Here is a 57054-nt window from a genome sequence, read left to right on the forward strand (position 1 = left end):
ATATTCGAATAAAATCAATATTCTAAAATAAAATAAAGCTTTATCAAACATATATATAGTCTCATGTAAAATTTCTAATATATGAATTTCATAAGAATAATTATTCAACTATAATAAATCAATTATTATAATCAAATCAAAGTTCTTCAATAATAGTTTTATAAATATAATTAAAAACTCATATTAACATAAACCAAAAGCTTAACGGTTATAAATGTAAAGCCTACTCACAACGTGGTCCCAAGGGACCGAAGATACCCAACTCGGAGTGTCAAATTCAAAGTAAGGAGGATTGAAGTGAAATGGAACGAATGACCACAGAATTTGGACCGGAGTAGCGACAAGATGGAGCTGGCGATAGTTCTTGATGACGTCTTGGGATGCAATTCCACCAACCAAAGCAGCCACAGCAAGCTCTGCCGCACCAAATTGATACATTTCGTTGGTAAGATCCTCAGCCAATGCAACACCTTTGCGTCTCAAGTCACTTAGGAGGCCAATAGCTCTACTCTTCAATCATGGTATATCCTCATTAAATCACAGAGCCACCGAGAGACAGAGGAGGAGAGAGGAGTGAAAGGCAGAACAGAAGCAAGACGAGACACAGCGCCGCCGGGACTCCGATTTTGTGATGACTGGCGAGATGAGACAGGGACAGACGATGTGGGAGACCGACGACGAGAGGCAGCTCACAGAGAAGAGAACTGGAGCGCGCCGCCCAGCCGTTGCAAACCGCGATTTGTGACGCCACGAAACTGAGGCAAGGCCGCAGGCACATGCAGCATAGGGAACACCGAAATAGCGAAGATCGAGGAGTGAAGAAGGAGCTGAGCTGCTGAAGCTCATGGAGTCAGAGTCCGGGAAGGGACGAAGGGTTAGGACTTAGGTGGCTGTGGGGTGTGGGGTGTATGCGTAAGAGAGTGAGTGTTAGTGGGTTTAATTTGGGAAAATGGGGTTAGGGTTTGGTTTGGGAAAAAGAGGAGAAAGGGTATTTGAGGGATTTTACAATTTGTATAGGCCAATTAAAGATACAATAAAAGCAAACTTTTTACTCACAACTGTGAAAGAAATTAAAGATTTAATTTTGAACATTTTCTAAAACTATTTTGATTTAGCATCACTGGAGACATTATCTGACAGAGTGGGTCAAAGAAAAATACTAACAGGTAATTTTATTTTATACTATTTTAATTATTCTTATTAAAAATAATTTATTCAAAAAATAATCTACACATTTTTGTTCTTTTTATTGTAGATGTCATTGGAAAACTACATCAGGAGATTAAGAAAAAAGAAAATCATACAAATTCAAGATACATCTTTGGAAGAAAAACATACATGCAAAGATGGAACAAACAACATAATAAAAAGTGCATACAACTCAACAATTCATAAATAATATGCCTTCACAAGAACCTACGATAGAAAGAAGAAAGCAATAATTCTAACAATAACCAATAAAGAAAAAGGAGGACGAGTGCCACATAAGAAAACTAAATCCATCAACTAAAATAAATGCAAAAATCAAATCACTAAATAAAAATTTCACTTTGTACAATTCTAACATCTAAATCTTTTGTACTACAAATTATTTTAAACAAAACACCTTTCAAATTTAACTTTAATTTACACATATTTAATTTAATTCTATAAAGCATAACTATTTTTAATATTTATTATATAATATTATTAATTTACCGTCCGCATAATACGCAGGTCTTATTCTAGTCAGAGTAATGTGACATTTTTCAGGGGGCTAAGTTGATATATTATAAACTTGTAAGGAACCAAACCGATGTCAAATATTTTTGAGGAATCAACTAGATAATTTGGTTTATAATATGCTTCTTGAAAAATTTTAAAAAAGCTCAATTTTTCATAATAAGATTTTCTATATATTGTTTTTAGTATATATATATATATATATGTTTGTTGTAATGAGTGTTGAGGTTCAGTATTTTTTGTTGAAACAAATGTCTTGGTAAGAGTGTATTGTTTAAAACATTCTTTAAGATTAAAATCATTTACATTGACTTCAAATATAAGTGAGGTTGCACAAATTTTTACAATTGAGGTGGTGTTTCAATGTCATTACTTTTCTAGAGTGCCATTAGATTTGAAACAGTTATACCCAACAATTTTTTTGCTTCGCTATTAAATAGTACAAAAGTTGTTGTACCACTTTGATTTGAAACCTTTAATTGAATTTCGAACCTAAAATAAGTATTGAGTTAGTAACTAATAATTTGATAGATGGAATTATGAAAAATATATATAGTTACTTTATTGTTGGATAGTATCGTGGTGTTTGATTACATGTGCCACAAATGTAGTTATTTTCTTTTTCATATGCTTTCTTCTTACACTTTTCACATTCAACATAATTATCTCCATTGAGTAAGTTTGAGATGGTGTGTAGTTCGAAAATAAATTTTTTGTGCTAAATTTGATGTCATTTGAAGGAATAGTAATAAAAAACTTATATAAGTAGTTCAAATAGTATGAAATTTAAATATTTGTAACGTAAAATTTATTATGATTAATAATATTATTATGACATTTGTAATATGGATGTTTATTACATTGAATGAGTTATTTATAGAAACTAATTATTAGAATTATAAATTTATTGTATTGTTTACAACGGTAAAATATAATAAATATAGAAATATGGATTTAATGTCTTCGTAAGTTACAAATTTTGTTAGACGCTATTAATTTCTAATTATTGTGGTTGGTAATTATTGTATTATTTTTTGTATATTTTATTTTATTTTATTTTATTTTTGCTGATTTGAAAATAATATATGATTTGACAAAAATTGAGTGGTTGATTCTAAAATTTTGTCAAGTAAGCGACAAGGCATTAGTATGAGAAGAAAGATGTCTTAAAAGTAATATGGATAAATTTATGTATCTACTTTTATATATTAAGAATAGAGAGTGATGATTAACCATTACTACATTGTCCATACTGATCGTAACACCAATAAAATGTTTTCATACCCTTTGAATCTTCTATCAACATGTTAGTGATATGTGTCTCCATAGCAATGGTTGCTAGTGTAGTTCTTCTTTGGAGCAAGAAACAAAATGCAAAAGAAGCAACGGTACGAAATATGGAGGGGTCAAATCCTTTCCCATGCTACAGATGTGCACTATGTTGCAAGACCTGACCTAAGAATTGGGCAATTTAATATGTATTTTGTAAACTATAACACTAATTACCTTTATAAATATAACATTAACCTCAAGTGAAGGGCATTTTATTTTAAACTATAGCCTAGAGACATCAAGGGAATGAAATTGCTCTCTTTACTTTTTTTTTGTGTTTTTTTTTTCTTTTATTTTTTCTTTTTTGAAGGATTACTATTGGAACTGAAAGGCTCAAATGTGGGAATTCTTGTTTCTGGACACAAGGAAATGAGGCAGGAGGTAGCAGCTGTTTCCTCGTCTAATTTGACTGAAAATCTGCATTTTGAGTCCTTTAGCTTTAACTGGTGATTTTACATATATTGTTAAAAGTATGTAAAATGCTTAACTATTAGCAAGAGTTGATCTTAGCTAGCTTATTTTGAGTTAGAATTTTTGTTATTTTTTGATAGTGTAAATTGGTTATGTAACAAAAGTTAGAGCCTAGTTCCTAGCTTCTAAATACTTATAGTCTCTTTTGCTTCTTAGAAAATAAAATTTGTCATAACGAACACAAAAAAAAGGTAAAAAGGTTTTCAGTTTCGTATCTTTTTCTAGAACATTAACATACAAACAGTTTATATTTTATAAATTCAAATCGTTTCATGCATGGTTACATCAAACTCAAATTTACATAACACCAGATGCAGATTAACAACATGGACTGAAGTTGTGCATTGCTAAGGCTTCCACAGCTTTTAAGAACTGATGTTTCATGTTTCCAGACCCAGAAAAATGAGATCAATTTAGTTTTTGCCCAAACTCGTATTTGTATACTTCAGCTTCTTCAAAAACTAATCAAAATTGGAAAAAAATGTGAAAATGTTATTAGCTTTCAAAGTTGATTCTTCTGACAAAATTAAATAGTGGTCTTGGGAAATGGCCATACCTTTCTTCCCTGCCAAAGTTGTTCAGTTCACTCACATATATCCATTATCTCAATGCTTTTGTTCAAGTCAAACAGACTCTGTCCTTCATTTCTTTGCCTTTCAATCTCACTTTGGTTCAAATCTTCAATCTCGTTGATGCACGCCAAGCCAGTGCTCAATACTTTGGCTTGATAACAAGGAATATGTTCAAACTCTTCAGAATCATATTCACCATACTCAACCTCCGGCCGAAGCAATAGTTTAAACACCATATCTTGTTGAAATTCTTCCCCGAAGTAATCATTGGTCAAGCAGAGAATGTAAAGGTGATAGCCATCACACATTCTATATGTTCTCCAAGGAATGATGCACCTATTACCATTGCTAACAGACAAATTCAACTTCACTGATTTATCAAATCCCCAAAACTTTGTATAAAACAGGAAACATACTGCAATACCCTTTATATTTTTAATCCAACGGCAAACACTTGGATATGGGACTATTGCTGAATGGTAATCCTTCAGAGGAAAGTGGCCAAACAAAGATGGAATTTCGGTACTTGGGATTAGCATTTCCAAGACCACACCTTGATTTTCTTGATCCTGGCCACTAGAATATTTAAAGGCAGTGAAAATGGTTGACAAAACATTGGATTCAAATATGTTCAGTGATCTACACCCATATGCTTCTAATTCTCTAATACTAGATGGAATTTTTGGCAGAAACTGAAGACGGCGACATCCATTTAGCTTAAGGGACCTAAGCTTGGAGAGTTCATGAATGCTTATTGGGATATTAGCAAACCAGTGACCACTTAGATCCAAATGCATCAATGAAGGCAAGTAGCAAAATAGATCATGAGAGAAAGATATTTCACTCTGGTAACATCCACTCAAATTTAGATTACTCAGCAATGGGAGGCTTGACATTGAAGATGGCAATCCATGAAGGTTAAAACAAGAGCCAAGATCCAAGTTCTTGAGGGACTTTAACCTATGAATGGTATCAGGAACAGAATCAAGTTTTCCACAACCCTTTATGTTCAAATCTTCAAGGCCAACTAAATTTCCAAGTGATGAGGGTAACTTCCCTATAGGAGTTCCACTTAGAGAAAGTCTTGACAATTTTCTCATGCATTCTCCAAACTCTGGGGGATTTTCAAAACTCTGACAATGCTCAATGATCAACTCCTTCAAGGAACTCATCTCTAATTTACCTGGAAGAGTTTTAAGCATTTCGCAGTAGCTTAGATTTAAGTGAACAAGGTTCTTGTGGTGTATGAGGGATATGTGAACTTCAGTTAGGCTATCACAACCTTGGAGATCAAGTGTTTCAAGAATGGGAACCCCGGAAATATCAGGTGTCTGCTTTAGGTTGCGGGAGCTACTCAAATCCAGGTACTTCAGCTTTTCCAAAAACTGATTAAAAAGAAAAAAAACACATATTTAAAAATATTAGTCTTTCATGAGTCAATATAGTAGTAAAATCAAATTTAAAAGATCTCTTGATGAAATTATCTAACCTTTTTTCCATGCCAAACTTGTTCAAGATTGCTACGTTGCATTTTGATTTCAACAGCTTGATATTGTTGATTTAACAAGGGGAGAGTTTCCAAAGGACAAAAATCCCAATGCAGAACTCTTACTGAACTAGGGAAGTGGTTGAGGCCAAGGGGAAGTTCCATGTATGGTAAACTGAGATATCTTAACTGTGTGGTCTTTGAGAAAGCTTCAATGCTCCAATGTGCTGAGAATGGCTTACTCCGGAACCAATAAAATTTATCATGTCCAAAGTTTAGAACCATACTTTGAATAGCTTCTGTTCCCTGAATAAAATAAACATGACAAATAATAAATTTTACAATCAACTGAGATACCTAAAACATGAACTTAAGAAATAGAAGGAAACTTGGACATTGATAAAACTTGAGGAAATAAAACAAATAAATGTTTATTTTTATATCAGATCAATCAGTTGTAAAGGAAGTTTCACCTACCAGATCATTTGACAACACTTGATGAATGTCATCTTTAGACCACAGCCTGCTACGCTTGCCTGGGTTACTTGGAGATTCTTCATACACAATATGCCTCCCCATTTCTTGAAGCAAATCATGCATTTCTAACTTATTATTTTGATCTAAAGTTACCAAAGCTTTATCAATCAATGTAACAATTCCGCTTCCAATATCACTTCCAACTCCAACATAAAAATCACACATTCTTAATATATGTATTGCCTCATCTTTTTTCATTCCTTTGAAGAAACAAGCAATATCAAGAAAAATATTCTTCTCTGTTGTCATCAAATGATTGTAGCTTATTTTCAACGCATTGAGAACTTCAAAATGTGGAAAATTCATTATTTCTCTAATGGTACTATGCCAAAAGTCAGCATTTCTTCTATATAGATAGGAACCTAAAACCTCAACTGCCAAAGGAAGACCTTTAGTATATTTCACTACTTCTTTACACAGAGAAGAATATCCTTCTTTAGGTTCAAGTTGTTTAAAGGCTTTCAAACAAAACAGATTATAAGCTTCTTCTTGATCTAACCCTTTAACTTCATAAGTTCCATGGACTCCATGTATATCTAGCAAGTGCATATCTCTGGCTGTGATTATTATTCTACTTCCTTGTCCAAACCAATCTTGATTCTCCGCTAAATTCTCTAATTGGTTTAGCTCACTTGCATCGTCAAGAACAAGAAGAACTTTCTTATTGCACAAAGCACTTTTTATCGTTGTTTTTCCATCTTCTATGTCATGAAAATAGCTACTTATGTTTAGACACGCAAGAAGGTCTCTTTGCAACTGAACAAAACCATTTTTTGCAGACAACTCTCTAACATTTCGCATGAAGCAACAAACTTTGAATTCACCTCGGATGGCTTCATATACTGCTCTCGCTATAGTTGTCTTTCCTATGCCACCCATTCCCCATATCCCTACAAAGCGAACATCATTCAACCCAATACCTATGAGATTAATCACTTCCTCCAACCTTGAAGCAATCCCAACACGATTCTTAGTGCAAGATGGCAATTTCGGAATTAGCTTTCTATGTATGTGTTCAGAAATGCTTTCCACAAATCTTGCCTCAAGTCTAAAAAGATCATAAAGTCAAGAAAAGTCATACATCTTGCTTGTCACTCAAGAAACACTAGCAAAATAGTGTAACCGGTGTTTTAGTTTCCAAAATTAAGCAAAGTTATAATTTTCTAACAAAAATACGTAGTATAAATATTATAACTTGATGAACAATCATTCCGAAAAAAGAAATAGCACTTCAGCAATTAGATGGGTATCATTTACACCAAAACATTTAATTACCATAATATGTTGATTGTATTTTAATTTTGATTGTAACAAACATCTTGCTAACCAATGTTATAGTGATAAGTACTAGTGTCTATTCAGATTAACATAGTAGAAAATAAATGAAGAATTACTTACTGATGTTTGGAATCCCAACCAGAATAACTAGCAATTTGTGTGAAAGCATCTCTCCACCTTCTAAGCTTCTCACTGCCTTCTCCAAATCTGTGTTCATGTTTTCTGAAAGCTTCAGCAAATGTTCCTTTTTGGTGCCTCACATCAGAGGGCTCAACACCATAGAAGACTGGCACAATCTGTAGTCCCAGGTTGTGTTTGCACTCAACAATCTTTTGAAGCTCATCCAAGCACCAAGCAGAGGAAGCATAGTTTGGCGAGAGAACAACGACGGCAAACATAGACTCTTGAATTGCTCTGAGGAGTTCAAGAGAGATAACTTGACCTCTCTCAAGGTCCTTGTCATCACTGAATGTTGTGATTCCCTTCCTTTCAAGCGAGGCACATAAATGATCAGTGAAGCCTGTGCGAGTGTCTTCACCCCTGAAACTCAAGAACACGTGATAGGTCCATGATCTTGGTGAAGGAGGAGTGGAGAAAGAAGAGGCTTCAGCAGCTAAAGATGCCATTGCCATGTATATGGGAAGGTGTAATAACAGATTGTGTTTTGTGGTGTGTATATTTTTTTTTTAGCAGTGTTGTGTTTAGTAAGTATTGTTGACATAGATTGAATAGCAAATAAATATCATGGTTTAATGCGTGTGAATAGAGAGGAAAGTGAGCAGAAGCTGCTTGGGTAGCTTCCATTACAGGATAGGAGAAAGCCAGGAAGGAGTGCAAACCATTTTCTTTAAAGATATGGCCTACACACTCCAGGGAAAGGAGAGGGTGCAGAATAGCTGAATAAGCGTTTACTTTGGTAATTTGTGTGGAAATTAAAATAAAGGTGAATCGTTAATAAATAATTAAAAAGGTGAATTGGGTTGTTGCATCTAGATAAGACCATATTGGTCTCCCATTTGCTATGTCTTCTTTTAACTATAACGGAATAACTCATGACAAGAATCTTCTTCATATGTATCCAGAAATTCTAAATTATAATGATATATTTTATCATCATGGATAACATTTTATATAAAAAATTTCATCATTCGTATTTAATTTTACTTTTATTTAGTTAGTGTATTTAATATTTCCAAAAAAAAGCAATATCAAGAAAAATGTTCTGCTTTATTAGCAATAAATAGTCATAACTTATTTTCAATGCCTTGAAAATTTTGATTTGCAGACCACTTTTTTATTTCATTAATAGTACCATGCCAGAAATCATCATTTCTTCCACATAAGTCGGAACCCAAACCAATCCTTCTTAGCATTCCAACACAGTTCTCTGTGCAAGATGGTAACTTGGAATCAACTTTTTATGCATGTGTTCAGCAATGCTTTCCAGGAGTTTTGCTTCATGGGTGCAAATGAATTAAGAAGAGAAGTAAAGTCATAGTTACAGTCTAGTTTATACAAATAAGGAATCAATAAGGAAGTTCTCAATACCAGGTTAAAAGCTATCATTGGTGAGATGATAGCTTGCACCTGAGTCTGAATTCATTGATGGTGTAGCAAGAAAGGTTTGTGGTTGATAAAAAGATGTAGAGGGTAGAGGTGGTTGGCATGATTGAAGAGAGCCTTGATAGCTATGATCAAATCAAAAATAGCAATTTATAGCAATGTGACCTGGTCTATTACAGACTTGACAGATTTGCCTATCGTTGAGTTGCCAAGAACTCCTTCCACCTTTAAAGAACCTACCTCCATGATTGCCTCCTCTTCTTCCACCAAATCCTCTAGCATGACTTCTTTGTGTGGATGAAAAATTCTGAGCAAAATTGGCTTGAACCAAAAAGAGAGATATTGATCGAAAATTCTCAAGAGTATCCTCATGAGAGAGTAGCAGATTTTTTACTTCTCCTATGCTAAATAGTTCAGGTTTTGCTTGAACAAAGGTGATGCAGCTTGAATAATCTTCAGGAATCCCTTTGCAAATAGCTTCAATGTAATCCTCATTAGTAATCTGATATCCAATAGCAATTAAAGAGTCTACCAATTTTTTTATCTGAAAAAGGTATTCTATAATTTCAAGATTCTTTTTCTTCGCCGCTTAAGTTGATTCTTTAATTGCTTGATCTTGAATTTTGTGATTTCAGCAAATTGCAATTGAAGAGTCTACCAGATTTCTAATGCTGATGCTCAATGTGCAACTCAATTCTTGAATGATGAATCCACCGAAGCAAGAATCCAAGAGCTAAAATTGTAATCTTGTAACATCCATTTTCTGTATTTTGAAGAGACAGTGCCAGCAACTTTCAAAATTTCAGAATCAAACTGAGATGGAGTTTTACCTTTAATGATATAATCTTTAAGATTTTGTCCTCTGATTACGAACAAAGCATGTTGCTTCCAAATAACAAAGTTAGATTCATCTAACTTGTCTAGAATTGAGAAGAGAGAATTCTTTGAATTCCCGGAATTAATTGCTAAGGGCATGATCGAACCTTGCTCTTGATATCATATAAGAAGAGTTCAACGCTCTTTAGAGGAGAAGATAAACAACAGAACCATAATGTATAAGGTACAGAGAGAAAAAAAATTGTGCAGAAAAAGTAAACACTTAGTTATTCTATTATTATTGAGATATGCCTTATTGGTCCATACACATATCTATAATTCTATTTAGTATTTATACACTAAATAATACCCGAGACTTCTATGTTCTCTACAAGGTTATTGTCCCTATTTACAGGGGGTGTTGTAATTTTATTTTCTATTATCCTTCAATTCCTATGAAAAAAATTAGTTCTCTTACTATAAAAAAGAGATATTGATCATTATTGTTTCTTCTTTCTTCTATGGTGTTGTTGACTTTTCTTCTTGAAAAAAAAAGAAAGAAAAGCATAAGAAATTTCCTGTTTTTGTTAGCAACATTTTTTACAAAAAGATTTTTGTTTTCTATATTTCTATATTAACATTTTTTCCTTCTCACACATTTAGGATTTCGATATCGAATGTAATTTTAGTTTTATTGAAAAACCTGATTTTTGTTATTATTGTTGGCTCAATTGATCAACTTATAATCTTTTTATATCATAGAATACAAAGTATGACTTTTCTTATTTCAAAAAAAAAAAAACAAAAACAACAAAATAGATATATAACATATTATATTTATCTTGCCTAATTTTATTTGGGTTTACATATAGCTGACTCTTACATAAGAGAAATACAATAATTTTAAAAGCAAGAACAAAAATAAAAATAATATAAGATTACACACATGAAAAGACCAACACCAAGACTTGTGACTTAAAAGATCTTTTGCAGCAACCTAAAAACATCTATGGCGAAAGCATTTCCCAGTGCTAACCCAGCAACAAGGCCACCCCCATATCCAATTAGAATTACCATCCAATACAATTCAAAGAAAGATCCTGACTCAGAATCTTGATCACCATCAGGTTTTTGCAATGGATACTTAGGAGGATCTTCACATTTCTTCAACAATTGAATCCCGCACAAATCCTTGTTTCCTTCAAATGAATTATTATCAAATGTGGAAAGTTGTCCATTTTCTGGGATTGGACCTGAGAGATTGTTGAAAGACACATTGAAGAAATCCAAGAAGGTTAGCCCTGTGAGTTGTTGAGGAATATTTCCTGACAGGCTATTGAGAGAAAGGTCCAACACTTCAAGATTTGAAAGCTTTCCGAAGGAAGATGGGATACTGCCAGTAAACATGTTATTGGACAAATTGAGCACAACAAGGCTATTCAAACTTCCCATGATATCCGGAATCTCACCATAAATTTTGTTGCTTGAAAGATCAATGGCTACCATATGATGAAGGTATTGACCCCCACGATAATTCATGACAACTCCTTTGTTGGACATTGAAAATGAAGTCAAATCAATATCTATCAACATATTCTCACTAAAAATCCTGTCCTTGAAATCCAGTTGTCTTTTGTTGGATATGATCATCGATTTGAAGCACAAGATTATTTCTGATGTTAATTTTGTTGAGAAACCATTTTGAGAAAGATCAATGATTCGAAGCTGGGGAAATGTGTATTTCAATGGACACATTATAGCTCCATAAAATTGATTATCACGTAAAGAAACAACCTTTAACTTAGGAAGAGATCCTAACCAGAAAGGAAATGAGTCATTGAAATGGTTATGTCTCACATCAAGAAACTCTAGCATTCTGCAATTGACAAGTGCTCTTGGCAATTGACCAGACAACTTGTTAGAACTAAAATCAATCAACCGAAGGGCATTTCCTTTCACATAAGTTTGAGGAATATTCCCAGTCAGTTTGTTTTCTGCGAGCCACAAAAGTTGAAGAGATTGACTAAAGCTTCCCAAACATGATGGAATCATGCCAACTAAGTAGTTGGCAGATAAATCAAGATATATAAGGGATTGTAGATTGCATATCAAGGGGGATATTTCTCCTATTAACAGGTTGTTGGAAATTTCCAAAATCTGAAGAGTTGTTTTACTCCATATCCAACTCGGTATAGTCTTTATGCTATTCAGTGGTATGAAAAGATCAGTCAACTCTTGCAAGTGCTGTATAAAATTGGGAAAATGAACTAAGTTGCATGACCCTAAATCCAATGATTGAATTTGAGGAGGAAATGTTACGTTGGTAGTGCTCTTCCCTTCAAGAAAAGACAATTTGTTGCCTCCGCCTAAACCAAGATTAGTAAGCTTTTGGAGCTTTGAAAGCATGTCAAGTTTGATCTGTCCTTCCAACATATTATCAGTTAGATCAAGAACTGTAAGATTCTCTACCAAGAAAAGAAAAGATGGAATTTCACCTCGAAGATTATTGTGTTGAAGATTCAAGATATTTAATGTGCTTAAGTTCATTATCCAAGTTGGAATTTCTCCATTTAAATTGCACCAACTCAATTCTAACCGCTGAATTGGAGGAAGTATTGTCACATTGACAGTCCTATTTTGTGTGAACAAAGACAACTTGTTTTCGGACAAGTCAAGAAAGTTAAGCATTTTTAGCTTCAAAAACATGTCAAGTGCTAGTTGTCCTTCAAAGAGATTATACGGCAGAGACAAAAATTCAAGATTTTCGAGTCTAAAAAGAGACTGCGGGATTTCACCATGAAAGCTATTATCTCCAAGAGCCATGTAAGCTAAATTGGTCAGGTTTCCAATGGATTCAGGTAATGTGCCCTGCAAATTTTGGTTTCTTGCAAAATTCAAAGATGTTAAGTTTGCAAGAGAGAATATTCCAATAGGAAACTCACCATATAGTTCACATTGGCGAAAAGAGAGTTTCTGCAGAGATGTAAGGTTTGTGAGTGTGTGAGGTAATGATGATGAAATGGTGACAAAATTAAGACGAAGTTGTTCTAGTCTTGTTGAGTTTTGAATTAAGCTTTTTAGAGTGGATACCTTGAGTTGTAAATGGTTGATCACTAAATTATCAAGGGGTTCCACAATATAGCTGCGAAGATCAAGGGATAACAAGTTGGACAAATGGGAAATTTGAGTTGGGACTTCACCGGAAAATGTGGTTTCACCAAAGTGAGAAACATTCAAATGCCTCAGTTGTGACAAGTCACCTATCCTGGCTGGAATTTGTGAGTGATTGAAGTGATTGTCTGAAAGATCAAGGCTTTGAAGATGCACAAGTGAGAAAAGGGTGCTATTGGGATCCATGGAACCATGGAGTTGGCTGCTACTGAGATCAATGGAAATGACATGACCTGTGAGCTCATCACATTCAATGCCATCCCACAAGCAGCAATCTGTGGACGGATTCCAAGAAAGAGTTTTAGGATAACTGAAAGGATTGTAGGAAGCATACTTACTTATGAAGAAGCTTTGTTTAAAGCTGAGCAAGGCATTGCTTTCATGTTGATGGCATTCATGATGATGAGTAGTAGTTGAATCATTCAAAGTAAAACAGTTTGTGAACAGGGAGGATGAGAAGAGGAGAAGAAACTGTATGGAGAAAGCAAGAGAACACAAGAACCCCATTATTGTCAGTTGAATTGAAATAGGTTTCAATGGATGAAATGTTTGGGACACTTGAATCGGTTTTTATAGGCAAGTATAAAGTGTCCGCGTTCTCTAAAATGGGTGGAGACTCTAACAACCATCTTTTTTCCACTACTATTTCACTTTGCTAACAACTTTGCATTTGACGTCGTCGTTCATACTTAACTGTACATGCAACTTCATGACTTCTCTACTCATAGAGTCATCACTCACAAGTCACAGGTGACAAGTGACAAGGTACCTTTCAAACCTTATCTTCATCTTTCTTTACCTCAACAAACTTCCTTGCTATTGGTGTTCTAAGTAAAGCACTTGCAAAAGTGATATGTATATGTATTTTTTTTCAAAAATGCTATTTGTATACTAAAATCAGCCACTAAAATTAACCACCAATATATTTGTGTATAAATACATGTGTGGTTTAATTTATTTTTAATGTGTATGATGGTTTCAGTGGCTAAGAGAAGAGGGGTTGAATCTTAGCCCCCTTTTCGCTTGATAACACTTGCTAACTTGTCAGACTAATTCTGGAAACTTTTACTCTTTTTATCTCTTCACTGCACACGAGACTTTTTGTTTTGTCTCGTCCCTAGCCACGAGATTTTTTGTTTTGTCTCGTCCCTAGCCACGAGACTTTTCTTTTTGTCTCATCACTTGGAGCACGAGATAATTCTGGTTTTTGCTCCTGTGTAGTAGAAAACAGAAATGGAGTAGAAAGGAGAAGAAGATTGCACCCAGATATATCCTGGTTCGGCTGCTAAGTGCAGTGCAACCTACATCCAGTCTCTATCACAAACATGATGGAATTTCACTATAATCAATCTGATTACAACTTGTAAAGTGCTAACCCAACTTACAAGGGGATTCCCACAGAATCATGAAACACAACATAGATGAACAAAGGAACTCTAAGACATCTATGGCTTTTTCTTTTAATTTTGCACTCTCTGCCTTTTTCCGCTCTATGGCTTTTTCATACAAACCTCACTGTTTGCCTTTTTCCATGAGACTCAAGACATGACAAAATTAAACAGAAAAATACAAAATAGAATACATTGAAGGAGAAGAGAAAACTGTTAGCTCAGGTAGCTCTGAGAACTTTGTGCCTTGCACTCTCACACTTTCTCCTTGCTTTAACCCGTGGCTGTTCTCTCTTTTTATAGAAGAGGGAAGCCTCCACACTTGAAGCCAACACCCAAGCCTAACTTCTTTTCCTTCAAGAAACAGATCCGGTTCGGCCACACAGAGAGAGAAGAGATAACCATGCATAACCCAACATGCAATTACCTCTAGTCCTACCTTGATCATCACTCTTCATCAATCCGGGCACTCCATCCTTGGCTTCCTCTCCAAGATGGATTTCTGGCCCTTGATGCTTCATGATGATGATGACTTCATCTGCTTCAATCTCTGCCTCAACCATCACTTCGCCACTCTAGCTACTCCCTGTGGTGGTTGAGCAGAATCAAAGATAAGCCATGCTTAAAGAATCTCACCTTGCTGGCCGAATCTTCATCTTCCTTTTCTGAGCATGAAGAGCTCGAGATTACCTCACCAAATCTAACCACATTTGGTGAAAATCTCAGCCACTACATACTTTACTTTTTCCTGCCATCATTAACTTGATGGTCTTGATGCATGCAACTTCTTCTTTTTCTTTGTTGATGAGCATAGCGTCCATAGCTTCCTGGACAAAGACCGAAGAAGAAACAAGAAAGAGATGAGAGAGAATAAACAACTTAGAGAAAAGCAATTCAATGTGATAAACCACTTTGTTGGTGAAAGTTGCTTTTACTTCCCTAGCTTAGAGTGGCGTGTTTGTCATAATACCCATCAATCAATTCAGCTGCATTTTTCTCTCTCATATTTCCCATGTATTAATTGATAATGTAATAGATTTTGAAATCCATCACATGGTGAAATACTTGGATCCGTTGGAAGCATTTTGCTTTCATTTTAATCTTGGTTTCGGACCAAGTTTGGAACCATTCATCACAAATGAGATTTGGGCTTGTAGTATTGAAGTTAAAACGGGCCCAATTAGTTAACATATGCTTTCATGATGAATATTGTTTCGGATCAAGCATGGGAAAATTAACCATGGGCTTGGTTGTAATAATATTGAGCTTGGCCCATCAATAAAATTCAGCCACTCAATATAAGTCATGCATCAAGGCTGATTATTGGGCTTAAACCAGAAACTCATTTCTCAGCCCAACATAAAATCTGCACAACAAAATTATTAATTAAGAAAATATGAATCAAGATCAAATTAATAATTTTGTAATTAAATATTTTAATAATGTTTGTTCGTCATCAAAATTAAACAAGAGTTTTCCAAACTCATCAATCTCCCCCTTGATGACAAACATTATTAAAATTGAAATGGATAGAAATTTAGAGATTGAGTAAGGAATACTCTCTTTGAATTTGAATTTCTCCCCCTTTCTAAATGTCACATGGCTCCCCCTTAATGTATGCTATTTTACCAAGGGAAGCACTAACCTGTAACATTTGAATCAAGCTTCAAGTAACAATGTTATTTAGCATATTTTATGATGCTAAATGCTTGATTTATGAGCAGTTTTAATTGATAATCAAAACTCATTTGATATCATAAACTGATTTACTGCTCAACCATTTTTCATACATCAAAAGAGGGTATCCAAATATTTTTCAAATATTTTCCCGTTTAAAATATCAGAGCAAATCAACATGATGGAAAAATATTTGAAGAACAAAACAAGGCAGTTTTTATGTATCACAGATTAAAGGAACTGCCAAAAATAAATTTTCAAATTAACAAATTTATCAACAGCCAGGCATTCATATAATCAAACATCATCATAAACCAAATGCCAAATACAGTTTAAGCAGCAGTGACCATAGTAAAACAAATGCAATAACAGCATGCCTTCTTTGAACAAGGGTGATCATGAATTTTCAATTTTGAAAATTTCATCCCCTGTTCCCCTGTTTCATTCCAATTTCAATTTTGGAACCTAAATTTCCTCCCCCTTTTGTCATCATGGGGGCACCTGCACAAAACATGATTAACATAGCAAAATATTCAAGATAAAGTAGCAAAAGTATATCAAAGTATCCTAGAGATTATCCCAGAACAGTGAGTATCAAGTCATGCTCATACAAAAAATAGATTGAGCCTAATAGAGCCAATATCAAACAGAATAAAAAACCGTCACTAATCATCAGAGAAATTAATATCTTCTTCCTCAGTGTCTCCTTCACTATCATCTCCTAAGTCTTCTTTAAAATGTTCCATCATCAGAGTGACCCTTTCTTTGCAATTTTTCCAAGCTTTCTCACTCTCATAAGCTTGCTTGCGGGCCTCTTTGTGGGATCGAAACATCATGTCTGCCATGTTCGAAAATTCTCCCAAAATCTGTTTGATGGACTTGATTGTTTTAGAAGATTCTGGCCTGCCTTCATAGTCACTATCCGATGCAGCAGATTTTCACCCTTTGGTTTCCTTAGTCGCTCCTCCTCCTCTGATTGAAGACACCTTGTTTTTTACAGTCTCATTTAACAAATCAACTTTAAAGTACTCAAAAATTCTAGTTAAAAACATACCATAAGGCAGGTTAGCCTTTTGGGTGCTTCTAACAGAATCCCACATGTGCCTAATCATAATATAACCAAAGGAGATAGGGGTAGAGGTAACCAAAGCAAATAATATGAGACAGTCAGAAAATGTTACTCGGTTGTGTGAGCCGCTTTGGGGAGTCAGGATATGAGTGATGATTCGGTGAAGCAGGGAATTGACTGGTCCAAGAGCTTTGTGGGTTGGGATGGTGCCATGCAATCCAGAAAGGTTCTCGCAAATGTGCTGGAGAACAGTTTTGTGTGAAACGCCAACTTGTGTGTCCCATTTCTCCACTATATATGCTCGCGGTCCTTCATCCTTGAAGCCCAGGGCTGCTCTAATTGTCTCAGCATCAAGGGCTATTTGAACCCTTTTGACATAGGAATGAAGGGTGTCGTCAATAAGTCGCATATTAGCATAAAATTCTCGAACAAGACTTGGGTAGACTGGTTCCTTGATGAGGAGCAAAGGCTTCCAGTTGAGGAGTTCAAACAGAGAGGAGATGTTGATGCCCTTGCTGTTGAGATTTTTGAGGCTAACAAGATAGGTTGTGCACAGATGACGCTTCTCCATAACCTCTTTGTGAAACTCAAAAGAGGTGCAAGAGTTAAATCTGCTTGGATCAAAGTGGGAGTGAGTCTTGCCATACTTGTCTCTGAATTCCATGGATTCCAAGTTTGGTGGTTCAGTCGTGTCATTGAGTGCAAACCCCTGATTCTTCTGTGAGCTTTTTCCGGGGGTAGTCCTCTTCGGTGATGTGGGTGGAGGTGAAGGAATGGGAGAAGTATGAGATTATTGCTCTTCTTCCACTTGGGTTTCCTTATTCTTTCCGCTTCTTCTTTTTCCGGAGCTCTTGTGTGCTATTACTTTTCTTCTCATGGCTTCGGTCTGCTTGGTTGGAGGTAAGGGAGAAGATGAAGAAGTAGAATGTATGTGGATGTGAGTATGGGTTTGGGGTGTTGATGGTTTTTGAGAGAGAAGAATTCTTTCACTCTTTCTTGGCGCGGTTTTCTTTTTCATGGTAATGGAGGAATGAAATATGAAAGGTTGGGGGTGATAACCGAATTGAGTGGGAGAGAGGCAAGGTGGGTGACGCATTAAATGAGGCTTAGAGAGAGAGAGAGAGAGAATGGTGGAAGTAATGACCATTATAGGGTGGTTATTACCCAAAAATGATTTCCCTTTTAACTTTTGAAATCTAAAACTGAAAAGTTGTTGCCTTAAATCAAGGGATTAGATGGAGAGAGGGATTTGATTTGACAATAACCACTTCCAAGAAGATATGATGACACAAGGAAGAAGATTCTTATTTGCATGAGAGATAACTAACAAAACTGTTATGGTGGGGTCATGGAATTTTGGTGGGGCCCATAAAAATTTGAATTCTGCGTTGCCTCCCCCTTGACCACAGCTCTTTCATTATGCCATTATTTTCATCTCGTCCAAACCTATGAGCAAAATAGAACAGAGTCACACATTCACAAATTTTCAATGAAACTTAAATCAAACATCCCCAAACTTTTTCTCAAGGTACAGAATCTGTCTTCACAGAGAGGTTTTGTAAAAATATCAGCAATTTGGTCTTCAGATTTTGTTCCTCGGATTTCACAAATTGAACATCAATAGTACCTTTTTGCACATGTTCTCTAATAAAATGATATCTAATTTCAATGTGCTTAGTTCTAGAGTGCAGAACAGGATTTTTAGATATGTTTATAGCACTCATATTATCACAAAATAAGGGTATACTATTGATTTTTAATTTGTAATCTTCCAATTGTGTTTTTAACCAAATTAATTGTGAGCAACATGCAGATGCGAAAACATATTCGGCTTCAGCAGTGGATAAAGCCACTGTGGCTTGTTTCTTGCTTGACCACATGTTGAGTGAGCTTCCAAATGGCCATCATCGTCTTTTTCAAGTTTAGTATTGGGATGCATAGGAGTGCCCATTGATTTGGAGTTTTCTAGGCCAAACTTTTTGATAAGCTCTTTGGCATACTTTCCTTGGTAAATAAAAGTGCCACTAGGAGTTTGTTTAATTTGGAGGCCAAGAAAGAAAGTAAGCTCTCCCATTAAACTCATTTCAAACTCACTAGTCACGAGTTTTCCAAACTCTTCACACAAGGAAATGTTGGCCGATCCAAATACAATGTCATCAACATAAACTTGAACAAGGAGCATATCAGCATTAGATGCTTTAATAAATAAAGTAGTGTCGGTGGTACCCCTTTGAAATTACCCCTTTGAAATTGATTTTCTAATAAGAAGGCACTAAGTCTTTCATACCAAGCTCTTGGAGCTTGTCTAAGACCATAAAGGGCCTTAGTTAATTTAAAAACATGATTTGGAAATTCTTTATGTTCAAAACCGGGGGGTTGAGCCACATACACTTCTCTATCAATAAAGCCATTAAGGAAGGCACACTTAACATCCATTTAAAACATTTTGAAACCCTTATGGGCAGCATAGACAAGAAGCAACCTAATTGCTTCCATTCTAGCTACCGGAGCAAAAGACTCATCAAAATCAATACCCTCTTCTTGATCGTAACCTTGGGCCACTAATCTAGCCTTGTTACGAACAACTTGTCCATCCTCACCAAGTTTATTTTTAAACACCCACTTAGTACCAGTAACTTTCTTACCATCCGGATGAGGTACTAGTGTCCAAACCTTATTCTTGTCAAATTGAGCAAGCTCCTCTTGCATTGCTTTAACCCATGATGGATCCTCAAGAGCTTGTTTGACATTGTTGGGCTCTATTTGTGACAAGAGAACAAGATTGCTAGGTTCGGTTTGCCTTTTGGTGGATGATCTTGTTGTTACTCCTTCAGAGGGATCACCAATGATGACGTCATGAGGATAACCCTTCATAGACTTCCATTCTCTAGGCTTTCAGACAGGTGTAGAGTTTTGATGAACTTCTGGTGGTCTCACGGTTTCAGTTGCTCGTGCCTGCTCAGGAGACAAAACGGAAGTGTCTCCTCCAATCTGACGAGCCAAAACTGTACTGGCAGATTCTTCATTCTGGACAGATTTGGGATTTTCTTTACTTGCTCCAGCTCCTTCTCCATCTGAATCATTATCTATCACAGTACTGGGAATTAAGTTAGAATCACAAAAAGTAACATGTATGGATTCCTTTATTGTCCTATGCTCCTTGAGATAAACTCTATAGGCCTTGCTTGTGGTGGAATATCCAACAAACATTCCTTCATAGGATTTTGGATCAAATTTTCCAAGATTTTCTTTATTATTAAGCACAAAGCATTTGCATCCAAAAACATAAAAATACTTAAGATTTGGAGGGGTTCCTTTCCATAGCTCATAAGGGGTTTTCTTTAACCCTTTTCTAATGATTGTTCTATTCAAAATATAACATGCTGTGTTCACAGCTTCAGCCCATAAAAATTTAGGAATTTCATTCTCACATAGCATGGCCCTAGTCATTTCTTGAAGGCTTCGATTCCTTCTTTCAACCACCCCATTTTGTTGGGGTGTTCTAGGGCATGAAAAATTATGAGAAATCCCTAAGTCATCACAAAATTTTTCAAAATCTTGATTTTCAAATTCTCTTCCATGATCACTTCTCAAATGGGCAATTTTCAAATCCTTTTCATTTTGAATTTTCTTGCAAAGGGTGGAAAAAGCATAAAACGCATCATTCTTATGAGCAAGGAAAAGTACCCAACCAAATCTAGAGTAATCATCAACCACCACAAGACCAATCTCTTGGCTTCAAATAAAATATCCCCAGTTTTCTCACAAACAACCAAACAAACAAACTTCTTAAAAATAACATCAAAACCTAAATCACACAATTGACTAACACTAAGTAAGTTATGTTTCAAACCATTTACAAGAAGCACATCATTTATACAAGAAGAAAAGTTTTTACCAACTTTCCCAACAGCCACTATTTTTCCTTTTGCATCATCTCCAAAAGTGACAAGCCCTCCATCATATTCATCAAGCTTTATGAAGAAGGTTATCTTTTCGGTCATATGCCTAAAGCATCCGCTGTCCATGTACCACATATTTTCTTTCTTCTTGGAAGCTAGGCATACCTACAAAATACGCTCAAGTGACCTTAGGTATCCAAATTTTCTTGGATCCTTTCACGTTAAACCATCTCTTATGTCCTAAATCATTATAATCAAAAACACCTTTGTAAACTTTGTCACCAATCATTCTTTCACCAAAGAAGCATTGAACTGGAAAATGACCACTTCGGTTGCACATTCTACAAAATCTTGGAGTTGTAGTTTTGTTAAAGTGAGTTGGGTTTTGATATTTTACATCATTTGAAGATGAGGCAATATTTTCAAGATGTGATTTTTCAGATTTATAAAATCCCAACCCAGCTTTATCATAAAGAGGTTTTTGACTAGCCAAGATTTGATTCAAATTTTCATAACTTTGGGTGAACTTAGCTAAGTCTTCCTTAAGTCTTTTAACCTCTTTGAGCAACTCTTCATTTTGCTTAAAACAATTCACATATGCAAGGACAGAATGGTCACTTTCACAGTTTACATATGCCACTACTGAGTGATCACTTTCACAGCTTCTAAGTTGGGCTTTCAACTGCTTATTTTCTTCCACAAGATCACAAGCAGTTTCGGCCTCTCTTACTTTCTCTTTAAGAAAACTGTTTTCAGCTTTAAGAATGGTGATTTGTTGTTCAAGTTCTTGATTTTCCAACAGAAAACATCTTATTTTTTCAGAAAGGTGGTCTATCATAAGATGAAGGTCTTCAGTGTCAGGGTTTTGAAATGATACCTGATCTACCTCATTTGCCATGAGACAAGGCTGTGATTTAGTCTCAGACTCTTCATCATCATCATCTGAGTCATTTTCCAAATCTTCCCATGAAGCCATCAGTCCCTTCTTCTTTCCCCTTTTTGGTTTTTCCTCCTTCTTTGGCTTGGGACAATCAGATTTAAAATGCCCCATTTCCTTGCAATTGTAACAGATTACTTTGCTAAGGTCCTTCTTCATCCTCCTTGAATTGCTACCTTTTCTTTTGAGTTTCATCATTTTTCTGAATTTTTTTGCAAACAATACAAACTCATTTTCAGAAGAATTATCACTGGATTCATCATCCAGAGGGTTAGTCACAGAAGAAAAGGCAATTCCTTTCTTTTTTGAATCTTTTTTCAAATAGGAGTTTTCAAAAGCAAGAAGATTTCCTCTCAAATAATCAAGTGTCATGGAATCTAAGCTACTACTCTCAGAAATAATTAAAGCTTTTGTTTCCCACTCTTTTGTAAGACATCTCAATACTCACTAGCACAGATTCTGAATGAGTAATTCCAAGAGCATCTAAGCCAACAATGATGGAGTTGAATCGTTCGAACAGTTCATCAATGGACTCTCCTTCCTTCATTGCAAACATTTTATATTCCCTGTTCAACATGTCTGTCCGAGTTTTCTTTACAATGGTGGTTCCTTCATGAGTGATTTGCAACTTGTCCCAGATTTCTTTTGCCGTTGTGCATCATGATACTCGTCGGTACTCCTCAAAGCTGATAGCACAGTTGAGTAGATTTATTGCCTTGGCATTTAACTCCACCTTCTTTCTATCTTCCTCGGTCCAGCTTGCTTCTGGTTTAAGAGTGACTACTCCTTCAGTACTTGTGGTAGATGGGAATTGAGGACCTTCTAGGATGATCTTCCATAGTCTGTAATCCACTGCTTGTACAAATATCTTCATCCTCTCCTTCCAATAGGTATAATTTTTCCCATTGAAAAGGAGAGGTCTGTTGCTTGATTGACCTTCAGCTAGATTGTAAGACACCACATTTGCGCCACTGTTTTCTGCCATGAGGATCTTTACTCCAAGCTGCAAAGCTTGATCTCTTTGAGACTATATCCTGGTTCAGCTGCTAAGTGCAATGCAGCCTACATCCAGTCTCCATCACAACAATGATAGAATTTCACTATAATCATCCAGATTACACATTTGTAAAGTGCTAACCCAACTTACAAGGGGATTCCCACAGAATCATGAAACACAACATAGATGAACAAAGGAACTCTAAGACATCTATGGCTTTTTCTTTTAATTTTGCACTCTCTGCCTTTTTCCGCTCTATGGCTTTTTCATACAAACCTCACTGTTTGCCTTTTTCCATGAGACTCAAGACATGACAAAATTAAATAGAAAAATACAAAACAGAATACATTGAAGGAGAAGAGAAAACTGTTAGCTCAGGTAGCTCTGAGAACTCTGTGCCTTGCACTCTCACACTTTCTCCTTGCTTCAACCCGTGGCTGTTCTCTCTTTTTATAGAAGAGGGAAGCCTCCACACTTGAAGCCAACACCCAAGCCTAACTTCTTTTCCTTCAAGAAACAGATCCGGTTCGGCCACACAGAGAGAGAAGAGATAACCATGCATAACCCAACATGCAATTACCTCTAGTCCTTCCTTGATCATCACTCTTTATCAATCCGGACACTCCATCCTTGGCTTCCTCTCCAAGATGGATTTCTGGCCCTTGATGCTTCATGATGATGATGACTTCATCTGCTTCAATCTCTGCCTCAACCATCACTTCGTCACTCTAGCTACTCCCTGTGGTGGTTGAGCAGAATCAAAGACAAGCCATGCTTAAAGAATCTCACCTTGCTGGCCGAATCTTCATCTTCCTTTTCTGAGCATGAAGAGCTCGAGATTACATCACCAAATCTAACCACATTTGGTGAAAATCTCAACCACTACATACTTCACTTTTTCCTTCCATCATTAACTTGATGGTCTTGATGCATGCAACTTCTTCTTTTTCTTTGTTGATGAGTATAGCGTCCATAGCTTCCTGGACAAAGACCGAAGAAGAAACAAGAAAGAGATGAGAGAGAATAAACAACTTAGAGAAAAGCAATTCAATGTGATAAACCACTTTGTTGGTGAAAGTTGCTTTTACTTCCCTAACTTAGAGTGGCGTGTTTGTCATAATACCCATCAATCAATTCAGCTGAATTTTTCTCTCTCATATTTTCCATGTATTAATTGATAATGTAATAGATTTTGAAATCCATCACATGGTGAAATACTTGGATCCGTTGGAAGCATTTTGCTTTTATTTTAATCTTGGTTTCGGACCAAGTTTGGAACCATTCATCACAAATGAGATTTGGGCTTGTAGTATTGAAGTTAAAACTGGCCCAATTAGTTAACATTTGCTTTCATGATGAATATTGTTTCGGATCAAGCATGGGAAAATTAACCATGGGCTTGGTTGTAATAATATTGAGCTTGGCCCATCAATAAAATTCAGCCACTCAATATAAGTCATGCATCAAGGCTGATTATTGGGCTTAAACCAGAAACTCATTTCTCGGCCCAACATAAAATCTGCACAACAAAATTATTAATTAAGCAAATATGAATCAAGATCAAATTAATAACTTTGTAATTAAATATTTTAATAATGTTTGTTTATCATCAAAATTAAACAAGAGTTTTCCAAACTCATCAGTGTATTTATATTTCAATATGTATTTTATACTGATAGCTGACTTTAGTGGCTGATTTTAGTGTACATGTAGCATAGTCAATTTTTTCTAATTCCGATCATGAGAGTGTTAAATTGCATTGCCGTTTATTTTAGTGAAGACAAGAAAAAATGGTCAAACAAATTTTTCAATTGAAATAATGGTGTTATAGGTCCATAAAAATTTTACAATGTGAGACACTATTTATGGGATCAACAAGTCCAAGATTATACACATGAAAAGACCAAAATCTAGAGTTGTGACTTAAATGATCTGTTTTAGCAACCTAATAACATCTGGGGTAAAAGTATTTCCCAGTGCTATCTCTGCAACAAGACCATTTCCATAACCAATTAGAATTACTCTCCAATTAAATTCAAAGAATGATCCGACTCAAAGTCTTGATTACCATCAGGTGTTGGTAGTGGAAGCTTTGAATTATCTTCACATATCTTCACCATTGAATCCCACACAAATCTTTGTTTCTCTCAAATGAATTATTTTCAAATGTGGAAAATTGTCTATTTTCTGATATTGGACACGAGACATTAATGAAAGACACATTGAAGAAATCCAAGAATATATATAGTCTTTATGAACACAGCACGAATGTGCATTTTGGGGTTGAATGTGAATCACAAATGCTTTGTCAATGTTCTGCAGGCATCATCAGAATGGAAGAGTTCTTGGAAACAAATATCCTTACCTTGGAACTGATAAGCGAAAACTAAAGCTCATGGAAACCGGCAAGTGTACCAGATCGTATCAAGTAATATTACGGTGAGTGGATATTATTCCCACGAGAATTAATGGACTAAGCAAGTAATAATTAGCTGATTATTCTAATTAGACAATTTGAAAACTTGTTTAAGAGGAATTAAACGTTGAAATAGAGAACTAAAAGAGAGTACATCTTGAATAATTAAGATGGAAATAATATGGATGAAACACAAGAGGAAAAATGGAAGTAACATGTTGTTAACTAATGTAGGCACACAAGAGGAAGCAGCACGAGCCTATGGCATAGCAGCAATTAAGTACAGAGGAATTAATGCTGTCACCAACTTTGATTTAAGTAATTACATTACATGGTTGAAGCCTTCACACCAATACTCCCAACACCCTAAACTTGAGACTCAAGTACTACTAAACTCTCAAACACTTACTTCTCCATCCAACTATACTCCAAATCCAATACAACATTCAAAACCATATAGACTTGTGACTTAAAATATCTTTTTCAGCAACCTATAAACATCTACGGCAAAAGCATTTCCCAGTGCTAACCCAGCAACAAGCCCACCCCCATATCCAATTAGAATTACCATCCAATACAATTCAAAGAAAGATTCCGATTCAGTGTCTTGATCACCATCAGTTGTTGGTAGTGGAAGCTTAGAATAATCTTCACATTTCTTCACCAATCGAATCCCGCACAAATCCTTGTTTCCCTTAAATGAATTATCATCAAATGTTGAAAGTTGTCCATTTTCTGGTATTGGACCTGAGAGATTGTTGAAAGACACATTGAAGAAATCCAAGAAGGTTAGCCCTGCGAGTTGTTGAGGAATATTTCCTGACAGGCTATTAAGAGAAAGGTCCAGCACTTCAAGATTTGAAAGCTTCCCCAAGGAAGATGGGATGCTGCCAGTAAACATGTTATTGGACAAATTGAGCACAACAAGACCATTCAAACTTCCCATGATATCTGGAATCTCACCATAAATTTTGTTACATGAAAGATCAATGGCTACCATGTGACGAAGGTATTGCCCCCCAAGATAATCCATGACAACTCCTTTGTTGGACATTGAAAATAAATACGAATCAAGATCTGCAACCTCATTCCCAATGAAAATCTCGTCCTTGAAATCCAGATGTCTTTTGTTGGATATGATCATCGATTTGAAGCACATGATTATTTCTGATGTTAAATTCATTGAGAAACCATTTTCAGAAAGATCCATGATTCGAAGCTGGGGAAATGTGTATTTCAATGGACACATTATAGCTCCGTGAAATTCATTATCACGTAAAGAAAGAACCTTTAACTTAGGAAGAGATCCCAACCAGAAAGGAAATGAGTCATTGAAATGGTTATGTCTCACATCAAGAAACTCTAGCATTCTGCAATTGACAAGTGCTCTTGGTAATTGACCGTACAACTTGTTAGAACTAAAATCGATAAACTGAAGGACATTTCCTTCCACATAAATTTGAGGAATATTGCCTGTCAATTTGTTTCCTGAGACATTCAAAAGTTGAAGGGATTGGCTAAAGCTTCCCAAACATGATGGAATCATGCCAACTAAATTGTTGGAAGATAAATCGAGATCCACAAGTGACTGCAGGTTGCATATGGAGGGGGATATTTCTCCCATCAATAGGTTGTTGGAAATTTCCAAACTCTGAAGGGTTGTTTTGTTCCATAACCAACTCGGTATTGTCTTTATGCTGTTGTCTGATATGTAAAGATCAGTCAACTGTTGCAAGTGTTGTATAAAATTGGGAAAATGAACAATGTTACATGAGCTTAAATGCAACACTTGAATTTGAGCAGGAAATGTTACGTTGGAAGTGTTCTTCCCTTCATGAAAAGACAATTTGTTACCTCCGCCTAAACCAAGTGCAGTAAGCTTCTTGAGCTTTGAAAGCATGTCAAGCTCGATTTGTCCTTCCAACATATTATCAACTAGATCAAGATATGTAAGATTCTCTAACATGAAGAGGAAATAGGGAATTTCACCTTGAAGATTATTCTCTTTAAGATCCAAGCGATTTAGAGTGGTTAGATTCATTATCCAAGTTGGAACTTCCCCAGCCAGATTGCATGAAGTCAATGCAAGCCACTGAATTGGAGGAAGGGTTATTACATTGACAACTCTATTTTGAGAGAATAAAGACAATTTGTTGTGAGACAAGCCAAGACCATTAAGCATCTTTAGCTTCAAAAACATGTCAAGTGCTAGATGGCCTTGGAAAAAATTATAATCCAAGAATAAATTTACAAGATTCTCAAGTCCAAAAAGAGAGTGAGGGATTTCACCATCAAAGCTGTTATCGGTAAGATCTAACAGAGCAAGTTGGGTGAGGTTGCCAATCGAATAAGGAATGGCCCCATGAAAATTGCAACGTGAAATCTCGAACCAATTTAAAGAAGTGAGGTTTTCAATGGATGTTGGAAGTGAGCCATAAAAACTTGTGCGTGGGAGGTATATGGTGACTAATGTCTTTGAGAGAAAATTAGGCAGCAAACCCCTAAGATTTTGGTTTTCTCCCAAATCCAAGACTGTTAAGTTTGGAAGATGGAATATACCTAGTGGAAATTCACCATGCAGTTCACAATTGAAAAGAGAAAGCTTTTGCAAAGATGTAAGGTTTGTGAATGTATGAGGTAAAGATGATGAAATGGTCACAAAATTAAGACGAAGGTGTTCAAGTCTAGTTGTGTTTTGGGTTAAGCTTGTGAGAGTGGATGCCTTGAGTTGCAAATTGTTGATTAGATCATATGGACGTGACTCGAGAGTATAGCTGCGAAGATCAAGGGACAACAAGTTGGACAATTGTGAAACTTGAGGTGGAACTTCACCAGAGAATGTGTTTTCATTGCCATGAGAAAGATTCAAATGCCTCAGTTGTGACAAGTGACCTATCCTGGCTGGAATTTGTGAGTGATTGAAGTCATTATCTGAAAGATCAAGGCTTTGAAGATGCACAAGTGAGAAAAGGGTGCTATTGGGATCCATTGAACCATAGAGCAGGCTGCTACTAAGATCAATGGAAATGACATGACCTGTGAGCTCGTCGCATTCAATGCCATCCCAGGAGCAGCAATCTGTGGTTGGAATCCAGGAAACGGTTTTAGGATAACTGAAAGGACTGTAAGAAGCATACTTACTTATGATGAAGCTTTGTTTAAAGTTCAGCAAGGCATTGCTTTCATGTTGATGGCACTCATGATGATGAGTAGTAGTTGAATCATTCAAACTTAAACAGTTTGTGACAAGGAGAAGAAACTGTATGGACAAAGCAGTAAAACACAAGAACATCATCATTGTGAATATATCGCAACAGATTTCAATGGATGAAAGGTTTGGGACACTACAATCGGTTTTTATAGTGAAGCAGTACTGGTGATACTAAATTCCAATAATTAATAGTGTGTTACTGCAAACATTTCAAAGTTCAAAGCACATGCAGGATGGCTTAGACATTCATGTAATTTACTCTCTCTTTGTCACACTCATATTGACTTTGGTTACTTGCATTCTGTTGTTTTGCTTAATTAATTTTCCCTCTAATTTTTTAAATCATGTATAGAAGATTCTTGTTCACAGGTCTATTTTATGAGTCTTTACCTCCAGAAACATCGCCCTTTTTGGTTTCTAAAGTCTAATCTCTCCCTTCTTGTACATGCAGTTTGGGTTGAATTATTGATCAATTTATATAAACTAATTGAATCTATCTCAGTTCCGTACCCAACACGAGCCTAGCTTTATTTTGAGCTTATCAGTTTTTCATCATTGACTCCGTCAACTAAACTTACTTTGACATAGGAAGAGAGTTCATATTTCTTGTGCTGTAATTTCAATTTTTTTAAATAGAAATAATTTTTTTCAAGTATACATGATTGAAAAAGTAACTACTAAATCAGCAGCAAATTATGATATTCTTCACTTCAGTTACAATGATATTTGTTAATTTAGCAGCCTTTGCTTTAGCAAGTGATTAGAAAGAAATTAAATTAAATTTACAACTTAAAGCATATTGCCAGGTTGTTTTCTTTTTCTTTAATGAGCAGAAGCCTCAAGTCTCAACACTTAAAAAAGTGGAGCATCTATTTTTAATATATAAAAGTAGATACATAAGTTTACCCATGTTACTTTTAAGACATGTTTCTTCTCCTACTAATGTCATGTCAGCAATATTACTTACTTGGTAAAATTTCAGAATCAACCACTCAATTTTTGACAAATCACCTATTATTTTTAAATCAACAAAAAAAATAAAATATACAAAAAATAAAATAAAAAACACCGATCATTAGAAATTAACCTACAAAAACATTGAATGCATATCTCCATATTTATTATATCTTACTGTTATAAACAATACAATAAATTTATAACCCCCAAAGCCCCAATAATTAATTTCTATAAATAATTCATTAAATGTAATAAATATCTGTATTACAAATCTATTAATAATATTATTAACCATAATAAATTTTACGTTACAAATATTCAAATTTCATAATATTAGACCTACTTATATAAGTCTCTTATTACTATTTCTTCAAATAACATCAAATTTAGCACAATAAATTTATTTTCGAACTACAGAATATCTCAGATTTACTCAATGAAGCATTATTCTTTGAACACAATATTACCAAACAAACAGACAATTGGTTTATCAAAGTTTGCATGGTTCGTCTATGAAAAACATTAACAATCACAAACGAAGAGGAGTCTCACAATAGAAAGTGCATACGACTCAACAATTCATAAAAAACATATCTTCACAAGAACATACGACAGAAAGAAGAAAGCAACAATTCTAACAACAACCAATAAAGAAAAAGGAGGACGAACACTACATAAGAAGACTAAGTCCATCAACAAAAGTAAATGCAAAAATTAAATCACCAAATAAAGATGTCACTTTGTATAATTCCAACATCCAAATCTTTTATACTACAAATTATTTTAAATAAAACACCTTTCAAATTTAACTTTAGTTTACACATATTTAATTTAATTCTATAAAACATAACAATTTTTAATATTTATTATATACTATCATTAATTTACAGTCCCGCGCATCGCGCGGGTCTCATTCTAATTATCTTTAAGACAAATACAGAAATATAGAAATTAAGTTCCTTTGCTTGTGAATACAGAGATATACAGGATTCGGATGTTGGATGTAATTCAGTTTTGTTAGGAAATCTCAATTTTGTTATTACTGTTGGCCCAATTGATCCTGCTTATAATATTTTACAAGTTATCCTGTCGTGGCATAAGCACAAGAGAGAGTAGGCAAAGGGAAATGAATTATTTAAGCAAAGAACACAATGTACGGCTTTTCTTTTTCAAAAATAGCAAAAGCAAAATAGACATACAACACACTATATTATCTTTTTACCTTGCCTACTTTTATTTGGGTTCACACATAGTTGACTCCTAAATAAGAGAAACACAATAACTTTAAATGCAACACAAAAATGAAAATAATCTAAGATTATACACATGAAAAGACCAACATCAAGACTTGTGACTTAAAAGATCCTTTTCAACAACCTAAAAACATCTCCAGCAAAAGCATTTCCCAGTGCTAATCCAGCAATAAGGCCACCCCCATATCCGACTAGAATTACCATCCAATTAAATTCAAAGAAAGATTTTGATTCAGAGTCTTGATCACCATCAAGAGTTGGTAGTGGAGGTTTAGAGTGATCTTTACATTTCTTCACTAGTTGAATCCCACATAAACCTTTGTTTCCCTTGAAAGAACTATTTTCAAATGTGGAAAATTGTCTATTTTCTGGTATTGGACCTGAGAGATTGTTGAAGGACACATTGAAGAAATCCAAGAAGGTTAGTGCTGTGAGTTGTTGAGGAATATTCCCTGACAAGCTATTGAGAGAAAGGTCCAGCACTTCAAGATTTGAAAGCTTTCCTAGAGAAGATGGGATGCTGCCAGTAAACATGTTGTTGGACAAATTGAGCACAACAAGGCCATTCAAACTTCCCATGATATCCGGAATCTCACCAGAAATTTTGTTGCATGAAAGATCAATGGCTACCATATAATGAAAGTATTGATCCCCTTGGTAATTCATGACAACTCCTTTGTTGGACATTGGAAATGAAAACAAATCAATATCAACCAAAGAATGTAGCAACTGATAAATGTCGTTTTTGAGATGTACTTGATGACTTGTGTTGGAAAGAGTCATCGATTTGAAACTCTTGATTATTTCTGATGACAAATTTCCAGAAAAATTATTCTCAGAAAGATCAATGATGTGAAGTTTCACGAATGTGCATTTTGATGGGCACTTTATAGCTCCATGAAATTCATTATCATGTAAAGAATCACCTTCAATTTGGGAAGAGATCCTAACCAAAAAGGAAATGAATCACCTACAATTGACCAATGCTCTTGGTAATTGACCATACAACTTGTTAGAACTGAAATCAATCAACTGAAGGGCATTTCCTTTCACATAAGTTTGAGGAATATTGCCAGTCAATTTGTTTCCTGCAAGACTCAAAATTTGAAGAGATCGGCTAAAGCTTCCCAAACATGATGGTATCATACCAACTAAGTTGTTGGAAGATAAATCAAGATACACAAGGGATTGCAGATTGCATATCAAGGGGGATATTTCTCCTATCAATGGATTGTTGAAAATCATCAAACACTGAAGACTAGTTTTATTCCATATCCAATCTGGTATAGTCTTTATGCCATTGCATGGTAGATGAAGATTTGTCAGCTCTTGTAAGTATTGTATAAAATTGGGAAAATGAACTAAATTACATGAGTTTAATTCTAAATATTGAATTTGAGAAGGAATGGTTACATTCGAAGTGTTCTTCCCTTCAGAAAATGACAATTTATTGCCTCCACCTAAACCAAGTGCAGTAAGCTTTTTGAGCTTTGAAAGCATGTCAAGTTCGACATGTCCTTCCAACCAATTATCAGCCAGATTAAGGCCTGTAAGATTCTCCAACATGAAGAGGAAATATGGAATTTCACCTTGAAGATTATTTTTATAAAGATTCAAGTGATATAGAGAGGTTAGATTCATTATCCAAGTTGGAACTTTTCCAGTCAAATTGCATGAACCCAACCCTAACCACTGAATTGGAGGAAGGATTGTCATATTGACAGCCCTATTTTGTGAGAACAAAGACAGTTTGTTGTAAGGCAAGTCTAGAACATTAAGCATCTTTAGTTTCAAAAACATGTCAAGTGCTAGTTTCCCTTCAAAGAAATTATAGCCCAGAGACAAAATTTCAAGATTCTCTAGTCTAAAAAGAGAGTGAGGGATTTCACCAACAAAGCCATTATAGGCAAGATCCAACTGAGCAAGTTGGGTGAGGTTGCCAAGCGAAGAAGGAATGGCCCCATAAAAACTGCATCTTGGAATCACAAAACAATTCAAAGAAGTGAGGTTTTCAATGGATGTTGGAATTGTGCCATAAAAACTTGTGCCATCAAGGATTATGTTGATGAATGAGCTTGAGTGAAAACTAGGCAGCATACCCCTAAGGTTTTGGTTTTGTCCCAAATTCAAGACTCTTAAGTTTGGGAGATGGAATATTCCAATTGGGAATTCACCATATAGTTCACATTGGTGAAGAGTGAGTTTTTGCAAGGATGTAAGGTTTGTGAGAGTATGAGGTAAAGATGATGAAATGGTCACAAAACTAAGACGAAGGTGTTCAAGTCTAGTTGAGTTTTGAGTTAAGCTTGTGAGAGTGGATGCCTTGAGTTGCAAATGGTTGATTAGATCATATGGAAGTGACCCAAAGGTATAGCTGCGAAGATCAAGGGACAACAAGTTGGACAATTGTGAAACTTGAGATGGAACCTCACCAGAGAATGTGTTTTCATTGCCATGAGAAAGATTCAGATATCTTAGCTGTGAAAGCTCACCTATCTTAGCAGGAATTTGAGAGTGATTGAAGTCATTGTCAGAAAGATTGAGACTTCGAAGGTGCACAAGTGAGAAAAGGGTGCTATTGGGATCCATGGAACCATAGAGCTGGCCGCTGCTGAGATCAATGCCAATCACATGACCTGTGAGCTCATTGCATTCAATGCCATCCCAGGAGCAGCAATCTGTGGTAGGAACCCAAGAAGCAGTTTTAGGATAACTAATAGGATTGTAAGAAGCAGACTTACTTGTTAGAAAGGATTCCTTAAACTGCAACAGGGCATAGCTTTCATGCTCATGGCACTCATTGAGAAAAGGAGAAAAAACTGCAGGGACAAAGTAAGAGAACACAAGAACCTCATCATTGTCATTATATTGCAACAGATTTCAATGGATAAAATGTTTGGGACACAACAATCGGTTTTTATAGTCAATCAGTGATGATGATGCTAAATTCCAAGAATAGTGATGATGTCATAGTCAAGACTCATGACTGTGTTGTCCAAACATTTCAAAGCACACGCAGGCTGGCTTAGACATCCAGGTAACTTTCACTCTCTCTGTCACACTCAATTTTTTGACAGTTTCTTCATCTTTTTCTCTAATATTTGACTTCAGTGACTTGCATTCTATCCTTATGCTTAATTATTTTCTCTCTTTATTTTCTTTCATATAATGCATACAAGATTCTTGTTCATAGGTCTCTTTCATGAGTCTTTTACCTCCACAAATTTCGCCCATTTTTTGGTCTCTAAAGTCTAATCCCTCCCTCCTTTCTTATACGTGCATTTTGGGGAAGAATTGTTGATCAATTATCTAAATTAACTGATGTGTTTTAGTTTTAATCCGTTTACATTTTGGAACATGGATTGGAATTGGATAGTGATGCTCACAAAGTGCAACAGTTCTCAGGTGTAAATGAGAAAGAGATCGAATATTGGCGTGCATTTTGGGCAAAATTATTGATCAATTTATCTAAACTAATTGAACCCTTTCAATTCCGTACCCAACACGAGCAAAGATCTATTTTTAGCTGATAAGCTTGACTCCATAAAGTACACATAAGTGGATAAGTAATAGCAAAAATCAGCAGCATATTATGATATTATTGTAGAAAAGAAAAATTATATTTCTACACTTAATTTACAACCACAAACCGTTGATTAGCAACCTTAGCAGGATTAAAATTTGATTATGAAATTTCAATTAGAACTTAAGCACCAAAAACTTTTGGCATATGTGGCCATTCATGTGATTTTAACTAAGATTTTTCCAAAATATATGGCCATCTGTAATTTATATGCTATCTCATCTCATGATCATATATGTATCAACTTTCACGCCTTATCTTATGCAGAAGACTATTATGGTTGCAGAAGACTATGGTGACTATGGTGCCTTGGCAAATACGATAATGGCTCTTGTTTGAACATTGTTTGCAGCTTTGGCTAGTCTAAGGTGTAATGAACAAGTCTTAACAAGTCTTAACTATGTTAACTAGGGTAGCACTGAAAATAATAGAAAAAAGAAAAGCATACAAATTCAAAATGCTGAACATGTGATGCTTCAATAATCAAAGCGATGCAACTCTCCTCTTTCTCTTTCTCTATGGTCATAAAAGCACATGAACAGAAGTTATGCAGTGGATAAATTCATTAACCTATGTATCATGTGGATTGCATTGTGTAGCTTTAACATATTCAAAGTTTGGAAGCATGAGCTTTAACTTTACTCAACGCAGTTGCGGCTCTTGAATTCGATGCGCGTCCTAAATGCTTGCAGATGAAATCTCCGGCCTGCATGAGCTTTCCGAGGTCCACGTTGGTTTTCACTCCAATTCCATCCAGCATGTAAACAACATCCTCAGTGGCAACATTTCCAGTTGCACCCTTTGCATACGGACAACCCCCAAGGCCGGAAACAGATGAATCCACTACACTGATCCCCATCTGCATAACGTTACACATATAGTTATAACAAAGGATAGGTTCAGAACCAAGGTTATCCATTATGATTACAGAAATTCCAAGTGTTTCTTTCATTGTTTACTTTGAGAGAATGGGGACACAACTCAACACCAGAAAAATCCCAACGCAAACTGGCTACAAAATGACAAGTATAAGCGAAAAAGAAAGTAAACAAAATCATTTACCTGAAGTGAAATTAGAGTATTTGAAAGCGCCTGACCATAAGTATCATGAAAGTGGACAGCAAGCTTGTCAACTGGAACAACATCAAGAACAGCTTCCAGCATTGGAACGACAGTGCCTGCGAAGATGAAGCAGATTGAGTCCAATCAAAAAATTTGAAAATTAAAACTAAAACAGCAGGGTAGAAAATGGAAGGGGAATTTTAAGTAAGATTATTGTAAAATATGCAAGGACTCAATACAATTCATCACTGACGAGACAACATTATAATATAACTAAAGAAGGGAACCAGATCAACACAAATAAGAGCTAAAAACTTTTAACATATCTATACATACAGCACCACTGCAATCAAATCCAATATAGCTAAAAAAACATACATGACAACAAACAGAAGAAACATTACCAGGTGTACCAACACCAATCGTATCACCTAGTGAAATCTCTGAGCAACCCATCTCATTAAGTGCCTTTGCCACATATGCTACTTTGGCTTGAGCAACATGTCCTTCAAAAGGACATCCCACAACACATGATATATATCTGGAGTATAAAACCAGTCACATGGCTGATTATATAATTTACTATGATGGTTTTGAAATTTAAAGTGAAGAGTAACAGAATGGTCCTTTTGTGATTGTTCAAATAATTTGAAGGAAAAGTACCTATATTCTAGTTAGGACGAAAGATGAGTCTAAGATACATCCTATGATCAACAAAACCATTTCTATAATCTAAATCATCTTTTCATTAATTTCCTCTTCCAACCATCGAAATGCAAATATAATAGGAAGAGACTATGGTTGAAAGTACTTTAATAGTGGGCATACCATCAAATGTTGCCATTGAAAAAACAAATCAGCATCTATATATCATGAAAAAGGAATTAGGATGTGTCAATTACAACAACAATTCAAAGACGTAAATAAACTCATTTTGAATAAACTAGTAGAAACAGAAAATCTCAGAAAATGTTGTAACTTTTCCGTAGAGATTGACAAGTAACAATTGAAAATGAAAACTATACCCACGAACGGGGATTGAGTAGCTTCGAGAAGCTGAAGCAATGTCTCGGCAACGAGCAAGATTATCCTCAATGCCAGAGTTGAGATTTGCTTTAGAGAATGATTCAGAAGCTGCAGGAAAAACAGCCACTTCCTTAGCCCCAGCAGCAACAGCTGCCTCAAAGCCCTGAAAGAAACAGGTTTAGATAATTAAATGCATATGCAAATACTTAATGAATAATAATTTTTAAAACATATATATCTTACTTTGAGGTTTGGAGTTAATACAGGAAAGCTAACACCTTCCACATCTTGAATGCCTTCCAATACATCCTTTGCATCTGCCAACTGAATTTGGTTTCAAAGATGTGAAATCAGTTTGTCAGATAACGTGTTTTGAAGAAACATGCAGTCTGAAAAATTTTTATGGCTGCAACACAATTTTAAAAGTACAATAGAAATCATAATTAACTCTACCATCCCAGGCTATAGATCATGTGAAGAATTGAAGAGAGGAGGGGGGAAGGGGATCCAGCAAAATATAAAAGAATTATGGGAACAATAATCAAGAAGAGAATCTCTGCATACAATAACTTGACAAATAGCAGCTTCTTTAAGTTCTAATAAAAATAAATTATGTAAACATGGTAGAAAACATACCAAAAACACATAATTATGATGAAGAACATTGCAGGAGTTCATCATAGTGTTGACTAGAAAATTGTGAATAGATCAATTTTATCTAGGAATAACAGTTACCTGTGGAACCCATTTTGGTGATACAAAACTTGTTGCCTCGATGACAGACAACCCAGAAGAAACCAGCAGCTTTATCAACTCAACTTTTACATCAGTTGGAACGATAGACTTCTCATTCTGCAATCCATCCCTTGGACCAACCTCCACTATCTTTACAAAGTCTGGAATACCTTTAAGAAGCTGAAGCATTGTATAAATTATGAGTCACAAATGATCCAATATGATGCAACAAATAGAATGAAAAATGTTAATAAAGCAAAGAAATACTTAATTAGACATAATTATGGAGAAATCATATCGCATCAGCATTAAATGTACAACAGAGAAGTTTGAGTTTTTCATTGAAAGAAATTTACAGATTCAACATGGCTGCTAGCTTAATATTTTATATGGGAGGTTAAATACATAACAATAGAAGGTGGATAGGGAGTATCATAACATAAGATCCACTGCACCTTACTTGAGAAATCCTTTGCATCTGTATTTCGATCAGATGTAAAATGATGGTTTACCAAGTAGCTGGCAGCATGAGAATTATCATTAAACCTTTTAGGCCAATTCAGGCATTGAGATAGGCCCCTTATATTGTATTTGTTGAATGCATTCCTATGTTCTGTGGCCTTTGTACTGTCCCTTGTGTATTCAGGATAACTAAAGCAGAACACATTATTTAAGATCAAGGCAATTGATTTCTTGAAAATGTTGATATAATGTTAAAATTAATTATGTACCAAAAAATAAACCATTAAAAATGAAAATCCATTAGAGCTTAATGGACAGAGCTCTAATGTCATCATCTCAACAACCAAAGAACATGCATTGATAAAGTTCCAAAAACCAATTACCCTGCCTCATCTACCTTTAGATAGACTCCAAATATTATGTTAAGTAATCACCAAAATATCTCACAATACAGAGCAACTTCCATTATGCTCAAACAATGCTGATGCTACCATGGATTATCTTTAATTCTTTATATGAGAATATAAACGAGCAACAAACTCATATTAAATTTTATGCTTGCAGCAACAACTTTTACAAGTACTGTTCAGCATCCCCAAGACATATCTATCTAAATAAACCATTAATCCAACTTCTTAGTCACAACTAATTAGGTTCGATCCAAACACAATGTAAATAGAAAATTCCAGCTCAATAAGAAATCAATTGAAATTGAATAATTAACTAAAAGGTTTCTGATTTACCGAGAATGAAGAGATTGCAGTTGATTAGCTGTATCCATGGCATCACAAGAGGAACATGTTGAGATTGCAGCAGCAGAGCTTGAGAATCCAGTAACAAGTTGGGGTATAGGATTCAAGAATCGCCCCTTTTGCATACCCTTGATTGTAATCATTTAAGGAAAAATCTGGACTTGAATCCAGAAAGAAGGGAGAAGTGAAATTAGTTTGATATTGAATGAAAAGGAAAATGGTGATTGTGATTAAAAAACGTGTTTATCCTTCTACTTCCCATGCTCCTCACTTTTTTGGTTTCGTTCCAATATTAAATATTATCTTCAGGATGGGTTCCAACTTCCAACTTTCAATATAGTTATAAGTATTGGAAGAGTAACTATAAAAATTCATAACAACCTCTCTTTTTAAGGGCCCAACCGGGTTCGAACCGGTGACCTCTTGATCTGCAGTCAAATGCTCTACCACTGAGCTATGAACCCATTAATTTTACTATCTAGATTGTACTTTAAATGAATTCATTTTATTTCTAATATATTCGGTTTATTTTTTTTGTCATTTGGTCTCACACAATCAATTCTATTATTCTCTATGAGACATTTAGCCCATGACTTTGTATCCCCTTTACAAGTCTCTCTATTTGGGCCCTAATTTAAAACAGTTGGACAGAATGAAAGCCCAAACTTGTAAACCTAATAAAAACCATTCTCTTTGGTAAAACAATACAGGGAAGCCCGTCCAAAAACAAACAATTTAGGGAAGTTCACGTCCAAAAAATATATGAAAGTTTGATAAGAAGCTGGGTTAGATTTATTACAGTTGACATGACCCATTAAATATGTGACTTTTTCTTTTGGGCTTGGAATATGTGACTTAGTATGCCACTCCAAACTCTTCAGCGTCCACAGATGACATACCCAATGAAAAGCTTTCCATAATATAACTAATTATCTTTTTAAATTTTAAGTCCAAAATAAAACAAAACAAAAAAAACCACATGATAATATTTTTTTCAAGAGAATGTTATAAGGCTCTAAAAAATTCAGCTGAAGCCTAGATCCGATGGCAAATTAAATTGTTCTCGCACTCAAGGTTTACTTTAGTGGTGAAATTCTTTGCCTTTGTAATAGATACATCCGAATTTGAGACTTAGGCTTAGTTTGGTAAAGCTTTTACTTTTTAAAAATAGCTTATAAAAGTTAACTTTTAAAAGATGGCTTTTTAAAAATTGTAGCATTTATGTTTGGTAAATAAAATCAAAAACAACTTTTAATAAACATAAGCAACATCAATTGTGTTTGGTAAAATAGTTTTTAAAATTAAAAAATACTATAATAGACATAAATGCAAACATTAAATTTGAAAATTAGTTAACATATGAGGTTATATTAGACTTTTAAATTTTGAAAAGCACAAGCCAACTTTGAAAAACTCTATCCTAGGTGCTTTCAAAAGTACCCCGATCTTTTAAAAGCTGCAAGCACAAGTACATGATCTTTTTGATTTACCAAACACAAAATGAGGAGCTTGAACTTTTAAAAAGCACAAGTACATCTTCAAAAAACTTTACCAAACCAAGCCTTAATTAAAAGCTAATTGTGGCTGAAAACCCTTAATATTATGTGTATGAAAGTTAGTATTTGGTTGAATGAGGTTTAAAAACCTCATATTGTGGGCATGTGACTCGTGTGATAAATAAAAAAGGCTCTGACAAATAAAAAGAAAAATAAATTGTTGAAAGATCAATGGCTACCAAGTAAAGAAGGTGTTGAAGCCCCATGTAATCCATGACAACGCCTTTGTCAGACATTGCAAAGGAAAACAATTTAAGATCTGAATTATAATTTTCCCCAAAATAATAAATGTGGTCGTTGAAGTTTACTTGATGACTTGTGTTAGAATTTGTCATGGATTTAAAAGTCATGATTATTTCTGATAATAAATTTTTTGGGAAGCCATTTTGAGAAAGATCCATGACGTGAAGCTTTGGAAACGTATATTTTGATGGGCATTCTACAATTAGCCAATGCTCTTGGTAATTGACCATGGAACTTCTTAGAAGTTAGAACTAAAATCAATCCCCTAAAGTACATTTCCTTTCACACAATTTTGAGGAATACGACTAGCCAATTTATTTTGCCCTAGCCTCAATTTGAAGAGATGCATTGTATTTAAAAAGCTATCAATTTTTCTAGGTGTCGAATAAAATTCGGAAAATCAAATTGCATGAATGTAATTCCAAGACTATTTGAGAGAATATCATATAGGTAAGATTCAAGAAAATGCAATTATTGTCTGCCTAAACCAAGAGAAGTAAGCTTTTCGAGCTTTGAAAGCATGTCAAGCTCGATTTGTCCCTCCAACCAATTACTAGATAGATCAAGACTAGTAAGATTCTCTAATGTGAAGAGGAAGTATGGAATTTCACCTTGAAGGTTGCTACCATGAAGATCCAAGTGATTAATGCGGTTAAATTCATTATCCAAGTTGGGATTTCTAGGTTAAATTGCCAGAAGCCAATGCTATCAATTGGAATGGAGGAAGGGTTGTTACATTGCCAGCACCTTTTTTTTTGTGAGAACAAAGACAATTCGTTGGAAGACAAATTAAGAGTTTTAAGCATCTTATATTTCGAAAACAAGTCGAGCTCAAACTGCTCTTCGAAGAAATAGTTCGCTAGAGATAAAAATGCAAGATTCTCAAGTCTAAAAATAGTGAGGAATTTCATCATGAAAGCTATCTCAAGAGCCAAGATAGGTTTCCAATCCACGATGCAGGTAGTGCACCTCTGAGATTTTGGTTTTCTCCCAAATATAAAACTGTAAGTTTGGAAGATGGAATATTCCAATTGGGAATTCACCATAGTAGTTCACCTTAGTGAAGAGAGAGTACTTGCAGAGATGTAAGCTTTATGAGATATCAAGTAAAGATGACAAACCCTAGCAAAATTAAGATGAAAGTGTTAGAGTCTAGTTGAGTTTTGAGTTAAGCTTTTGAGAGTGGATGCCTCGAGTTGCAAATTGTTGATTATTGGACCATCATACAACATACTGCTTAACAGATCCAAGGATAGCAAGTTGGCCAAATGAGAAACTTGAGGTGGGACTTCAAGAGAAAATGTATTTTCGTATTGTTGGAAAGATGAAGACTTAGAAGATGCACAAGTGAGAAAAAGGTGCTATTAGCATCCATGGAGCCATATAGCTGGTCAGCTGGCTGCTATTAAGATCAATGCCAATTACATGACCTGTGACTAAATTGTATATGCCATGCCATGAAGAGCAGCAATATGTGGTTCGATTCCAAGCAGCAGTTAAGTTTAGGATAACTGAGAGTTATAGGAAGCATACTTACTGATGATGAACATTTGTTTAAAGCGCAACAAGGCTTTCATCTTCATGACATTCCAGACTTGGCTGAAAGAAAGGTAAAGAATTTGTTGTGACAATGGATGAGGAAAGGGTTAAGGAGAATATACCGTAGTACTAATGAGTAGAGAGCACAACATATCCATCTTGTATCTGAGATGAGAATGTTTAAGACTGACCAATCGGTTTTTATAGTGAATTAAGGACTGCGTTGGTTATGGCTTGCCTTGTTTAATCCACTAATAATCAAAGTTTGTTGGATCCCAACTAACTTGACGTTAGTTGATGACTAATCAACTTAGTTACGTCCTACATGGAATTGTTTAGGTCAATTTACAAACATAAAATTTACCTAAAACATGAACATACCCCCACTTATTAGATCAGCCAAGTGTTAGTAACCATGTTTTGGATAATTGCTGAAGTAAAAGATATGTATTCAATGCAAGTTTATTTCATAAAACTATTTATTGTAGCAATTACAACAAACAAGTTGAATATAGCATATTTTAAACTAAACATATTTAAAACAAATTTAACTACAAAAATCTTCCCTCCATAATACAATAGATTTCATCGGCATAAGATTATAATCTTTTATTTTTATCACAATCTTCTAAACAGCGACTTACTACCAATGGCAACTTAGATATAAAATGCAGAAAGTGTACAAACAATTGTTCAAATAAACATACAATTTGTACTGAGCAATTCAACTAAAATATAAAGACAACACTGTCATGAACTCTGGACTTCTGATTCTGAGCCACACACTCAGAAATCCACATTAGGTTCCTGATCTCTTGTTCCCTTAACCTCATGTATGCGAAGAATACGGCATAATGAAACTGCAACCCAGACAAAATGGTGCATCTTAGTAAGAATATGGCATGCCAGTGACAAAGAGTTTAAAAAAATGGCAAGACTTCTAATCATTTGTTCCATGGCTGTCTATAGGAAGTGGTCATTAAAGTATGGGTTTATCTAAGTTATTCATTAAGGAATTAAAAGAGGAAGGTTCGTCTTGAAGATGTAATAATTAAGTTTCAGGGATAAAGTAAACTTCAAAATATTAACTAATTCACTACATGAACAAAAATTGATATGTGGTTCAGTCAAATACCTGTTGCTCAAATGCTAAGCAAAGCCTCTTCACCTCTTCCTCATAAAATGCCTTGTCAAGCATCTGGCTCTCTCCATAGGATAACTTGGCAAAAATAGACTGATAGGGGGGATACTTCTCCATAACAGCTCGAACCTAGGCGAGCAACCAAACAAGAGAATTATGGCCCAGAAAACAACCAGAAATACAGGTGACTGCTATATATTTTAGAAAAGATACCAACTTAACAGGAAAGTCAACTACTCAACTACAAAAAGATCCTGGGGAAATTTGGTTAGCCAAAACCATTTAGGAAAGTGAAAATTATATATACCACAAAACCTCAAAAAGCAGCAATCAAATTTCAAGTAACTCAAAACATCACAAGACTGGGATGCAAATAATACCTGATCAATGTCCTCACAAACAGCAAGTTCCTCATGACCATATGGGTAACTGTTTGAGATAAATCAGTCATTACCAGAATAAGCATTCCATATTAGCATAAAACCATAAACATTGTTTTTAATTTGGGAAAGAAATACAAATAAGTGAGGAGCTTACAGTAAACCAAAATTAGAGTACAATTTTCTGCGATCATCTCTGGTGAGCTCAGTACCAATGCTGCACAAGGTGGAAGTCATCAGTGCCAGTTATGTAATGTAAGTATCCAGATAAACGAAACGGTTATACAAAGCCTTCTCAGTTTCAACATACCTATTTATGGTAATATTCACAGCTCTTCTATCAGCCTCAAAAGCTAGAAGGTCAGACATGATCTCAGCAGTAGCACCACCCAATTTCTGTTTAAATTGGAATTGATGAAAGTAAGAAGGAGAAAAATGTGACAAGATTACAAGAAAAGAACCATAGTAGTGGGAAGAAAAGAAAGTCACATCCGTCACCTCACAAAATCTGTAAAAGTCTTCAAGGTAGGCCTTGTAAAGAGTGTTCCTCATTATTTCAATGTTCATATCATCCAAGTCCTAGAAAAAAAGGACGAATATAACAGCAACAAAAGTAATCAGCACAAGGGCAACGAAACACATATCAAAAGCACAAATTTAAGAAATTAACAAGTACCACAGAGCTTTGCATCAATGAAACCATATGAAGCAATAACCATGGATGGCAATAGTATTAGTAACAATATATTTTCTTTCCACAGGTAAATTGTTGTTTTTTTTTAAAAGGGGGGGAGGGGGGTATGTTCTCACCATGATGTTTTCAAATAACAATTTCATAGAACTTTTTCTTATCACAACCTATTGCAATAGTACTACAACTCTATAATCATTTATCAAATAAGATTATTTATCGAGGTAGAAGAAAATGTCAGATAATATGATTTACCTCAGATGTAATGCACTCAGAGAAGTATGGAGCAAGTGGAGTATCAACAAGAACCAGCCTGTAAAGCTCCCGCATATTCTGAGCAACTGCCAGCGTAGCAATGCTGAGGAGAACCCCCAGAGAGAAACAATATAAAAAAATAAAAACAAAAAGAAGAAAAAGAAATCAAAATTACAATTTGCTGAAATTCAATATATTGGAAATTGGACATAAAGTAGAAACTACTTACCTATCAAACATGCCAAGCGGATGGCACTTTTCTAGTAGTTCTTGAACATCTCTCTCATGCAAGGTGCCAGTAACAATCAAAACAACATTATCAATCATGTGACCATATCTGCAGGATAAAAACAGAGCATAAGCTCAGCCATTTCTCTGGTATACCTAAACTAACAACAAAGCTCCCTTCAAAATAAAAGGGCTCAAAACTCATCCATAATAACCTATTCTGGAGTTATGATCTGAGTCCAACTTTTCGAAAGGGATTAGTGTTTGATTATAATAATTGCATTCAGTAGCAATCAACTTAGTATTAATAAGATGCTCTTAAAATTTTCATCCCTTGAAGCCATAATTAAAGCATATATCATCACTACCAAGCTACAATAGGTATCAAACAGAAAAAATCAAGTTCGCATACGTGATGTATTCTAAAAAGGTTGACAAGGGTTCGGTGGCTTGGCACAGCATGTGCTTGTAATCATCAACCAGCTTAAGAGTGCATTTCTCCACGATGGTAGTTGTATGCAATGGAGAAGGCTCTGCAACAGAGCAATTCATCAATGGTCAGCATAAGCCAATAATTCCAAACCCACAATATGAATTACAAGATGCATTAACAAACTAAAATCAGATCAGAAATTCAGAAGACAATTGATTCTTGGACAAGGGAGAAAACAAGCAACAAGCACAAAGTTATCAAAATAGATTTACATCCAACACCTAAAATATCAGAGGGAAAACTTGGTCACATAAATAAAAAAGTTTAAAATTTTCCTCGAAGGACCGCATCATACAAACGCAACTTGAAATCTATCAATCCATCATTCATACAAAAAATACCAATATTCCCAAATTTCTCTCATCACAGCCGAAAGGAAGCAAATTACATGTTTTTGTGACACCAAAGAACAAGATTTGGTTAGATTAGAAAATAAACATCGAAGGAAATAACAATAACTAAGATGATAATAGTAATTGAGGTTTGATTGGGCGAAACGAAACGCACCGTTTTGGAGGTAAGGGCCGTACTCGGTGGCGGAGAGGTGCATCTTGATGTCGTCAAGGGATTCGCATTGGCAGAGGTTGTTGTAGTCTGCGGTAGTGAGGAGTCCGGCGCGGTGGCCGCGAACTATGGCCTCCAGGTAACCGCCGTGGATGTTGAAGGTCATAGCTTCGAATCCGTACATTTTGTGGTTTGTGGAAGATCTGCTGGATCTGAATTGAATTGAAGACGATGCGAGAGAAAGAGAGAGAAGGAGAAGAAGGAGAAACAGAAGCTCCTTCGGAAATCAAGAAGCAGGTTGCGATGGCTTCTTGCGAGTGGAGGGAGAGAGAAGTGTATAATGATTAAGGAGGAATAAAATAAAAATTATTTTTTATTAAAACATATTAAAAAGAAAAATATTATGTACAGTTAATTTATTTTTTATAAAGAAATAAAAAAAAAGTGTGTATCATTTTCTAATTTATTGTACATTTGTAAAAAAAAAGTTTAACAATAAAGTTTTTATTAAAGAAAAATTTATATATCATTTTCTATGTCTCACTGTTTACTTGATGGAGAATGCATTCATTCACAGATAAATTTTTTTAAAATAATTGCTAACTATTTAAGTAATTGATTTAAATAATCTCTATTATTGATCTAAGTGATTTATTTAAAAAATTTTAAAATTTGAGAGTCACTTTGTTTTTTGAGTAAATGATCAAGAATAAAAAAAGGCACTTATTCTTATTTTTAACACCTAAAAAAATAATTATTAATATAATTTAATTGAATAATTAGTTTATTTATTTATTTAAATAAGTGTAAAAATTTAATAATGTGATAAATAAAAAATATTATTGATATAAAGAAAATAACTTTGTAAATTATTTTTAAAAGTTTTATAACTTGAATAAAAAGCTCAGCTTGAAAGCATGAGAATCCCTTCGCCGTAGTCCACTGAAATCGCTCTCCATCAGCCACCGCAAGGTAACTCAATTTGCTTCTCTCTCTCTCTCTTCTTTCTACATCAAATAACACAATTGTTTCACTTCATGTAAATTTAGTTCTCTTCTTTATATGTAACTTTTTTATCAAGAGAGATTTTTGTTTGAAATATGTCATGGCAGGGAACCAAAAACTACACCAACCCCATTTTGATTCTTTCGGATTTTGTTCGGAAAAGAACTTCCTAAACTCTAAACCAAACCAAAATCGATTAAAGTTTATTGTTTGAGATATGTTAATCCTCCTAAACCCAAACCAATAATCATCCATAGGTGGTTCAAATATCAAACACATGGTGGGCGTCTCACCACAACATCATGCTCACAATACTTAGGCTGAACCAAAAGAAATTCGTCACTAGAACTCTACACAACACAACTTGGTATCTATGTTCCACCCTCAAATTTTGCACTCAACCTCAATCTCAATCATCTTTGCAAACAACAGAAGTTGACAACCTCATACTCCTCAATAAGACAAGCTCATACCCATGTTCCACATTCAAATTGTGCACTCAACCTAAAACATCTTTGGAGACAAAACCAATTGATGTGGACACCATCACCAGAATCATCAATGACCACCCTTTCCCTGACCAACCCCTTCACCCCATACTGCTACATCACCTCCCTCCTTCCACCATCACCACCCGGCTTATTGAAAATGTCCTTGGTCGCCTCTTTGCTTCACATTGCAACGGCCTCAAGGCTCTTGAGTTCTTTAACTTCACCCTCCACCATTCCCACTCTCCCCTCAGTCCCGATTCCTTGGAGAAGACTCTTCATATTCTTACTAGGATGAGGTATTTTGAGAAAGCTTGGAGCTTGTTAAAGGAAATTGGGAGAACCCATCCTTCACTCCTCACACTCAAGTCCATGAGCATTATGTTGACCAAAGTTGCCAAATTTCAATCCACTGACAACACTCTTGAAGCTTTTAGGAGGATGGAGCATGATGTGTTTGTTGGGAAGGTGTTTGGAACTGATGAGTTCAATGTGCTTCTGAAAGCATTTTGCACTCAGAGGCGGATGAAGGAGACTAGGTCTGTATTTGTTAAGATGGCGCCGAGGTTTCCTGCGAATACTAAGACCATGAACATTTTGCTGTTGGGGTTCAAGGAATCAGGTGATGTTACCTCTGTTGAGCTCTTCTATCATGAAATGGTTAAGAGGGGTTTTAGTCCTGATGGTGTGACTTATAATATTAGGATTGATGCTTACTGCAAAAAAGCTTGTTTAGGTGATGCTTTGAGGGTTTTGGATGAAATGGAGCAGAGGGGTTTTGTCCCTACAATCGAAACCATAACCACATTAATCCATGGAGCAGGGTTGGCACGGAACAAAGGAAAGGCATGGCAATTGTTCAACAAGATTCCGTCTAGAAACTTGGTTGTGGATACTGGTGCCTATAATGCTCTGATTAGTACTTTGGTTAGAGTCAAAGATATTGAATCTGCGCTTTCCTTGATGGACGAGATGGTTGATAAACACATTGAGCTTGATGGGGTAACTTACCACACAATGTTCTTAGGGTTGAAGAGGACAAAGGGGATTGAAGGTGTGAGTGAATTTTACCAGACAATGACTAAAAGGAATTTTGTTCCGAAAACAAGAACAGTTGTGACACTAATGAAATATTTCTGCCAAAATTCTCGTGTTGATTTGGGTTTGAGTTTATGGAAATACATGGTTGAGAGAGGGCATTGTCCTCATTCTCATGCTTTGGATATTCTAGTCACTGGATTATGCTCCCGGAATTTATTGCAAGAAGCTTTTGAGTGCTCCAAACAATTGTTAGAAAGAGGAAGACATATGAGCACTGCTTCATTTTCAATGATGGAAAATTTTTTACTGAAGGCTGGTCACAAAGAAAAGTTGAAGGATCTAGATCAAATGATTAAAAAATTGCAAAGTATCTTACCACCATCAAGAGGACATGCTACTGGTATTTCTACCTCCAGGATTATAGAATAGCATTTTTTTTAAATTTGATATAACTTATGTAACCTGATTTTGGTGGAGTTTTTCAATGTGTTATTATGTATGTATATTTTTTGTATTGCAATTGTACCATTACTTGAATATGCTGACATGACAGAAGTTTAATAAACAATTCTTCCAAGACTTTATCTTGATTAGAATCATGTAATAAAGTACATTCTACAAAGGACCAAGTTCAGAGGCTAACTTCGTTTGGAATTTGAGTTAGTGCAATGCTTTCATCTCATGTTTCAATCTTGCCATTAGAATTTAGATGGCATTCAAATTATATTTTAAAAAGAAATATTGATCTAAAGGTTAAATTATGCAGTTAGTAATGTTTAAATATTTTCAATAAAATTGGTCTTTCTTTTATTTTTCAAGAGAAAGCTTTGAAAATAGATTTTAGTAAGTTAAAGGAATTCAAAATTAAAGAAAAATATTTTTTGAGACCGAATATTATGTTTGGTGATCAAAAACTGAAACTAAAAAATAAAACAAAGTTAAGAAATTACTGTCTATCATTAATAATAATAATAATAATAATAATAATAATAATTTTTATTTAGTCCAATAAACATATAATTTTCCTTTTTAATTTCAATAAGTTTTAACTCAAGATTACAAAGATGAAGGCGAGCTTGTGCACGATTCCATTGAAGCCAAAGTTGGTAGAATGCTTACCTTATCTAATGAAACACACATGTCAATATGTAATCCTCCGAAAACGAAATACATAAAGTCTCAGATATAAATAAAACCAAACCAAACACTGATTCCAAATTCCAATGTTAGATTTTGATATTTTGGATCCTATCCCACACTGGGAACTTGCAAATGGATAAGCTGTTAATTCTTTTTAGCTAGGCACATAAACACAAGTAAAGAAGTGCACAATTACAATTACAATGGCCACTGCAGCACTCTGCCAATTGCACTCTTCATCTTCTTCTTCCCTCTGCCATGTATCTTCTTCTTCTTCTTCTGCTGCTGCTTCAGTATGTGGTAGAGTTTCATGCAGAGCACCTCAGCCTCAGGTTCATCTTTCAGTTTCAGCATCTTCACCTGACAAAACAATATTCCAGATTGAGAATTCTGGTGTCATAGCTTGCCTCAGAGCTAAAAGGTTTCTCTTTTTTCTTCTTCTCTTCTTTTTTATTTGATTTTTTTTTTCCATATGGTCAATTTTGATTTTTCTTGACGGGGCACTTTGCCAAGACTACTTTTTTAAAAATATATATATATATATATTTGTGGGTTGTCAGATTTCATTCATGCTTCTTGTTTGCTTCAGTTGGTGGTTGATGTTAATTCAGCTTGTTTTTGGTAATATTGATTAGCATATTGAATGTGAGAGTTTTACAATTCAGTGAATTCATACTTTCCATACCAATATATAGTGATTGGACTTCAATCAAAAGTGTGCTAAGAAACACTAACCCTATAGATAAATGTATTCAATCACGGTTACCCTTGACCTTAATTTTTCTTTTTCACTTTCATACAGTGCAGAAATGGCCTATGAAGTTGCAAATGCTGCAATAGCAGGTGGCATCTCAGTTGTGAGTTTGCTCTATATATTCTTTTTTTATTTTGTTTATCAATTTATTTTGAATGAAAGTAAAGAACTTTGGGCAGATTTGCATGGATATATTTAACCTAAGTGTTCACATTGTTTCTAATGGTTCAACTCAATCAGTTTAAATCAGCCTTATGGCATTTCAAAAGATATGAATTACTTTGTATCTTTGTATTCAAACTTCAAACTATAACTTTAAATCTCCCTAAATTCTTCATAAGCAGATTAAAATAGTTCTTCTTGGTGCTCATTTTGTGGTAAAAAGAACTAGGACATACTTTTACTTGAGCAAAATGTCCTCAGCTCTCTGTCTTTATAGTGTGTTTCTCATCACTTTTGTTTCGTTTTCTCTTTCGATGTAGTTGGAGATTGTGGTGTCAACCCCAGGTGTGTTTGAGGTTGTTCACTTAATCTTTTCTGCTTGCTTACTTTACTTGTAGCACTGTGTTTTAGAATTCATTTGTTCTAATCCTGTTCTTTTTAGGTTCTAAACCAGCTGGTCAAGGAGCACCCGACTATGGCACTCGGAGTATGCTCGCACCCTTCAAGTTTCTGGTTTCTCTTTCTGCATAAATATTCTTTGTTTGAGTGTATATCTTCACATGAACCTAGAACAAGTTTTATGATATGGAAAAAACATCATTGCATTGTCACGTTTCATTGAAATTTGAGATTGTTTTCTGTACCACTGAGTCAATATGCTGGTTGAAGCATCAAATAGTCAATATGCTGTTGTCGTCTCATCGTGTTCGTGAAATTCTTCATAGCCAAAATGTTTTCCTTTGGATTACTACTAACATAATAACTGTATTAGCCTACTTGTGCAATTCTTTTTGGAAAAAAAATTCAAAGTTGAGACATTTGAAATAGTTGGGTATTTTATGCATGTGGATAGTAATTGTTAGGGTATTACCTTGTTTAACAAATCTCACCAAAATTTACCCGAAGTATGTAAATTTCTTTCGATTCAATGTTTTCTAGAATACATCAAGAACAAAAAGAGAAGCAAAAAAGATATTACTAGCTTGTAAAACAATCTTATCTCAGATTCTTATGATTTGTTTCAACATATAGATCATCAAAACTCTCAGTTAACTCTAAATTTGAAAAAAAAAAAAAAAAGCTCCCCATTTAAGATAATCATTGCATGATATTACATTTCTTCTCAACATTTGTCTGAATCAAACAGATATCTGCTCTTAGGTTGGGACTGTTCTCAGGATTGAGGATGCAAAAGCTGCAGTCAATGCTGGAGCAAAATTTCTGATGAGTCCAGCAATTGTTAAGGTTTGAATTTGCAGACCTTATTACTATATTAAGATGTCACATAACAACTACTAGTTCTTGGTTACAGTGTTTTGTTATTTCTTTCATTTTCTTTTTATTTTTCTTTATTTCTTTTTTTTGTTTTTTATTTTGCTCCGATTGGTTACCAGGACGTGATGTATTACATTCAGAATGGTGAAGTTTTATACATTCCTGGCACAATGACTCCAACTGAGGTAAGGCTTACTTTGGAGATCCTATTAACATGAATTCTTGCCTCCTTAATGTGCATACCTTGTTCATTTTTTCGAGCATTCGTTTGATCTTGATCTATTGTTCTTAATGCAGATATTGTCTGCATGTGAAGCAGGAGCTAAAATTGTCAAGGTTGGCCTTCTAATGTTCTGTTTAGTTTACCATGTTGAAGAACATTCAAATATAGATAGAGTGTGCATGCAAACTAGTTGCATGGAGGAGTATGCATTTTTGGTTTTTCTTACTTTGCATTTTCTCATCTGCTTTTCGGCTCATAGGAGGGATGCACTAATCTCCTGATCCCGGCTCTAATTTTTTCTAGATATATTTTCATTTTACATTTTTGTTCTTCTATTATATAATTAAACACAAGCATCAAGTTTGTTATATTTTAAAAAATTTTCATATAATCGACAATTTACCCTGCGGTGTAGATTTATCCGGTTTCTGCACTTGGAGGATTTCAGTACATATCAGCAATCAAGAAGCCTTTTCCTCATGTCTCTATGGTTGCTTCTCAGGGGATAAATATAGGTAGTTATTATAGTTTAATGTTGTTGATCATTCTCATAAAAATTGAAAATGAATGTCTTAAACTTATCTCTAATTGCTTGCAGACTCTATTGAGGAATATATTTCGCGGGGAGCATCGGCCGTTGTTCTGTCGGACGCCATATTCGACAAAGAGGCGATCGCGCAAAGAAATTACCAAAAGATACAAAAACTTGCACATTCTGCAGCCTTGCTGGGTAATAAAGCTGTAAATAGGTGACATTATTAATTTGTATACCTTCATAATATTTTTTGGTGGTTAATCTCATGTTTCTGCATAATAGTTCTTTAAATATGCTACTACATATACTTTAGTTCATTTTCATAGAAACTTAGAACAAGATTTTGTAGAAATTGTATCAGATTTAAAAGAAACAAGCCACTCAATTGAGAGAGATCACTAAGAGTGAGGTAACATGAATTATGAGGTTACTTGCTATACAAGATTCTAGGCTTATATGCAATGAATTCTTATGTTTTTAAATTCTATATCTATACTACATAACATAATGATAATATGGGAGAGAGTTGGTGTATAATTTCTTTTTAAATTGTCATTCATCATATATAATCTATAAAAAGTTATTTTGTTAACTCCAATAATTAAATCCATGATCTTTTGATTTTAGTGAACATGCTTATTATTTTAACTAATTTTAAATTTGTTTAATTAATAAAATAATAGATTAATACATGTGTTAGAGTCTATTAATACACTAATATATTCATTTAGGGTATATTAGAAAGAGAACACTTATTTAAAAACATATATGTGTTCCTAAATAATAAAAACATACTTTAAATAAATGAGAAAGAGAACACTTATTTAAAAAAAATAATAAAATTAAGAATTAATCCTAAAAATATATGTGTTCCTATACCATGCAAATATTTTTCCTACAAAATTACAATTTAACTATATATTTTTTTCCACAAGACTTGTTAGTCACTCCTTTATTTATTTTATTCACTTTCATGATCACTCTCACCTCCCACTCAAACTTACCATCATCAGGGAAAATAACAAATAATAAAAGAAAATTTTGTACAAGAAGTTTGATCCATGCCCCTTGCAATTATTAAAATCAAGCACACCATATATTTTGTTCGAAACTATGGATTCTGAACCAAACTGTGGATTTCTTTTAAATATATAATATGTTTATACCTGATATTTTAAAGTTTTATTGAAACCAATGAAAATAAAATGAATAAATAAAAATAGGATGAGAAAAAAAAGCTTCCCTTATTTCTTCAATTTCATGCAGATTGCATGTTATTCTGTTGAAAAGATACCGAAAAGAAAAAGCTAAATATATACTGGTTTTGCAGAAATGAGATTAATACACAAATTAACATTTTAATATTTTTATATATTAGATCACTATATAGTTCTAATTCAAAAAAAAATTAATAGTTTCCTAATGTGTTTGGCCAACTTTTCTTTCTCATGAACTAATTTTTGGGTTAAATTAAATCCGGATAATATAATTTTAAGAAAAGTATATATCCAAATATTATTTGGAGTCAGGATTTTTTATTGAGGATTGATGAAAGAAGAGATTTTCCAGTTCTTAGGGCGTCTGTTGAAGATGTTTAACATAAAAATGTTTTATTGAAAAATTAACAATTAGAAATTAATTTCTACTTTTATAATATATTTATTGAATAAATTATAAACAACGAACCTCAACATTATTTTCCTAGCCTTAATTCGGTTTATTACGATGGAAGTGTTGTAGAAGGTTTATATATCAAATCTTGACACTTTTCATTCATAAAATATTCTCCTATCTTTTGCATGAAGATCCAGAATTCTGATGTGTATCCACAAAAGATGAAAAAAATATAAAAACGTCGCTGAATTTTTAAAATATATAAGGACAAATCAATTTTTTAAAATGACTTAAATATCTCGTATTTTAAAAAGTGAGAGATATTTTTTATTTTTAATTAGTCAAAAATTTATTTATCTTTAAAATAAAAAATCACTAACTTATTTATCATTTACTCTAGCATATGTTTATTTAGAGACTGATTTTACTCAATTATTTGGTGATAACTTTTGGTTTCACAAATCACAGTGATGTATAAATCATGAATAATGAGTTATTAACACCAATCACAAAAGATGAGTAAACATTCAATTCGGTTTTCTGCTGTTCATGTGAAGGACAATGTGATGCTTAATACTAAACACGGTTTATGACCTTATTATTTGGAGATAATATAATTCTTTTACTAAAAATTTGTTAAAGACTAACAAAAATTAATTCAATTTTTCTTTATACTTTGTGAAAATTTTAAATATTTACAAACTATATTAATCAGTTTGTTTTCGAAAATAAATCTGATAGAGAAGGAAAATTGCCGAAAATAAATGTCGCAAAAAAAAAGAAATAAATACATGACGAAGACTTTTTAAAAAGGAAGAAAGAATGTTAGACGAAAAATGAGATAAACGAATGGTAGCACTTTCTCTTCAAAGAATATGAGAGAAGAAAAAAGAATGGAAAAAAGATCGTAGTGGTGATGGTGATGCGAAATATGGCGCATCAGATCAGTCAATAGAAATATCAACAACTTTTTATTTTTAATATAATGAAAGGAATGATGTATATCTGAGTTATAGGAGTGTATGGTGATTTATTGGTGTATGATGACTGTCTAAGAGAAATCGGACCGTCGATTTGAGGTACTGAAAATTTTGGGTTCGATTTGTGTACTGACAGAAAATCTTGGGTTTGATTTTAGAAAATTCTTGATCCGATTTGTGCTCTCTTTTTGCAATGAAATCGGACTCTTTAATTTGTATATTTTTTACAATTTTAAAAAATATTAAAAATTACAATGTTAAAATATATCACCACTCCTACTTCTATAACAAAAAAGATTAGCCAAATATCAAAGTTAGAATTTATGATAATAATTAATAAGGATCAGCGAGGTGGAAATAATGGGGGTGGTGGTTAACTTTTTTTTTTTTACATTTAGTATAATATTGTGTGATTTAAATTTTGGATAAAACACTTATATAAATTAAAGGTAATTTAATATTATATGAATCATTGAAAACAGTAAATATTATGTAAATGTCTTTATATATAAATCGAATTAATTAAATTTGAATTATAAATTATAGTAATAAATCGAATTAGTATGTATTGAATTAGTAGGATTTAAAGTTTTGATTTATTAAAAAATACATTTTGTTTCAGATCATTCATAATAAATCGATACTTATATTGATTTAGTTCATGATTTTGGCATATAGTAAATTGACACACCTTGATTCGATTTATATATATACATGCTTTTAATGTCAATCTACACACTTTGATTTAATTTACATGCAAACTTCTATATATAAATTCGAATTTACTTATTTCGAATTATATTACATCATCTCATATCTTACTAAAGCAAAAAATTCAGAAGAACTGAGGCAATTTATAATAGAAGAGTGATACTACGAAAATGAAAGACGACCCAAATCGAATTTATTGGTTGAATGGAGTTGTCTATATTGCTCATAGCGAACATGAAGAAGTTAGTAAATGAAATTTAAATTTTTTTATTTTCTTTAAGAAATAAAGAATTGTTAGTGATATTAAATCGCTTAGGACTTGATTGTTAAAATTATTAAAATTTTTAAACTTCAAATAGTAGTTAGAGTATTAATATGTTAGAAGATTGAAATCACAAATATATGTTGGATAAAGGATTTCTAAGTATGTTGACGAGTAGATTTAACAACGGTTAGGGTTTATGAGTTTTTATTGTTAGAAGTTTAACGAGGATAGAAATTTTGTTAGAGTTTAATTTAAATTAATTTGGATTTTAAGTATTGGATTAATTAGGTAATAGAATATTAGTAAGAATTTAGAATGATTGAATTTATTTAAGAAACTAAATATCAAATGTTAGATTAACAACGCGCTACAACTTTAGTTATAAGTTAAAGAGTTTAGCTTTCCATGTAAATACTAAATTAATTATGTTCCGATATAATTGAATTTAATTTTGGTTAAATTAATTTTTATTAAAATTATTCGTTTTAACTGATTTTTGTCTTGTAAATTATTATGATTTTAAGAGAATTATTTCATTATTATGTAGCCCACCGATATATAAGTATGAGAAGGTATCATGATATGCCTTTAAAAGATAGGATCATGTCAAACCTACAAATTGCTCGTCTGGTCCATCTCACGAGGTTTATCAGTAAATTTAATTTCAAAATGTGTTTTTTTTTTTAATCGACTCTTTATAGTATACCATAACTAAAAAACTATCATTACTAGTCATTGTGATTTCCACTCTAATAAATCCATAATATTTTGATCATTTTTATATAAGAACCAATTCTTTGTATCAATTTGATTTATATCACCTGTTGCGTATCATAGTAATTCGAATTAAGTAGACTCGATTTGCTTTAATTATTTCAAACAGTAAATCAAAATAGTATGCATCGTTTTTTTTATATTTTTACTTATTGATTGTTCCTCTTTATAAATCGACTCAAGTTATTTTGATTTATTGATAATCTTAGTAAATTGAGTCTAGCTCATTCGATTTAATTATTTATTAGGTAAATCGATTTCACCTAATTCAATTTATATTGTACACTTAACTTATAAATTAATTTTTTTAACTTCATTTTATATAGATCTGATTTTAGAAAAGGGACATGTAATGTTTTGAATTTTGGAATTTTAGTATAATATTGAGTGGCATTTATATTGTTTATGTGATTTATTTTTAAATTTTTTTATAAATTATAAATAAAAACTGTTACTAAATTAATTCCACTAATATTTGATCGATTTTTATAATGAAGTCATCGTATTGTATTAAAATAATCAAGTTAAGAGTTGTTATTTAAAAACAAATTTATATTATAATATAAGTCAATTCAAGTTAATTTTTTATTTTTAGTTTTAAAATTTAAAAAATTAAGATAAAATATTTACTTATTAAAAGATTAATTAACATTATTTATTAAAAAATATTATTCATATAATA

At 34.1% G+C, this 57054-nt stretch overlaps 7 protein-coding genes and 1 non-coding gene across 9 annotated transcripts; 2 read left to right on the forward strand and 6 right to left on the reverse strand.

The window, feature by feature from the left end:
* Window positions 1–4108: 4108 nt before the first annotated feature.
* On the reverse strand, window positions 4109–8030 carry LOC107486309 (disease resistance protein RPV1-like). The gene is made up of 4 exons (XM_016106857.3): window positions 7519–8030; window positions 6061–7168; window positions 5587–5889; window positions 4109–5482 (listed from the first exon to the last, which is right to left on the reverse strand). Exons 1-4 carry the CDS (start codon window positions 8028–8030, stop codon window positions 4109–4111), a joined length of 3297 nt encoding a protein of 1098 aa, XP_015962343.2.
* Window positions 8031–10641: 2611 nt separating this feature from the next.
* Window positions 10642–13592, reverse strand: LOC107486308 (receptor-like protein 6). The gene has a single exon (XM_016106855.3). It carries the CDS (start codon window positions 13453–13455, stop codon window positions 10753–10755), a length of 2703 nt encoding a protein of 900 aa, XP_015962341.1. The 5' UTR covers window positions 13456–13592; the 3' UTR covers window positions 10642–10752.
* Window positions 13593–25688: 12096 nt separating this feature from the next.
* Window positions 25689–33989, reverse strand: LOC110280594 (receptor-like protein 6). Its single transcript, XM_052260712.1, has 3 exons — window positions 33971–33989; window positions 31726–33574; window positions 25689–26704 (listed from the first exon to the last, which is right to left on the reverse strand). The coding sequence occupies exons 1-3, from the start codon at window positions 33987–33989 to the stop codon at window positions 25804–25806; spliced, it is 2769 nt and encodes a 922-aa protein (XP_052116672.1). The 3' UTR covers window positions 25689–25803.
* An 816-nt stretch (window positions 33990–34805) lies between these two features.
* LOC107486746 (hydroxymethylglutaryl-CoA lyase, mitochondrial) lies at window positions 34806–38786 on the reverse strand. 2 transcript variants are annotated; one of them, XM_016107318.3, is made up of 8 exons: window positions 38367–38786; window positions 37617–37812; window positions 37162–37341; window positions 36670–36750; window positions 36426–36589; window positions 35805–35941; window positions 35401–35516; window positions 34806–35197 (listed from the first exon to the last, which is right to left on the reverse strand). In XM_016107318.3, exons 1-8 carry the CDS (start codon window positions 38516–38518, stop codon window positions 34949–34951), a joined length of 1275 nt encoding a protein of 424 aa, XP_015962804.1. In that variant the 5' UTR covers window positions 38519–38786; the 3' UTR covers window positions 34806–34948. The 2 variants fall into 2 exon arrangements, with proteins under 2 accessions (XP_015962804.1, XP_020996775.1); XM_021141116.2 differs by lacking the exon at window positions 38367–38786 and having other exon boundaries at window positions 37622–37788.
* Window positions 38768–38839, reverse strand: TRNAC-GCA (transfer RNA cysteine (anticodon GCA)). The gene has a single exon. It is a non-coding gene; the product is annotated as a tRNA-Cys (tRNA).
* Window positions 38840–42259: 3420 nt separating this feature from the next.
* Window positions 42260–45749, reverse strand: LOC107486745 (V-type proton ATPase subunit d2). The gene is made up of 10 exons (XM_016107317.3): window positions 45409–45749; window positions 44821–44941; window positions 44410–44517; window positions 44181–44283; window positions 43733–43813; window positions 43545–43630; window positions 43392–43451; window positions 43235–43283; window positions 42849–42983; window positions 42260–42573 (listed from the first exon to the last, which is right to left on the reverse strand). The coding sequence occupies exons 1-10, from the start codon at window positions 45587–45589 to the stop codon at window positions 42442–42444; spliced, it is 1056 nt and encodes a 351-aa protein (XP_015962803.1). The 5' UTR covers window positions 45590–45749; the 3' UTR covers window positions 42260–42441.
* Window positions 45750–46295: 546 nt separating this feature from the next.
* LOC107486744 (pentatricopeptide repeat-containing protein At3g61360) lies at window positions 46296–48507 on the forward strand. Its single transcript, XM_016107315.3, has 2 exons — window positions 46296–46377; window positions 46518–48507. Exon 2 carries the CDS (start codon window positions 46713–46715, stop codon window positions 48366–48368), a length of 1656 nt encoding a protein of 551 aa, XP_015962801.1. The 5' UTR covers window positions 46296–46377; window positions 46518–46712; the 3' UTR covers window positions 48369–48507.
* A 623-nt stretch (window positions 48508–49130) lies between these two features.
* LOC107486742 (uncharacterized) lies at window positions 49131–52499 on the forward strand. The gene is made up of 9 exons (XM_016107311.3): window positions 49131–49500; window positions 49882–49936; window positions 50316–50351; window positions 50438–50482; window positions 51157–51240; window positions 51390–51455; window positions 51568–51606; window positions 51909–52008; window positions 52092–52499. Exons 1-9 carry the CDS (start codon window positions 49283–49285, stop codon window positions 52244–52246), a joined length of 798 nt encoding a protein of 265 aa, XP_015962797.1. The 5' UTR covers window positions 49131–49282; the 3' UTR covers window positions 52247–52499.
* The last annotated feature ends 4555 nt before the right edge of the window (window positions 52500–57054 follow it).

This window comes from Arachis duranensis, chromosome 4 (assembly GCF_000817695.3).
Source record: "Arachis duranensis cultivar V14167 chromosome 4, aradu.V14167.gnm2.J7QH, whole genome shotgun sequence".
NCBI classification, from domain to species: Eukaryota; Viridiplantae; Streptophyta; class Magnoliopsida; order Fabales; family Fabaceae; genus Arachis; species Arachis duranensis.

Bases quoted from the DNA above. Each gene is read 5' to 3' on its own strand.
- LOC107486309 (XM_016106857.3), bottom strand. From the start codon at position 8,030: ATGGCAATGGCATCTTTAGCTGCTGAAGCCTCTTCTTTCTCCACTCCT. The intron at 7,169-7,518 runs GTAAGTAATTCT...TGATCTTTTTAG, and splicing joins GGTTGGGATTCCAAACATCA to ACTTGAGGCAAGATTTGTGG. The intron at 5,890-6,060 runs GTAGGTGAAACT...TATTTTATTCAG, and splicing joins AAGTGTTGTCAAATGATCTG to GGAACAGAAGCTATTCAAAG.
- LOC107486308 (XM_016106855.3), bottom strand. From the start codon at position 13,455: ATGGGGTTCTTGTGTTCTCTTGCTTTCTCCATACAGTTTCTTCTCCTC.
- LOC110280594 (XM_052260712.1), bottom strand. The intron at 26,705-31,725 runs GTGATTCATTTC...TGTCAATTGCAG, and splicing joins AGAGCATTGGTCAATTGTAG to AATGCTAGAGTTTCTTGATG.
- LOC107486746 (XM_016107318.3), bottom strand. From the start codon at position 38,518: ATGATTACAATCAAGGGTATGCAAAAGGGGCGATTCTTGAATCCTATA. The intron at 37,342-37,616 runs GTGCAGTGGATC...ACAATGCTTCAG, and splicing joins CAAAGGATTTCTCAAGTAAG to CTTCTTAAAGGTATTCCAGA. The intron at 35,517-35,804 runs GTAATGTTTCTT...TCATCTTCGCAG, and splicing joins GATTGGTGTTGGTACACCTG to GCACTGTCGTTCCAATGCTG.
- LOC107486745 (XM_016107317.3), bottom strand. From the start codon at position 45,589: ATGTACGGATTCGAAGCTATGACCTTCAACATCCACGGCGGTTACCTG. The intron at 43,452-43,544 runs GTATGTTGAAAC...CACCTTGTGCAG, and splicing joins GTGAATATTACCATAAATAG to CATTGGTACTGAGCTCACCA. The intron at 42,574-42,848 runs GTATTTGACTGA...TCTGGGTTGCAG, and splicing joins GCTTAGCATTTGAGCAACAG to TTTCATTATGCCGTATTCTT.
- LOC107486744 (XM_016107315.3), top strand. From the start codon at position 46,713: ATGCTCACAATACTTAGGCTGAACCAAAAGAAATTCGTCACTAGAACT.
- LOC107486742 (XM_016107311.3), top strand. From the start codon at position 49,283: ATGGCCACTGCAGCACTCTGCCAATTGCACTCTTCATCTTCTTCTTCC. The intron at 49,501-49,881 runs GTTTCTCTTTTT...ACTTTCATACAG, and splicing joins GCTTGCCTCAGAGCTAAAAG to TGCAGAAATGGCCTATGAAG. The intron at 49,937-50,315 runs GTGAGTTTGCTC...CTTTCGATGTAG, and splicing joins TAGCAGGTGGCATCTCAGTT to TTGGAGATTGTGGTGTCAAC.